The 71,725-nt window shown below is 42.2% G+C and overlaps 4 protein-coding genes, 1 long non-coding RNA gene and 1 pseudogene across 5 annotated transcripts; 2 read left to right on the top strand and 4 right to left on the bottom strand.

Annotated features, from left to right (window-relative positions):
- The first annotated feature begins 15,258 nt into the window (after positions 1-15,258).
- On the top strand, positions 15,259-16,904 carry LOC129856678 (cornifelin homolog A-like). Its single transcript, XM_055924415.1, has 4 exons — positions 15,259-15,274; positions 16,110-16,217; positions 16,297-16,433; positions 16,636-16,904. Exons 1-4 carry the CDS (start codon positions 15,259-15,261, stop codon positions 16,732-16,734), a joined length of 360 nt encoding a protein of 119 aa, XP_055780390.1. The 3' UTR covers positions 16,735-16,904.
- Positions 16,905-17,142: 238 nt separating this feature from the next.
- On the top strand, positions 17,143-23,752 carry LOC129857303 (uncharacterized). Its single transcript, XR_008759895.1, has 3 exons — positions 17,143-17,598; positions 22,665-22,801; positions 23,217-23,752. It is a non-coding gene; the product is annotated as an uncharacterized LOC129857303 (long non-coding RNA).
- Positions 23,753-24,678: 926 nt separating this feature from the next.
- On the bottom strand, positions 24,679-25,718 carry LOC129856826 (sulfotransferase 2B1-like; annotated as a pseudogene).
- A 3,631-nt stretch (positions 25,719-29,349) lies between these two features.
- Positions 29,350-34,662, bottom strand: LOC129857302 (BOS complex subunit TMEM147). Its single transcript, XM_055925411.1, has 7 exons — positions 34,364-34,662; positions 33,970-34,086; positions 33,413-33,482; positions 32,813-33,015; positions 32,537-32,621; positions 32,251-32,372; positions 29,350-29,998 (listed from the first exon to the last, which is right to left on the bottom strand). Exons 2-7 carry the CDS (start codon positions 34,044-34,046, stop codon positions 29,878-29,880), a joined length of 678 nt encoding a protein of 225 aa, XP_055781386.1. The 5' UTR covers positions 34,047-34,086; positions 34,364-34,662; the 3' UTR covers positions 29,350-29,877.
- A 1,453-nt stretch (positions 34,663-36,115) lies between these two features.
- Positions 36,116-53,067, bottom strand: LOC129857301 (glyceraldehyde-3-phosphate dehydrogenase). Its single transcript, XM_055925410.1, has 11 exons — positions 52,964-53,067; positions 40,878-40,937; positions 39,389-39,485; positions 39,070-39,176; positions 38,284-38,374; positions 37,924-38,042; positions 37,702-37,783; positions 37,394-37,545; positions 36,979-37,141; positions 36,685-36,782; positions 36,116-36,540 (listed from the first exon to the last, which is right to left on the bottom strand). The coding sequence occupies exons 2-11, from the start codon at positions 40,904-40,906 to the stop codon at positions 36,471-36,473; spliced, it is 1,008 nt and encodes a 335-aa protein (XP_055781385.1). The 5' UTR covers positions 40,907-40,937; positions 52,964-53,067; the 3' UTR covers positions 36,116-36,470.
- Positions 53,068-54,830: 1,763 nt separating this feature from the next.
- On the bottom strand, positions 54,831-65,325 carry LOC129856825 (potassium-transporting ATPase alpha chain 1-like). The gene is made up of 21 exons (XM_055924528.1): positions 65,194-65,325; positions 65,012-65,071; positions 64,677-64,880; positions 63,679-63,792; positions 62,697-62,831; positions 61,451-61,568; positions 60,654-60,922; positions 60,263-60,571; positions 60,016-60,150; positions 59,649-59,841; positions 59,090-59,265; positions 58,789-58,925; positions 58,409-58,559; positions 58,071-58,239; positions 57,744-57,898; positions 57,531-57,654; positions 57,166-57,311; positions 56,249-56,382; positions 55,954-56,055; positions 55,755-55,846; positions 54,831-55,604 (listed from the first exon to the last, which is right to left on the bottom strand). Exons 1-21 carry the CDS (start codon positions 65,323-65,325, stop codon positions 55,576-55,578), a joined length of 3,084 nt encoding a protein of 1,027 aa, XP_055780503.1. The 3' UTR covers positions 54,831-55,575.
- Between the last annotated feature and the right edge of the window lie 6,400 nt (positions 65,326-71,725).

The raw sequence follows: 71,725 nt of genomic DNA, 5'->3' as shown, positions 1-71,725 counted from the left end.
ACAATCCAGGCTATGTCTAGAGAACACCGTGTCATACTTCTCAATTAAACCGACAAGTTTGTCTTTCCAGAACTGTGAAACTGGACACTCCTCAACAGACAGGCCTTGAAGTCCAAGATTGCTCAGTGTACTGTTGTCATTAACTACACTGCCACCAACTGAACTCTTAGCTGTAAGACTGCCATGTGAGCTGTCACATTGTACTTTTGCCACGTTCTGGTAAGCAGCTTGCTGCTTGACATCATCAAAATCCTCCAATGCAATACAAGGGTACACATCTGCCACTTTAGCATTTCGTCTCAGGGTAACTGGCGAAGTTGTTGGATTCACAATCTTCACAGGGAGCCATCCATCCCCCCACAGAGGCGTAACTACTCTCCCTACTAGTATGTGTCGATTCACACAACGAGACGTGCTGGGCTCGACAACAACAGTACTGCCCACAGAGAGTTTTGTCTTTGGGGGTAAGCGGCCCCACACCAGAAGCTCACTCATGGGTTGGAGCGTTACTGCCCTCTTCAACTTAATGGTGCCCACTTTATCTGGGATGGAGTCTCCTCTCCATCTCTCCAGATTTGATGGGAGACGCAGGAACTGGCTGTCCTCACACTGGCCAGAAGGACCTGGCGTACCCACCACCCGCCAGTAGCTGTCATTTGATTTGAACTGTCTAATCAGAGACTTCAACACGTTAGTGCCAACAATGAGTTCATCAACCTGCCCATCTACAATAAGCACTGGGACTACATAACTGAAGCCATAAAGCTGCAGTTTCAAGTCACACATGCCCACTGGGCTAGTTTGCGTCCCACCACAACCCACCAGTATGATGTCTGAAGGAGCTAGAAAGTTCCCCTCTACCACTCCTGCCTCCCTCAACCGAGGTACAATATCTGCGCGCAAAGTAGTAGCCATGGACCCACTATCTAACATCCCCTTCAGCTCAACTTTATCCTGTACTTGCACGGTGGTGTAAAACAAACTGTCATTCTGAGAAATTCTCATTGTGTTCTGAAAAATTACTGTGTTGTTCTTGGGTACTGACTCACAAAAATAAGAATAAAAAGATTGGATATCATCATCATCATTGGAGGAAAAATTAGCCTGCCCCACATTGCCCTCCTCAAAATGGAGGCTTTCTAGTTTTCCAGACCTGCCAGTCTGTCCACATCCAGGGCTCTTTCGCTTCCCAGTCTCACTACAGTCAAAGCTCATGTGGCCAGGAGAGAAGCACTTGAAACACAGCTGGTGCATCTGACAGTGAGCTTTGGTCCAGTGATTAGTGCTTCCACAGACAGCGCACTCACGCTCACGTTTGGGGAACTGTTTACGGGGCCCTCTGTTCACAGACTGAGTATTGCTGACAAGAGCCTTCTCTAGCATACTCAAAACTTTCTCTAATGTCCCACCCTCAGATACAGATTGGGCCTGTTCTGGTTCACGGCCACATCGAGAAAAAGATGACACATTAGGTCTGCTCTCAGGATCCACTTCCTCCTGGGGGGAGTCGAAGACAGCAGCCACCTGCTGTGAAAGTTGTATTCTACATGCTTTACGCTCCCTTAACAGTTCATCCAAACGATCCTGTACCTCACTGGCTGTCCAGTCACGAAGGGGTTTGCATTTGAACACTTGGACCAACTCTTTATCAGGACAGTTGCGTACAAACATGACTGCCAACTCTGAGCGCTGATTGGGCAAAGTTCTACCCTCACCTACAAGATACTGTTCAGCTGCGTCTGCAGCTTTGTTAAGCCTAATCCAGAAATCTAGTGGACCCTCATTAGCATATGGTTTCATTGAATAGAAATCAGCTAATGGCATACCTGAGTAGACAGTATCCCCAAAGTGTTGCTTGAGAACACTGAACACTGCCTTAACATCTGTGACAACAGGGTTGTTATGCATCCAGACTTTGGTCACATCCCGTGCCCTCCCCATGAGCCTAGACATCACCTCCCCAACATTCTCAGACCCAGTGTAACCCCTCTTCTCTAGGTAGACTCCCATTAGCTCCTCCCACTCCAGGACAGAGTACTCATCTGAGCCATCAGCCCTGAAGAAAGGTGGAGCACTAACCTCTGACTTCACAACCAGACTCAGCTTGGACGCATCAATAAAAGTTGACCCACATTGTTCAGGCAGCGGAAACTGCTGGGATTGGTCAGGGGAATGGGCAGGGGAAAGACTTGAAGCCCCAGGCTGCAGTAAACTCGCTCTGATAGATTCTCCTATCTCTGAACCAATCTGCTTAATAAGGTCACTAAGCTGACTCTGTGTCCCATTATTACTGAGGACTGGGGACGATGGTACATCAAGAGACAGAGGTGGGATACCCTGTTCAGGTGGAGTAAACAGCCTACCCCTCCCAGTGCTAGTAAACTCAGGACTAGCAACCACTCTACTCCCAGGAGCTGACTGTACAAATGGTGTAAATGCATGGACACCCCTCCCTCTACCCACACTAACCACACCAAAATCCCCAGCATAACTCATCTTATGGACTTGAGTCTTCCATGGCTCAATAGAGAACTAAACTACATGTAATTTACTGCATACAAATACAAAAAAAAAAAATGCAATAAACAAATTCCCTCAAAACATGCAAATAAACACCAATACAATTATTTAGTGAATATGCTACATTCACCTTCACTATTTACAGTATACATTCACTTATAGCAAACCATCAACAAGTGCGCATGCGCGGATCGCGCATCTCCTCCACATGCACAGCTCCGGTGGTCAGCTTGAGCTAACCAGTCGGCAGGTCGCGGCACCAGTTTGTAGCGTGGTTCGTTCTGCGTTGTGTAATTCTAATTAGGACGCTGCCACAACTGATGGTCTGCTCGTTGAAATCTTTTTATTTGCCCTGCACACGAAGAGACAACACACACGTTACCCTTGGTGCAGTCACAGCTCTCCGGCACCTTGCTAGCCGAGGGTCAGGCAAAAGAGAACGATAAAATGGTATGGGAATACAGATAACCCCCGATGGGCCAAACCAAAATATACAAAACTTTTACAATCACTTGTATGTACAATATTGGTATGAAAAAGTGTTTGTACACCAAATAAAAACATTAGCTATGCAGCTGTAATTAAATAAAAAAAATACACTGAATTATTATTATTATTATCAGATTATTAACGTCCCCTCTTGACCTGGCCTATTTGAATTGGTCATTGTGTGCAATTTGGTGCGGCATAATCTAGGGAAACAACATCACACTGCTACATGTGCTTGTTTTTTTAAATGGTCGAATTAACAAGCTAAACTAAACTAAATCAAACACATCAAATATATGGAAACCACATGTTTGACTCCATTCCATTGATTCCATTCCAGCCATTACAATGAGCCTGTCTTCCTATAGCACCTCCAACCAGCCTCTTCTGCGACACACCCTCATGTTGCCTTGTAGATGGCTGGACTGGATTGGGGGTTGGAGTCAGGGGTGGAAGATATCTCCCATGTAGAGTCCTAATTATGCTTATGAACAATTCTGTAACTAGAAAGTTAAGTCAGAGTTAAGGAACTTGGGAGAGTCTGGAGAAACATAACAGCTGTTAGTTTTCCTTTTCCCCCTTGTTGCATGCCCTCACTTGTCTGTCAGCCTGTGAATGCACTCTGAAATGATTTCAATGTAAAATAAGTCTTTGAAAGGATCCAAGGAGTTTATGGGGCGTTGGTTTTGCCCCGTTGGATCCCTTTCGCCCAGATAAAATGATAGAAATGTGTAGCATATCATGCCTTGGCTTGAATTCACAGGGGGTGAAAGGGTGAGCTGAGGGTAGGGTGTACGTTACAGTCCTACGTGGGCATGAAATATATGATGAGTAGGGACAGCTCTAATATTGAGGTTAATGAATGAACCTGTATAAAAGGTTTTCCAGCAGAAAATGATTTTATAGCCCAAGCATCATAACACTAAACTGGATTGAAACCTGAGAACGACCACAGGCGTTTGGCAACTCCAACCACATTCCTGTTAACAATAGACAAGGTAAGTAAATCTTGTTCTGTTGAATTCAAGAAAAACATAATTCCTCTTTATTCTTAGATGCTATTTGTGTGGGTGAGTGTGTTTATATTGTTCCATAGACAAATGCATACAATATACAGACACAACATACACTATTTGTTTTAAGACTGTTTACATGCAACAATAACTTTTCTAAATTGTTATGTTCACGTAGTAGCTTGGAGAGAATCCAGGTAGTGGACGGTTGCCAGCACTGCTGCAAAGACCTGTTAACTCATATCTACACATCATCCGACAAACCGCAATAGAGATCCTGGAAGAAGTCCAGGTTTGACCAAAAAAACACCTAATCGGTGTTGGCATTAAGTTCATGACCCCTTGAACTTACATTACATCTATATTATTGATTTGAAGAGATGGACGTTGCAATGAACTAACTAGAGGGATGTGGCCTTAAGACTATTAACAATATCAATAGGAGGAAAGGGGGTCCTGTAATCAGTAGCAAACATGTTTAAATAAAAATTTCAAGGACTTCAAACGGGTAATGGAGGTCGGCAATTAATAGAAGGACAGACAAACAGTGTATGGGGGTGCCACGATATGGGGGTGTCATAATGACTTTATAGAACGACTGTCAAAACAATGGATGCTTTTTCATGTAGGGACACGGCACCCCATACAGAGTCAAAGTATTTAAATGTGGATTGTGAACAGCAGAGAACATGTTTACTCTTTTAATAATGGTATTGCATGTGTCTTACTGAATTGTATATTTAGGTTCTGAACAAACAGTGTAAAAACTCACGGACGACTAGAAAAAGCTCAAACCAAGTTTATTCAACCCAATGGGTCATACAGCTGCAAAGACAACATACAAGTCACACAATCACATCTTTATACCTTCCAACTAGGTGGAGTCACCTACTTGCATGTCTAAGATAACCCATCCTTCTTTGGTGTTAGGCAGAAACACAGTAGGTTCCTCTTACTGGTATTGTCATGGCCCTGTCTAACTTTAGGACCCTCATGATCGTGGAAGTGAGTATGTATGTGGGAGATAGGACTGTAATCGGATGTTCTTCAATGTGGGCCCCTGTGGACCCACTTCCAACAGTATCTTCTCTTGTCTCGAGTTGAGTTCTACATCCCTTATTGTCCTGGTTCCGCAGCAACTGGCCTGCCTTATCAAGAGCTGAAACTCGACTGTTGCCATTCATATTCATATTCAGCAATAATATATTTGAACAGAATGCAAACTTTCTGCACTTCCTCTTTTCTCACTTACTAACTTTCCATATCACTCAGTAACTTTCCACACACCAAGTTCCTCTTGACCTTTCCTTGACCCCTAACTTCCTTATGCATATAAAGTAATCAATAAGTTCTAGTATGGTAACATGAATAAGTGTATTTCAAGCTAGAATCCAATGGTATTGACACAGTGAAGCCAATACTGAGCATCCTAAAGCAAACATTTGGATCACTCTTGGAAAATTGGTAAATAATAATATGATTTTCCATTTAAATCTAGATTAGATGCAGTTAATTTAGTTGGAAAGGCACAAACCTATATATATTCTTTACCTACCACCCTAGAGCTGTCACCCTATTACCTGTCACCCTAGACCCACTTCAATTTGCTTACCGCCCCAGTAGGTCCACAGACGTTGCAATCGCCATCACACTGCACAATCCCATTTGGACAAGAGTAATACCTATGTAACAATGCTGTTGTCACGTCCTGACCTTAGAGAGCCGTTTTATTTCTCTATTTGGTTAGGTCAGGGTGTGATGTGGGGTGGGCATTCTATGTTTTGTGTTTCTCTGTTTTTTTGCCGGGTATGGTTCTCAATCAGGGATAGCTGTCGATCGTTGTCTCTGATTGGGAATCATACTTAGGCAGCCTGTTTTGCCACCTTAGTTTTGTGGGATGTTGTTTTTTGTTAGCTCTGTGAAGCCTAAAGACATGACGTTCGTTATTCTTTTGTTGTTTTGATTGGTGTTCTGGTAGATAAAGAATCGTGAACACGTACTACGCTGCACCTTGGTCCGATCATTTCGACGAACGTTACAGCTGTTCATTGACTATAGTTCAGCATTCAACACCATAGTACCTTCCAAGCTCATCATTAAGCTTGAGGCCCTGGGTCTCAACCCTGTTCAATTGGGTCCTGGACTTCCTGACGGGCCGTCCCCAGGTGGTGAAGGTAGAAAAAAACATCTCCACTTCACTGATCCTCAACACTGGGGCCCGACAAGGGTGTGTGCTCAGCCCCCTCCTGTACTCCCTGTTCACCCATGACTGCGTGGCCATGCACGCCTCCAACTCAATCATCAAGTTTGCAGACGACACAACAGTAGTAGGCTTGATTACCAACAACAACGAGACACCCTACAGGGAGGAAGTGAGGGCTCTCAGAGTGTGGTGTCAGGAAAATAACTTCTCTCTCAACGTCAACAAAACAAAGGAGATGATCGTGGACTTCAGGAAACAGCAGAGGGAGCACCCCCCTATCCACATCGACGGGACAGCAGTGGAGAAGGTGGAAAGTTTTAAGTTCCTCGGCGTACACATCACGGACAAACTGAAATGGTCAACCCACACAGACAGTGTGGTGAAGAAGGCGCGACAGCACCTCTTCAACCTCAGGAGGCTGAAGAAATGTGGCTTGACACCTAAAACTCTCACAAACTTTTACGGATGCACAATTGAGCACATCCTGTCGGCTGTATCACCACCTGGTACGGCAACTGCACCGCCCACAACCGCAGGGCTCTCCAGAGGGTGGTGCGGTCTGCACAACGCATCACCGGGGGCAAACTACTTGTCCTCCAGGACACCTACAGCACCCGCTGTCACAGGAAGGCCAAAAAGATCATCAAGGACAATAACCACCCAAGCCACTGCCTGTTCACCCCGCTACCATCCAGAAGGCGAGGTCAGTACAGGTGCATCAAAGCTGGGACCGAGAGACTGAAAAACAGTTTCTATCTCAAGGCCATCAGACTGTTAAACAGCCATCACTAGCACAGAGAGTCTGCTGCCTACATACAGACTTGAAATCACTAGTTACTTGAAATCACTAGTTAATGCCACTTTAATAATGTTTTCATATCTTGCATCACTCATCTCATATGTATATATTGTATTCTATACTATATATTGCATTTTGCCTATGCTGCTCTGTCATTGCTCACTCATATATTTATATTTATTTATTATTATTCCATTCCTTTACTTAGATTTGTGTGTATTAAGTATTTTTGGTGGAATTGTTAGATATTACTTGTTAGAAATTGCTGCACTGTCGGAACTAGAAGCACAAGCATTTCGCTACACTTGCAATAACATCTGATAACCATGTGTATGTGACCAATAAAATGTTATTTGATTTGATTTAAAAGCCCATTAAGGGCTGAAATACAGCAGTCTTCTGTGCTGCGCCTGTGCTGTGCACGGGTTACTGTACCTGGGTTACTCCTGTGGCTGTAAACCTTTACAGAGCTATCTCAGAATAGCCTAAATAAATCAACAGACCAGGCCAGGGACCGGAAGCAGCAGCGTTACACCACATCCCAACACAAATAACTGGACAGAAAAGACCACCCCCACCTGTGTTTCACTATTTATTTATCTAATTTCTTACTCTGGCTCGAGACGTCTAGGCACTTTCTCTGACCTCCAACAGGCAACAGTTTAAGCTGAAGGACAGGAGAACAACAATACATGGATGTTTAAAGAGGAGGCATATCCTGGAGATAGTGGTATAATTAGATTTGAAAATGGTTTTCACTTTCCACTGACCTTTGTAAATACGTGCATTTACACGATGATGTTTTATGCAGACTGGTTTGATGATCAAATACGCCTGAAAGAGCTTCATCCAATTAATTATGGAAAGATGCACTGCCATGCGCCCTTTGCTGCTTTTGCGAATTACTGATATCATTTTTTTTATGAAAAATGTCTTTCTTCCTGGTAAAATGAGTATGGATTTACAACGTTAAACAGCGGTTTACGCAAAACCTGTTGCTATAAATATGTTTTCTTAACTTTGCCATCTGAATTACACAGAATTCATGTCTGCCTCTCAGTCCATGGGGTTAAAGATTGAAGGGGCTGGATGTGTGTGTGTTTGTGTGTGCATGTTGCGCATGTGTACAGCATGTGTGTGTTACTGTATTAGCCCTCCCTCTCTATCTCCCAAGAGCAGAGACACTGATTCAATTAAACATTGACCCCTTGTACCCTCTGGGACCTGTACCCACCCTAGGACACCCACCTCGCCATGACTACAGGATGGCTGATGGCTCTTCACAGGGCATTACACAGGATACAAGTCTAACTTAGATTTTTCTCTCACTCATCTCATCCCTCTCCCATTGAACAGCTATGTTTCATCTGGGAGCATTCGGTCACACGCACATAGATAGCAGTGATCTAAAAGGCAGGATGTCTCATCACTCATCCCTCTTCCTTCTGGCTAAACCATTGAACAGCTAAGTTTCATCAGGATGTCTCATCACTCATCTCATCCCTCTCCCTTCTGGCCCAACCACCGAACAGCTAAGTTTCATCAGGATGTCTCATCACTCATCTCATCCCTCTCCCTTCTGGCCCAACCATTGAACAGCTAAGTTTTATCTGGTAGCATCCAGTCACACGCATGTAGATAGCAGTGGTCTAAAAGGCAGGATGTCTCATCCCTTTTACAGTTAACTGAGGTTAATACAAACTTGCGTTCACTGGCAGTGTCATTTGAGTTTCTGTCAAGACTTTGGAGACAGTACATGTGGACAGTACATGTGGAGAACACTTCATAGATGTTTTGCAACTCTCAGGAAGAGGCTTTTCGACGTAACCCATGAACCTTCACTGCCCTCAAGATATGATGGATGGATGTATACAATCTACTCTCTCTCTCTCATTCACACACCCATACACACACCCAACCTGGGTGTCTCAGTCCTGGCGGTCGGCAATTAGAGGAAATTACAGGAAGTTAATTAGTGTTATCAGTGGACGGCGAGGCTACAGCTGGCAGAGCTGGACCCTGCTCAAGTCACATACGGCCGAGAACCTTGGGTGATATGCCCAAGGAGGAGAGCGCACACACACACACACACACACACACACACACACACACACACACACACACACACACACACACACACACACACACACACACACACACACACACACACACACACACACACACACACACACACACAGGGACATACCCATACCGAGAGAGGAACGTTTCAAACAATAATTTGCTATACGATTTATCTTCCCAGAAATACTGTCACAGTGTACAGGTAACTGCCAAAATAAAGGAAACAGTTGAGTAAATTAGGGATACAAAGTATATTGAAAGAAGGTGCTTCCTCATAGATGTGGAATGAACATCCCATCAGCTTAGGGTCATGTATAAAAATGCTCGGCAGGCCCAGTTGCCCATTATTTTGGCTCTCATGTCTAGAAGAAGAGGTCTCAGTGACTATGAAAGAGTGGTGATAGTTGGGGTACATTTGGCAGGACCTTCAGCGACAAAGACTGCTCAATTAGCTGATGTTTCACGATATTCACCATGGTCACCAGATCTCAACCCAATTGAACACTTATGGGAGATTCTGCAGCGGCGCCTGAGACAGTGTTGTCAACACCAAATGATGGAATTTATTGTAAAAGAATGGTGTCGCATCCCTCCAACAGAGTTCCAGACACTTGTCAAATCTATGGCTCATGGTGGCCTAACACACTATTACACTTTTTTACAATCACTTTGGCATTTCAGAACCGTGTGGTTATTTTTCAAAACTCTAGACACAAAACTCCAAACGGTCATCACTTGTAATACAGGCTGTCCAATGGTCAAAACATTGCATTGTGCATTCATATCTTTAAAGAAACCTTGCACTTGCAGAATCATTGGTTCAAATAACTAATTTATCATGAAATACCATAGGAACATTAATTTAGATCACCCACACACAAGATACCGATAGTTTCACTGTGTAGTTGTTCGTTCAATCATTAAATATTGTAGTACAAAATGTGTGATACATGTTTCATTATGGTACTACATGTAAATACATCACTGTAAAAGGACTAGTAAAGAGAATACTACAGACACAGTGGAATCATTGAACAAAATATGAAGTTTATTGATAAAATACAATAAAATCACTCATAGGTTTCTTTGAATCAAAGCAAAAATATTTAGCGACAACAAAAGAAAAAAACTACAGTAAAACATCAACTGCAGTGTTCCTCACCTGGCTTACTGTAAAAAGCAAAACAAAGGATTGATTACTGTACTTCTATATTTCCCTAAACCCTGTCTTGTGGAATTGGCCATAGGTTCTCATCCACATCACAATGGATGTTTTCATTAGCCAATCATCTTGGGAAGAATCTTCAGGCATGGCGAATCCAGGCCTGACACAGGTCTGCCGTGATGTCATTGCATGCGTCATCCATGGCCTGGATGGGTGGCTTGTTCGTGAGAGCGCCTATCATATACCTTCCACCTCCATGTGGAGAAAAATTCCTCAATCGAGTTTTAGGAAAGAAGACTATGGGGGTAAGTACAGGGTGGTAAATTGTGGATGGGCCTGAAACCATGCTTGCACCATTTGAGCATGATGGAACCTGACATTATCCCACACAATGACATAGGTCATGCCATCCGCTCTACAGACCTGATTTAGCCCACCAAGGAGGGTTGCATTCGAACAGCGAATCGTGTGGCTGCCTGCAACTCAATATATAGAGTATATAGAGTAGAGAGCTTTAGTTGTTGTTCGACCTAACATTAGAACAGGCAAGATGCATAATCTAAGCAATTTGACAGTGGAATGATTGTTGATGTGGTGATTCCAGCATCTCAGAAACAGCTGCCTTCCTGGGATTTTTATGCACTACAGTCTCTAGAGTTTACAGAGAATGGTGCGATAAACAAAACACATTCAGTGAGCGGCAGTTCTGTGGGCAAAAACACCTTGTTAATGAGAGAGGTCAGAGGAGAATTTCCAGACTCATTCAAGCTAACAGAAAGGCCACAAATGCTCAAATAACATCTGTTTAAAACAGTGCTGTGCAGAAGGGCATCTCTTAACGTACAACATCGTGAATAATTCAGGCTGTTGTGGAGGCAAAAGGGGGTCCTACCTAGTACTAGATAAGTGTACCTAATAAAGTGGCCGGTGAGTGTACAGTAATGTCAAATCTGAAAACATGGTCTGAAAAAGTGATACATGGGACCATAGAAACAGTGTCTGATAAAGAATGATGATGAAATATTACATCCATAGATAATGTAGTTCAATTGGTTCATGTTCCACGATAATTGGTGTCAACGGATCTCATTATCCTGAAACGTTCATGATCTAAACATGGAATATTGTTTGTCAGTTTCCATAAAACTATGCATTAAGAGTAATGCAACAGTTACTTATCATTTCGAGCAGTTAGATTATTGTAATGAAATGAATAGACAGTAATCTCAGATGTAATGTGTGAATTGCATTTTGAAATGGTAATGCTTTGATGTTAAGTTGTGTCATTTTGAACAGGTGATTTTAGTTCAATGAACAAATGATCTTAGCTTTATGTGTATTGCGTCCAAGCAATTAGATTAAGTGTTAGAATTTTGAAAAATTTGCATTTTGATTATTGGTTGTGAGTTTTGTGTGTAGAGTTTTGAAAAATGACATCAAGGTTCCGAAATTAGTGCCAAAGTGATTGTAAAAAACTGTAAGACACTTTATGTTGGTGTTTAATTTATTTGAACAGTTACCTATACCTTTGTCATGATATTAATAACATTATATTATCACATCCATAGTCTCACAGTGCAGATGGCATATTCATTTGTAGGCTATTTCTCATGCATTATAAGGCCAAGCTTACAATGCTTTTTAAAATTGGTATCCTCATCGCTTATTAATTAATAAAAACATGTGAACTCTCAACATTACGCAAACACTGCAATGTGGTAGTTATGACACATGCTCCATATAGGAGGGGGGAGAAGCACGTAGGCCTATGACCAGGGCACACAAATGCGCTCATCCATTACGTAAGGGATACACACTTCCTATAGGCACTAACTTGATAGATCTAGCATATAAACTCAGCAAAAAAGAAACATCCCCTTTTCAGGACCTTGTCTTTCAAAGATAATTAGTAAAAAATCCAAATAACTTCACAGATCTTCATTGTAAAGGGTTTAAACACTGTTTCCCATGCTTGTTCAATGAACCATAAACAATTAATGAACATGCACCTGTGGAAGACAGTAAGACAGTAACAGATTACAGACGGTAGGCAATTAAGGTCACAGTTATGAAAATTAGGACACTAAAGAGGCCTTTCTACTGACTTTGAAAAACACCAAAAGAAAGATGCCCAGGGTCCTTGCTCATCTGCATGAACGTGCCTTAGGCATGCTGCAAGGAGGCATGAGGACTGCAGACGTGACCAGGGCAATAAATTGCAATGTCCAGACTGTGAGACGCCTAAGAGAGCACTACAGGGAGACAGGACGGGCAGCTGATCATCCTCGTAGTGGCAGACCACGTGTAACAACACCTGCACAGGATCGGTACATCCGAACATCACACCTGCGGGACAGGTACAGGATGGCAACAACAACGGCCTGAGTTACACCAGGAACGCACAATCCCTCAATCAGTGCTCAGACTGTCCTCAATAGGCAGAGAGAGGCTGGACTGAGGGCTTGTAGGCCTGTTGTAAGGCAGGTCCTCACCAGACATCACCGGCAACAACGTCGCCTATGGGCACAAACACACCGTCGCTGGACCAGACAGGACTGGCAAAAAGTGCTCTTCACTGACGAGTCACGGTTTTGTCTCACCAGGGGTGATGGTTGGATTCGCGTTTATCATCGAAGGAATGAGCGTTACACTGAGGCCTGTGCACTGGAGCAAGATCGATTTGGAGGTGGAGGGTCCGTCATGGTCTGGGGCGGTGTGTCACATTATCATCGGACTGAGCTTGTTGTCATTGCAGGCAATCTCAATGCTGTGCGTTACAGGGAAGACATCCTCCTCCCTCACGTGGTACCCTTCCTGCAGGCACATCCTGACATGACCCTCCAGCATGACAATGCCACCAGCCATACTGCACGTTCTGTGTGTGATTTCCTGCAAGACAGGAATGTCAGTGTTCTGCCGTGGCCAGCGAATAGCCCGGATCTCAATCCCATTGAGCACGACTAGGACCTGTTGGATCAGAGGGTGAGGACTAGGGCCATTCCCCCCAGAAATGTCCGGGAACTTGCAGGTGCCTTGGTGGAAGAGTGGGGTAACATCTCACAGCAAGAATAGGCAAATCTGGTGCAGTCCATGAGGAGGAGGTGCACTGCAGTACTTAATGCAGCTGGTGGCCACACCAGATACTGACTGTTACTTTTGATTTTGACCCCCCCCCCCCCCCCCCCCCCCTTTGTTCAGGGATACATTATTCAATTTATGTTAGTCACATGTCTGTGGAACTTGTTCAGTTTATATCTCAGTTGTTGAATCTTGTTATGTTCATACAAATATTTACACATGTTAAGTTTGCTGAAAATAAATGCAGTTGACAGTGAGAGGACGTGTCTTTTTTTGTTTAGATTAAATGGGAAAAAGGAAATGCATGACGTCTGTATGTGGCCCATTTAAACCTAAAATCCACACCACAGAGACAGTATTTTAGCATAAAGCATAATCTCACAATAATTCAAGCAGAATTCCTAGCTTCATTCCATCATAGAAACACAGAAACAAAGTGACACAGAAACAATTGGCCATGGAAACCCACCTAAAACCAATCAAGGCTCTGTGTATGGCATCAAGTAGGAACAAAAGAAAAACAAAATAAACACAAGAAATCCCATAACTAACTAAAGCATGTTGAGGTTACCACAAAATAGAAGTCACATATGTATTATCCAGAGAGGCAAGAGTGCAGTAGAGCATGTACTTAACCAAATGTCATACAAATAAATACAAAACAGTATGGCCATCTATCATACATTTTATTTATGCAATTAGGAGAAAAGATTTCATCCCCGGTTGATAATAAATGGTAGCGATGATGGCCTATGTAAGTTGTTGCTGAGACTCAAGGTAAAGTACAAAAAGTATTGTTCAAAAGCAATGGGTCTTTGACACAACCAAATAAATAGGTAAGTTAACTGATAAACATATAATAAGGCCTATTACTTCTTCACCTTTGCCAATTCTGTAATCTGTTCAGAAAAGTGAAGTAGTGTATCCCACTGGGTACACACTGGTTTAATCAATGTTGTTTCAATGAAATAACGTTGAACCAACGCGGAATAGATGTTGAATTGACGTCTGTGCCCAGTGGGTACTTGATATAAGAAATGGGAAAAGTATATTTGATAGAAACCTTGCAGAGGTAGCCTACTTAATTATCACTAAAAGTACATAGGATTAACACTGGGCATTACACAATATGTTTCTAAAACGGACAAATGTTTTCATTCATAAAACAGTGTTTTTGTTCCCTATTTCCCCACATAATCTCAGATATTTCATTGAAAATTAAAACTATCACAGACAGGCACCCAGATTAATGATGTGTATAAAATGAGGGAAGTGTTTTGCAGAAACATCCAAATGGAAAACCAAGAAAATCCAAGGCAGCAACTGGCAGACCACTGCTGGCCGTCTGCAGTGTTTGTGCACCCAGTCATTGAATGAGATTGTGGCATTCTAAATACAATAAAACATTTGAAAACAGTAAAATTGTCTATTCAACTAATTACGGGGAGTGCATTTTCAAAATGTGAAAAAAATATAATTCAACTTTAGACAGCCTCCATACTAAAGTAAATATATTTTTATTTAATGTATTATTTAATTGTCTTTCATTTCATTTATATAGACCCATCTTGATTATTTATACAATACAGTACTATATTGCAAATATTCTTATCTTTTTTTGGCAAATTATTCTGTACTGTGCATGTGACATTAAAACTTGAATATTTGCCTTTGACTATCAAAACAGTTTAATTGATTGGAATTAATCATTTATGTATAAATAAATAGCCATGTCATGTGCTAAAATCTATCAGAGAATACTTTTCAAGCTCCCACCCAGTCCCCCGCCAATCAATCAATAACGTTAGTGTTTAGATTTAATTTTGGCAACCGTTCTAATAACAATTCACTGACACTGGCGTTGCCTATCAACTTCGCTGGATGAGGTTGTCATATGGAGTGATTTCAAATGGAGAAAAAAGAAGGTAAAACGAAAACGCATTGTTGAGTCCAAGCATGTTGAGTGCTTACGGTAATTGTTTGTCAAGTTTTGTGGTTGTTGAAATGAAGGTCCCTTAGGAACAAATGCTGTAGTTGTACTAAGCTAACGTTAGAGCTCAGCTTGTGATGATGCAGTGGTTAGACACTGGAATTGAGTTTGTAACTAGCTAGCTAACAATTCTTTTAAAAAATTCGCCAATTATCAATCAAACAAACCTTTCCTCGGGAAGGAAGTACATATCAGACCTCTGCACAAGTTTGGTCTAACGCAGTTAGCTAGATTCCCTGTAGATGGCGGTAGAGGAGAACATAGCCAGGCCTAATAATAATAAAATAAGAGAGCTCCACACTTACAACCCCCTTTCTAATTGGTATGATAGGTAAAGTTACTATTAAGCGCAGCTATAGGATAATCATGCCCTGTATTTCAGATTACAGTATCACTTCAGTAACCTACCCTACCCTAACCTGTTCAAAATGACCCCAAACAGACAATATTTGTCAAATAAAAAGAATATTTAAACATGGCTACGATTATCTTTTTTTATTATTTTATTTTTAAAACAAATATTGAAAATATGTTGGAGCACCTAAAGAAATTTAGGAGCAAAATAAAACATATTTGAGGTAATAAAACTGGAATCCTTGATTTGTCTAGGCGCATTGGTGCTCCTAAATTTCAATTCAAGGTTGCACAGCAAAATATTTAGGCATATATGTGAGTAAAATGGTCACACTGTAGAGCCCTGTTAAATGTTCTAATGATTACTGCAGGTCCCAATTGTCTTCAACATACCTATACATTTCTTATTATTTCAGCCTGCAAATCTGGATATGGAGTGTGTGATAGAGCGGTAATGAGTCAACCCAATACTCCGGCAAAGTGGAACTCAAGGATTCTGGACTGTTGCATTGACAGGAGGGTCTGTAAGTGTAGGCTGTAATAGCAAACATTAACCTTTTTAAAAGCTATGTCTACAATTTCATAATAATTTGTATCTTCCAGGTTTGTGTGGTACCTTCTGTTCAATGTGCCTAGCCTGTCAGATGGCTGAGAGGTATGGTGAATGCTTCTGTCTCCCCCTACTGCCAACAACTATGATGATGATGCGCACATCAATGAGAGAGAGATACAACATCCCGGTGAGAAAGCTGTCTAGTACAGTGCAACAAACCTGCAAAACATCTGTGTATTAATGAAAAACTACTTTAACTATATTGCTGAACAACATCATTGTAAATTTTGATAGCTTGGTTTGACTGTATGATGTATGTGTACTTATACAGTACAGTAGTCACCAATAAGCAAAACAAATATATTTTTTAATCCTCCCTCTATTTCTAGGGCAGCATAATTGATGACTGGGCAGTGCACATGTTCTGTGGACCCTGTGCTCTATGTCAGATGGCAAGAGAGATGAAACACCAACTGGGTCGAGATTGAAAGGCAATCAATCCATTTGAGTTTTGGGGGTCTGTGCATACCTAATAAAAGAAGAAGAAAAACACTGATGGCTTTATATTACATACAGTATCTGATGAATTCCAATTGAATAAGTCATGCATGGAATTTACAAAAAGGCCTAATAAACCTGCATGTACGATTATACAACTTTTGTATATTGTGCACAACCATAATAAATGTTTTTGTTTATTTTCTTGCACATGCAGCTGTCAATTTGACTATTGATTATTGTTTGTTACTAAAACAATGACAAAGTAAAGTACAATTAATATATAAGAGGAAATAGTCTCACAGAATTTTCAACACATTTTCATAGTAATGGCAATGGATGGAGGGATGATCGTGGTTTGTGGAATGCAATTTATGAATTACCGTTGCCTAGTAACATCCTAAACACCAAAGCGTGACATAAACTAATTTTCTAGCTAGATTAGGCTTGTTTGTTAACCTTTAGGTACGTTTTTGAAACACAAAAGAAACGTTTACTAAAGAGTAAACATTAAGAATGCAAATGCATTACTTTGCAGATAATTTTATTTTATAATATTTACATTTGCTCAAGTAACTGGCTACTGTTGCTAGGTAGCTAGCTAGCTAGCTAGCCACAGTAGCTAGCTAGCTATTCGTATGATGAGCTAGCTAGCTAGAAGTAAAATCTAGGTCTATATAAATTCTGTATTAATTTATATTCATTGAGCAGGGTAGTTGCAGGAAATATGTGCAACGTATTTCAAGACGCCACTACAAGACAACCAAGGACTTTAGCTGGGGGCCAGTTTGCCGGGATCCAGAAAAAGACATGGAGCTCTGGAGTGATGGATTGCTGTGTTGACAGAGATGTCTGTAAGTAATGGCTAGAATGGTACCTACACATTTTGATTGTTTACATACTATTTGATTAATACAAGCCAAGATGTACACTACATATTTATTTTGACAGTAAAACTAAAACTTTTAATTTGGCTTTATATTACAGCATTTTGGATTTGAGATCAAACATGTTAACTTATATGAGGCAACAGTACGCAATGTCACCTTTTTGAGTGTATTTTCATACATATCTGTTTTACCATTTAGAAATGAAATCACTTTATGTACCCTATCTAGACCCCCATTTGAAGCTGTCATAGGTATTTGGACAAATTCACTTATAGTGTATTACATTTAGTGAAACGTTTCTTATTTGATCCCATATACCTAGCACACAATGACTACATCATGCTTGTGACTCTACAAACTTGGTGGATGCATTTGCAGTTTGTTTTAGTTGCCCAATAGAAATGAATGGTAAATAATTTATTGTGTCATTTTTTAGTCTCTTTTATTGTAAATAAGAATATAATATGTCTTTGAACACTTCTACATTCATGTGGATGTTACCATGATTAGGGATAATCATGAATGAATTGTGAATAATGACGAGTAAGAAAGTTACAGATGCATAACTATCATACCCCCGACTTCCCCTGTTTTTGGTAATGGTGAGATGTTAGCATGTTTTGCGGGCATCTGTAACTTTCTCACTCATCCTTATTTGCTATTCATTCATGATTAAGCCTATCCGTAATCATGGTAGCATCCACATTAATGTAGAAATGTTCAGAAACATTATATATTCTTATTTACAATTAAAGTGATTTGAAATGTACTCAATACATTATTCACCATTCTTTTCTATTGGGCACAATATACAGTGCATTCGGAAAGTATTCAGACCCCTTGGCTTTTTCCACATTTTCTTTTTTTCTCCACAAGTTACAACCTTATTCTAAAATGGATTAAATTGTTTCCCCCCCTCATCAATCTACACACAATACCCCACAATGGCAAAGTTTTTGCAAATGTATATATAGTACCAGTCAAAAGTTTGGACATACCTACTGATTCAAGTTTTATTTTATTTTAATTTTTACAATTATCTACATTGTAGAATAATAGTGAAGACATCAAAACTATGAAATAATACATATGGAATGATGTAGTGACCCAAAAAGTGTTAAACAAATCCAAATATATTTTATATTTGAGATTCTTCAAAGTAGCGACCCTATGCCTTGATGACAGCTTTGCACACTCTTGGCATTCTCTCAATCAGCTTCACCTGGAATGCTTTCCCAACAGTCTTGAAGGAATTCCCGCATATACTGAGCACTTGTTGGCTGCTTTTCCTTCACTCTGCGGTCCAACTCATCCCAAACCATCTCAATTGGGTTGGGGTTGGGTGATTGTGGAGGCCAGGCCATCTGATGCAGCACTCCATCAAGGCAAAGGGTGGCTACTTTGAAGAATCTTAAAATATATTTGGATTTGTTTAACACTTGTTTGGTTACTACATGATTCCATATGTGTTATTTCATAGTTTTGATGTCTTCACTATTATTCTACAATCTAGAAAATAGTAAAAGTAGGTGTGTCCCTACTCATTACTCAGTACTTTGTTGAAGCACCTTTGGCAGCGATAACAACCTTGAGTCGTCTTGGGTATGACGCTACAAGCTTGGCACACCTGTATTTGGAAGTATCTCCCATTCTTCTCTGCAGATCCTCTCAAGCTCTGTCAGGTTGGATGGGGAGCGTCGCTGCACAGCTATTTTCAAGTCTCTCCAGAGATGTTCGATCGGTTTGAAATCCGGGCTCTGGCTGGGCCACTCAAGGACATTCAGAGACTTGTCCCGAAGCCACTCCTTCATTATCTCGGCTGTGTGCTTAGGGTTGTTGTCCTGTGGAAGATTAACCTTTGCCCCAGTCAGAGGTCTTTAGCGCTCTGGAGCAGGTTTTCACCAAGGATCTCTTAGTACTTCTGCCACCACCATGTTTCATCGTAGAGGTGGTGCCAGGTTTCCTCCAGACGTGACGCTTGGCATTCAGGCCAAAGAGTTCAATCTTGGTTTCATCATACCAGAGAATTTTGTTTCTCATGGTCTGAGAGTCCTTTAGGTGCTTTTTGGCAAACTCCAAGCGGGCTGTCATGTCTGGCCACTCTACCATAAAGGCCTGATTGGTGGATTGCTGCAGAGATTGTTGTCCTTCTGGAAGGTTCTCGCATCTCCACAGAGGAACTCTGGAGCTCTGTCAGAGTGACCATCAGGTTCTTGGTCACCTTCCTGAGCAAGGCCCTTCTCCCCCCATTGCTCAGTTTGGCCGGGCGGCCATCTCTAGCAAGATTCTTGGTGGTTCCAAACTTCTTCCATTTAAGAATGATGGAGGCCACTGTGTTCTTTGGACCTTCAATGCTGCAGAAATATTTTGGTACCCTTCCCCAGATCTGTGCCTCGACACAATCCTGTCTCGGAGCTCTACGGACAATTCCTTCGATCTCATGGCTTGGTTTTTGCTGTGACATGCACTGTCAAGTGAGGGGCCTTATTTACATTGCTTTCAGAAAGTATTCAGACCCCTTGACTTTTTCCACATTTTGTGACGTTACAGCCCTAAAATTGATTAAATCTTTTTTTTTCTCAACAATCTACAGTCGTGGCCAAAAGTTTTGAGAATGACACAAATATTAATTTCCACAAAGTTTGCTGCTTCAGTGTCTAGATATTTTTGTCAGATGTTACTATGGAATACTGAAGTATAATTTCAAGCATTTCATAAATGTCAAAGGCTTTTATTGACAATTACACGAAGTTGATGCAAATAGTCAATATTTGCAGTGTTGACCCTTTTTTTTCAAGACCTCTGCAAGTCCGACCTGGCATGCTGTCAATTAATTTCTGTGCCACATCCTGACTGATGGCAGCCCATTCTTGCATAATCAATGCTTGGAGTTTGTCAGAATTTGTGGGTTTTTGTTTGTCCACCCGCCTCTTGAGGATTGACCACAAGTGGGATTAAGGTCTGGGGAGTTTCCTGGCCATGGACTCAAAATATCGATGTTTTGTTCACCGAGCCACTTAGTTATCACTTTTGCCTTATGGCAAGGTTCTTCATCATGCTGGAAAAGGCATTGTTCGTCACCAAACTGTTCCTGGATGGTTGGGAGAAGTTGCTCTCGGAGGATGTGTTGGTACCATTCTTTATTCATGGCTGTGTTCTTAGGCAAAATTGTGAGTGAGCCAACTTCCTTGGCTGAGAAGCAACCCCACACATGAATGGTCTCAGGATGCTTTACTGTTGGCATGACACAGGACTGATGGTAGCGCTCACCTTGTCTTCTCCGGACAAGCTTTTTTCCGGATGCCCCAAACAATTGGAAAGGAGATTCATCAGAGAAAATGACTTTACCCCAGTCCTCAGCAGTCCATTCCCTGTACCTTTTACAGAATATCCGTCTGTCCCTGATGTGTTTCCTGGAGAGAAGTGGCTTCTTTGCTGCCCTTCTTGACACCAGGCCATCCTCCAAAAGTCTTTGCCTCACTGTCCGTGCAGATGCACTCACACCTGCCTGCTGCCATTCCTGAGCAAGCTCTGTACTGGTGGTGCCCCGATCCCGCAGCTGAATCAACTTTAGAAGACGGTCCTGGCGCTTGCTGGACTTTATTGGGCACCCTGAAGCCTTCTTCACAACAATTGAACCGCTCTCCTTGAAGTTCTTGATGATGCGATAAATGGTTGATTTAGGTGCAATCTTACTGGCAGCATTATCCTTGCCTGTGAAGCCCTTTTTGTGCAAAGCAATGATGACGGCACGTGTTTCCTTGCAGGTAACCATGGTTGACAGTGGAAGAACAATGATTCCAAGCACCAACCTCCTTTTGAAGCTTCCAGTCTGTTAGCATGACAGAGTGATCTCCAGCCTTGTTCTCGTCAACACTCACACCTGTGTTAACGAGAGAATCACTGACATGATGTCAGCCGGTCCTTTTGTGGCAGAGCTGATATGCATTGGAAGTGTTTTTGGGGGATTCAGTTCATTTGCATGGCAAAGAGGGACTTTGCAATTAATTGTAATTCATCTGATCACCCTTCATAACATTTTGGAGTATATGCAAATTGACATCATACAAACTGAGGCCACAGACTTTGTGAAAATTAATATTTGTGTCATTCTCAAAACTTTTGGCCATGACTGTACACACAATACTCCATAATGACAAAGCGAAAACATGTTTTTAGAAATGTTTGCAAATGTATTAAAAATGAAAATACACTATTTACATAAGCATTCTGTCCCTTTGCTATGAGACTCGAAATTGAGCTCAGGTGCATCCTGTTTCCATTGATCATCCTTGAGATGTTTCTACAACTTCATTGGAGTTCACCTGGGGTAAATTCAATTGATTGGACATGATTTGGAAAGGCACACACCTGTCTGTATAAGGTCCCACAGTTGACAGTGCATGTCAGAGCAAAACCCAAGCCATGAGATCTAAGGAATTGTCCGTAGACCTCAGACATGGAACAGGTAAGTTCGCTAGACCTTATTCATGGTTCCTTCGCACGTAAAGGTGGTGGAATTATTAGAGAATTAAGTCAAGGTCAGAATACGGCGTATCTGTAGACACACCTCTGTCACACCTTCATATATTCCAGCTCCACCTCAAATGAATCGTGGGTGAATAGCATTTTATTCTCATACTTAAATTCAAGGTCTGAATATGCAGAGAAAAGTGCATAAATATAAAAGTGCATAAAAAGAGAATGACATTCCATTTATGCTTTCTTATCTTTGGTCAGAATCTGGGCCTGAGTGAATATGCTAAAATACTTGACACTGTCAAATGGGGGGACTAGATACATAAAGTGCATTCATTTCCAAACGGATATGTATGGAAACACCTTAAAATAAAATGGGACATTATGTACTGTTGTCTCATATGAAACATTTGTTGTCTAAGCCAAAATGCTGGAGTATAGAACCAAGTTATACGTTTTAGCTTCACTGTCCAAATACGGTACATTTACAGAGGAGTGTAATTGGGTCAGTTTCAGTCATCATTTACTTGCCTGTTCATTCATACCAACAGGTCTCTGTGGATTTTTCTGTCCCTGCATTCAGGCCGTTAAGATGGCAGAGAAATACGGAGAGTGTTTCTTACTCTCTCATGTTCCATGGACACATTTTATGTTGCGAACCAGCATTCGGGAGCGGTATAACATAGAGGTATGCATATGGCATGTTGCTGATTGTACAGCTGTATAGATATGCATCTTCATGTATTGTTAAACATGTCCATTACCTCTTTCTCCATGCACACTATTCAGCATTATCTTTGTGCAGCATCAACTCAGTTATATCACAAAGTACTTTGGGACGGTGTCCTGGACTAACGTTAAGCTAAATCCTGGACAAAAAAATGCTATTTCAATGGGAATTCTCCATTGGCCATGCTTTTTAGTCCAGGACTATGTGTAATCTGTGTCCAGTAAATCAGCCCTTTGTGTTACCTGTCTCATCCTCACCCTGTCAGGGCCAGCGCTAGTCAGGGCTTAGGGACTGATCATTATAGGCCTACGACATAGGAATGTGAGAAGTTGATATCACCTTAGCCACCCTAATAATATGTTGATTTCTACAGGGAACCATTTGCGATGACTGGTGTATGACTGCTTTCTGCGGACCATGTGTTCAATGCCAAATGGTTCGTGAAATCAATAAGGAGATTCCTAACTGACACAGCCGGAAAGGGAATGCTGACCCCCAAAGTGTTGTCTCCCGCACCTTGTTATGAAAATGTTAATTAAATTGTTGCAGTGAGAACCCTCAAGTTTTTGTACAACAAACTTCTTATGGTTACATTAGGACTGCTGTCATCTGAAGACTATGCCTGCAAGTCAACAAACGCTTTATGTCCCTCTGACTATACAGCACTATGTGAGCACAACCCTTTATCCAAATCCTCAGCAGTAAGAAAAAACAAGACACAGTACCATGTGACTGTCAGATGTATACAATGTGCAATATAATTTACAGTATTTTACTATTCATGATAAGTCTGTTATTACCAGATTATGGCTCATTTAAATGTATTCAACTACCAGTTGTTTATATGAAAAGAAATTTGAAATAAGTACTACACAAGAATAGTTCAGAAATTAAATGATTGTTTTTTTACTTTTTGGATTATGTGTGTCTTGTTATTGTATTGCTAGATATTACTGCACTGTTGGAGCTAGAAACATAAGCATTCCGCTGCACCTGCGATAACATCTGCAGATATGTTTACGCGACCAATAAACTTTGATTTGAAAGCCGGTCTTTGACCTAACCAACAAGCACCGAGTTCAATCAAAATAGTAACAAAGTTACAAAATATCCAGTTAACCACAAGTCATTCCTGTGGCAGTAGGACTTCAGGACCATTTCAAATCAAATTTTATTCGTCATGCTTCATAAACAACAGGTGTAGACTAACACTGAAATGCTTACTTATAGTCCCTTCCCAACAATGCAGAAATTAAAAAATGTATACAAATAATTGAAAAATAATAACGAGGACTAAATACACAATGAGTTTTTTTTTCTCACCTTTATTTAACCACGTAGGCCAGTTGAGAACAAGTTCTCATTTATAACTGCTACCTGACCAAGATAAAGCAAAGCAGTAAGACAAAAGCAACAGTTACATATGGGATAAACAAACGTAGTCAAAAACACAATAGAAAAATCTATAGTGTGTGCAAATGTAGTAAGATTAGAGAGTAACGAAGACTTGGCTATATACACAGTGTACCAGTACCCGAGACAATGTACTTGTATTTGGTGGTGACTTTTTAGATCAGCTTGACCTGGGCTGGGTTTTCGGGAATTTAGTTCCAATGGAATTAAGATGATTTTAGTGCTACGATGCTATTGGGAAATCCAGCTTAAGTGCTTTTTATTGTATTGTCAGTGTACTGCTGAGGTTTCAGGGCACGGCCAGTGACATTCAAACTTATGCTGTGGATGCACAGATGGGTTTAGAGTCCATTTGTTTTCAATTTTTCACTGTCTAACTGCCTGCAATGTCAAGAAAACGTTGTCGGTACATTTTCACCTGTTCACTCCTCATCCCAAGGGAATTTAATGTTTGTTCCATTCATTTCTTCTTTTAGGACCGCTGTGAATTTGGAATCCTGCTCAGGACTGAAATTATTTTTTCAGTATCAAGCAACCCCTGAAAGAACAAGGAGAATGTGCTTTAATTGTGCAGTGAAATACATGGAAGAAAAGAGCGGTTGCAGTAGCGTATCACTGCATGATGAGGAAAATGTGCTTTAATTGTGCAGTGAAATACATTGAAGAAAAGAGCGGTTGCAGTAGCGTATCACTGCATGATGAGGAGAATGTGCTTTAATTGTGCAGTGAAATACAGTACATGGAAGCAAAGAATGGTTGCAGTAGTGTATCACTGCATGATGAAAGAACATTAAACTACTAGCAGCATTTTGGCTTCCTATGCCGCTGTAGGGAGAGATTAACCACTATCTTGCCAGTTTCCACTACCTTTTCTAAGGAAGGTGGACTTGCTGCTATCCATGATCTCCTGTGGCACCAGGGAGTAGTTTGACATCGCGTTTAACTTCATGTTGCTGAAACAGCAATGGTTGGCTACATGGTCCAGAGTTTCTTCACTTAGGTCCCGACCAAGGAACCATGAGAGGTGTTCCAGCCCTCCCCTCAGGTCCTTCAGGAGAGAAACAGACATGTTAGCAGTTTGGCCTGGGGTTAGCCTAGTTCACTATCCGTTAGTCTGGTCACGCAGCACTGGGCTGAGGCGGTTTGCATTGATTGGTGTTTTACCATGACCATTTCTTCATAGGTAATGTATAGGATTCTATCTCCCAGATCTGAATTTCGCCAGCTTTTCACATGGTCTGTCCACTTCCCAAACAACACTGTGTAGATAAACAAATGTTAATTGCAATCAAACCCAGTTACCCTCTTCTTTTAGTAGGGACTTATGGCATCAAAAGGTCCCTCACGTTTATTTATATATCCTATATCCATTTCACTTGTGGAAGTGAAATGATGACACCATAACATCTTTTGGGTTCTGGGTAACATAGATGACCTAAATGAAAGCCTTAGTCTTAAACATGAGTTCAATAGACAAACTTACATAAGCTCAGTGTGATAGCTAAATTATAAGATAATTACATTGCATGTAGGCACATTTTTCCAATTGTTTCATTAATTTGCAATGCTGAAGTCAGTCCATTAACTTCTTACGGCTGAGATCGGCTGAGATCCCGTTAACGGGATCGACTTGACAACAGCCAGTGAAAGTGCAGGGCGGCAAATTCAAACAACAGAAATCTCATAATTAAAATTCCTCAAACATACAAGTATTTTACACCATTTTAAAGATAGACTTGTTGTTAATCCCACCACAGTGTCCGATTTCAAAAAGGCTTTAAGACGAAAGCACACCATCTGATTATGTTAGGTCAGTACCTAGTCACAGAAAAACACAGCCATTTTTCCAGCCAAAGAGAGGAGTCACAAAAAGCAGAAATAGAGATAAAATTAATCACTAACCTTTGATGATCTTCATCAGATGACACTCATAGAACTTCATGTTACACAATACATGTATGTTTTGTTCGATAAAGTTCATATTTATATACAAAAATCTTAGTTTACATTGGCGCGTTATGTTCAGTAATGTTTTGCCTCCAAAACATCCGGTGATTTTGCAGAGAGCCACATCAATTTACAGAAATATTCATAATAAACATTGATAAAAGATACAAGTGTTTTACATGGAACTTTTTAGATAAACTTGCAACCGCTGTGTCAGATTTTTAAAAAACTTTACGGAAAAAGCACACCATGCAATAATCTGAGTACGGCACTCAGACACAAAAACAAGCCATACAGGTACCCGCCATGTTGTGGAGTCAACAGAAGTCAGAAATAGCATTATAAATATTGACTTACCTTTGATGATCTTCATCAGAATGCACTCCCAGGAATCCCAGTTCCACAATAAATGTTTGGTTTGTTTGATAAAATCCATCATTTATGTCCAAATACCTCCTTTTTGTTTGCGCGTTTAGTTCAAAATTCCAAATTCATGATGCTCAGGCCAGACGAAAAGTCAAAAAATTCCATTACAGTTCGTAGAAACATGTCAAACGATGTATAGAATCAATCTTGAAGATGTTTTTAACATAAATCTTCAATAATGTTTCAACCGGAGAATTCCTTTGTCTTTAGAAACGAAAAGGAACACAGCTACCTCTCACCCGGGCGCGCCTGAGTGAGCTCATGGCACTCTGCCAGACACCTGGTTGAAACAGCTCTCATTCCCTCATCCTTCACAGTAGAAGCCTGAAACAAGGTTCTAAAGAATGTTGATATCTAGTGGAAGCCGTAGGAAGTGTAATATGACCCCATAGACACTGTATATTGGATAGGCAAACCTACAAACCTCAGATTTCCCAATTCATGGTTGGATTTTTTCTCTGGTTTTTGCCTGCCATATGAGTTCTGTTATACTCACAGACATCATTCAAACAGTTTTAGAAACTTCCGAGTGTTTTCTATACAAATATATTAATAATATGCATATATTAGTAAAATGGGAGGGAAGCAGATGCAAAAAAAATATAACAGTTCACTCAGCAGATAGCAGCATAATCCAATTACAATGATACACGAATAATAATAATTCATACTAATACTACTACTAATAATACATTTTGAATAGATGGATTTGGACCCATCCAAAGATGCAGTTACAACACCAAAATTGGCTAAGTTATGTCATGTTTGAAAATCATGTCAAGCTGTTGATCCCTGAATTTGAAAAAGGTGCCTAAAGGCTTGCAGATCACACTGAGATATGGAATCTGTTGCATCAGTTACCTGATTTGGGGTAAGTTATAGCAAACACATCCCTGTCCTGAACTTTGAAACCATTGGCATATTTCAGACTCCCCTTACTGTGAGCCACAGCTGGTAACATTTACATTTAAGTCATTTAGCAGACGCTCTTATCCAGTAACAAAAGTCCATGGTGAAGAAAGTACCTGTCTGATGCCATGGTACAACTGGAACACACTCAGGTATAGCCTGCAGTAAGGTTCTGCCAGTTCAGCCCTGACCTAGAGGCATATGTTTAATGCATCAATGCAAATGTCAGAGAGGAAAGTATCCCTCCCTCTCTTGTAGCCCTTTATTGCAATGGGGCCTTTGTCAAGGGCATAATCAAATGAAATCAAATCAAATTTTATTGGTCACATGCACATGGTTAGCAGATGTTATTGCAAGTGTAGCGAAATGCTTGTGCTTCTAGTTCCGACAGTGCAGCAATATCTAACAAGTAATCTAACAATTCCACAACAACTACCCAATACACACAAACTAAGTAAAGGGATGGAATATGAATATGTACATATAAATATATGGATGAGCAATGACCAAGCGGCATAGGCAAGATGCAATAGATGGTATAAAATACAGTATATATATATATATATTGGATGAGTAATGCCAGATATGTAAACATTATTATTAAAGTGGCATTAATAAAGTGACAAGTGGTCCATTTCTTAGTGGCCAATGATTTCAAGTCTGTATGTAGGCAGCAGCCTCTCTGTGTTATTGATGGCTGTTTAACAGTCTGATGGCCTTGAAATATAAGCTATTTTTCAGTCTCTCGGTCCCAGGTATGATGCACCTGTACGGACCTCGCCTTCTGGATGGTAGTGGGGTGAACAGGCAGTGGCTCGGGTGGTTGTTGTCTTTGATGATCTTTTTGGACTTCTTGTGATATCGGGTGCTGTAGGTGTCCTGGAGGGCAGGTAGTTTGCCCCCGGTGATGCGTTGTGCAGACCACACCACCCTCTGGAGAGCCCTGCGGTTGTGGGTGGTGCAGTTGCCGTACCAGGCGGTGATACAGCCCAACAGGATGCTCTCAATTGTGCATCTATAAATGTTTGTGAGAGTTTTAGGTGACAAGCCAAATAGCCTCCTGAGGTCCCCCAGAGGGCTTGAGATGTGATGGATGGCCCCCACAGAAGCAGTAAACCCAATTCAAGAAAGGAGGGAGCATTTGTAAACCTTTTTACTGTCTATCTGTTCCCCACAGCTATAGGGTATGCAACAATGAGACGTCCCACCTAATGTTGCAACCATTACAAATAGGTGTACCTTGCCATTGACAACAGGTTTCTATACAGATTGGTCAATAGGTTTTTACACAGACTAGACTGGTCAACAGGGTTCTACACAGACTAGACTGGTCAAAAGGTTTCTACACAGACTAGACTGGTCATTGTAAGGCTAACTACAAGGGGAACAATCTATTATCTCCGGAGTGAATTAGAAGTGGCATTCCGGTGGTAGATGTGGAGCACCAATTCTTCAGATTGGAAAGGCAATATGTGTGGGAATCTGGACACAACAAGAGTATTCATCATTCAAGGACAAGTCCACTACTATACAGACACCAAGTCACCATGGAAACCAGCAGAATTGGGCCCCACAGTACATAATGGGGTTTGTAGTACCAGTATGCGTGCAAGTCAGGTGTGAAAATGTGATTTTCTTCTCCTTACAACACCACACCATACATAAAGCTCTCATATGAGGAGTCTGAACTACACCTCAAAATTGAGTACAAATTTGACCTCCATCTCCTCCCTTTTGTAGATAGACAATGTTTTAAATAGATTTTGCATAGTATATCTTGTGTAATAAGCACACTGTGCACAAATCAAAAGTAGCATATGAAGTCATTTATTGGCCATTCACGCACACCTCATTAATTTTCCATAGAGTAGCATAACCCACTGCTACCATGTCATGTAATCTTACAACATAAATAAGCCATTATGCTGCTTAAGTCATGTGACAAGAAGGGTGCCAACATTTGTATTTCATCATGTCGAATGAGATTAAGTTAATCTCTTTCATACCTACAGCAATGCAGCTGAACACACACAGAGTAACACCAGTATTGTACCATCTGCTTACATGTCAAAGTAGTTTAGTAACTGTACTACAACGCTTAAGAGGCATCCACTTTCATCCACTTGTTATAAATACTCAATCTATCGTACTAATTCCAGCACAATAATAAATCATACACTTAAAAAAAATAAGTATCATAACAAAAAAGTCTGAAATCACAAATGCTCATATTCCTGCCATCTTTCTGAGCAATACAAAATTTATCTGTACAGACGCAGTCTGGTTGAAAGGCCCTGTGTGTGTGTTAAAGACCCTCTTTGTCGGGCTCCCAGCCAGTCTCAGTTGCTGTGCACCAGCGTGACGAAGAGGAAGAGAGAACAGAGGGAGATGGATCCAGTGAGCACCGCCTTCACCAGGAGGGCTGTCCAGCTCCCCAGCAGGAACACGTGGACAAACAACCTGAGAGAAGTTAGAGGACAGAGGAGAAAATGAGTAGATGTCTATGAACAATTATTATGATGGATGTGTAGCTATGTTTTATACCAATATGTCAGTTGTTGGCTACCATGAAACTGATTGTTGCTAACATCATAATTATGATGGATAATGACATGAACTTGGAGGCGTCATTGTTTTCAGTACCATTTCAATAATGTATTGTTACTTTTGAAAAATAGGGGTTGGTCATCCAGACTAGAGGTCGACCGATTAATCGGAATGGCTGATTAATTGGGGCCGATTTCAAGTTTTCATAACAATCGGAAATCGGTATTTTTGGGCGCCGACTTGCCTTTTTTTTTTTTTTACAACTTTATTTAACTTGGCAAGTCAGTTAAGAACACATTCTTATTTTCAATGACGGCCTAGGAACGTTCTGCTTCAGGGGCAGAACGACAGATTTTTAACCTTGTCAGCTCGCGGGATCCAATCTTGCAACCTTACAGTTAACTAGTCCAATGCTCCAACACCTGATTACATTGCACTCCACGAGGAGCCTGCCTGTTACGCAAATGCAGTAAGCTAAGGGAAATTGCTAGCTAGCATTAAACTTATCTTATAAAAAACAATCAATCAATGACTGTCATTGCGCCAATGTGTAGTTAAACATAAACATCAATGCCTTTCTTAAAATCAATACACAAGTATATATTTTTAAACCTGCACATTTAGCGAAAAGAAATCCAGGTTAGCAGGCAATATTAACCAGGTGAAATTGTGTCATTTCTCTTGCGTTCATTGCACGCAGAGTCAGGGTATATGCAACAGTTTGGGCCGCCTGGCTCTTTGCGAAGTAATTTGCCAGAATTTTACGTAGTTATGACATAACATTGAAGGTTGTGCAAGTGTAACGGATGTGAAATGGCTAGCTAGTTAGTGGTGGTGCGCGCTAATAGCCTTTCAATCGGTGACGTCAGTTGCTCTGAGACCTTGAAGTAGTGGTTCCCCTTGCTCTGCAAAAGCCGCAGCTTTTGTGGAGCGATGGGTAACGATGCTTCGTGGGTGACTGTTGTCTGTGTGCAGAGGGTCCCTGGTTCGTGCCCGGGGCGAGGGGGCGGACTAAAGTTAAACTGTTACACAATGTAACAGGAATATTTAGACTCATGGATGCCACCCGCTAGATAAAATACGGAACGGAATAAACGTTTTGTTTTCGAGGTGATAGTTTACGGATTAGTCAAAGGTATATGGTTTAGAGAGAAATAGTCGACGCGTTATAATTCCTGTAATAACTTGCGGCTGAACTTGAAAGGGGTTCCTTCGTTATTTTACCGTTCATGTCTTCCATAGAGAATGTCTTGATCTACTTCAAATAAGTTCTGTGTTTCGTGCAGGCTTAAGCCGCCTCGACATTTTGATACCCGTGTAAATCTCACTAGGATAAGGTAACGTTTGTCAACATATTTTCATAAATCCACTCTACAAAAAAAACGATCTTCGCTTATATTTAGCCAATATTGATCAGAGTTATCTTGTCCTATGATATCTACACAGTTATAAAATTGGCAAGGTGGTGTAAGCCTACATGAAACACAGACCTTATTTTAAATGAATCTAAAAATATCCTATGGAATAAATGAAGGAACCGCTTTTCAGATTTTGCTAGGTGTCATGGGAATTATGACTCGCACTTTGGTCGTCAATTCTTACCATGCCCATTATTAAAATAGGATTTCCTGCATATAGAAATGACAGTTTTTGTTTTCAACATTCATCACAGGTAACTTACTCTATTTTTATTCAAACAGTTGAGAGTATTTGTCTCCTAAGCAGACTCTTCAGTATCATTGTCACTTCAGAGCTGTGTGTGTGTGTGTGTATTTATGTATTATATTAAATTAAAATAAAAGTGTTCATTCAGTATTGTTGCAATTGTCATTATTACAAAAATGTGTGTGTGTATGACATATATATATTTAAATAAAAAAAAACAAAAAAAAACGCCCGATTAATCGGTATGGGCTTTTTTGTCCTCCAATAATCGGTATCGGCGTTGAAAAATCATTATCGGTCGACCTCTAATCCGGACCATTACACAACTGTAGCTATCAGTGTTATTAATGACCTGTAGTGGTGTAGAGAAAAGCTTCAGTTCCCCCCCCAGAACAGAATAGCACTATGAGCTGAAAACCAGCTCTGTAAGGGTGACCATTTCTACAGTATGGAGTTCCACAGTTCCCTTCCCTGGGTACGTTGAAGTATGTGATACTCACTCCATGAGGAAGGCCTTGTATACACACAGCCCTAACAGTACAGTCACAGGAAGACGGAAGCTCTTCGGGAGGTCGTACCGCGTGAACATCCACACTACTGCTGCCATGGCGATATAGTGCACCTGAAATAGAACACGACATCAAATTTCCTTCGAAACTATACTTCTTCTAAGCCCACCACAGGAAATGTAATGTTGATGAGTATTCATTATCTAAGTATTTATTGGAAGTCAAAATAAATGTCTATTTGATTCAGCAGTATAAGTGTCAGTGCAAGGGGATTTACCAGGCTGATGTTGGAGTCGAAGCTCATCTGTATGTATTTCCAGTCAAACTCAATGCCTCTGGCACCCACCCATAGAGGTATACACCTGGATGACAGGGCAAGAGGATTAAATACAAGAGACAGCATTGCAATTAAACTTACTGACAACTACACTAGTGAGCTTGGGTAGTGAATGACTATAATCTACGCTGAAATTAATGTGAATCTGGAGTGCACCCAAAAAGATTTAAAGAGAAACCGTAGGGGGACAGAGAAAGATCGAGAAAGAGAATGTACCTTGACATAACGAGCTCTGCTGTGGCCCATCCCATCGCTGCCACCATGATCTTGTACTCTCCCTTTCCTGCGTTCCTGGACATGACCAGATGCAGGCCCAGAAGGTCAGCCAGGTCCACCGTAGCCTTCATAAACTCACCAACAAAGTCATACACGCCAGCTCCTCCCTCCCATGTAGGGAAAAATGTGGCCAGAAATAGCATCTGGAACAGAGACATTGTTAATGCAATAACACACATTTTTTTATTGTCACATATACCAGATAGGTGCAGTGAAACATGTTGTTTCACATGGTCAGCCATAGTTGTACCGCACCCTTGTAGCAAATTAGGGTTAATTGCCTTACTCAAGAGCACATTGACAGATTTTTCACCTTGTTGGCTCGAGTATTCAAACCAGTGACCTTTCGGTTACTAACCAATGGCTACCTGCTGCCCTAGTAGGATACATTTAACTAGTACTAACTAATAACTAGCAGGCTACATTAGTAATCAAGCAGTTTTTAGTCTGCATCCCAATGTGATCATCAGTTCCTTTGACAGAATGATGGTACTTTTATTGCTTTTCAGAAAACAGACAGTTTGGGCAGTCAATGTTCACCTTGCATAGCTGCACAAATAGGTAGGTAGCTCCTGCTTGAACACATCTCCAGAATGCATTGTATTCTGATCTACAATAGGGATCAAGAGAGAGACATTGTTCAAAACATTCTAGTATACAGACACATGGTTGCCTAGAGTGGCAGGAGGATTGGCTGACCTCCTCTCAATCTACTGACATTTCCATGTAGATTACATTCCACCCTCTACAATATTTTTAAATTTAATTAGGCAAGTCAGTTAAGATGAAATTCTTATTTACAATGACAACCTACACCGGGCCAAACCCGGACGAAGCTGGGCCAATTGTGCACCGCCCTATGGGACTCCCAATCACGGACGGATGTGATACAGCCTGGATTCGAACCAGGGACTGTAGTGATGCCTCTTGCACTGAGATGCAGTGCCTTAGACCGCTGTGCAATTCAGGAGCCCAGTAAGGGTGACTAGTTAGTGAACAGATCATTCAAAAAGACATGTTCAGTCGCTAAATGTATGGGGTCAACTAACAAATTAATCTAATGCTGTTTATATAGTATGAGAGGTGCTGATACTTACAATCCACTGCATTTGTAGGTTATAAAGTAGGGAAAATAAGCCAAGGCAAAGCAATTCCCGAAATGAAATAGCGTCATATTGCCAGGGAGTCCAACACTGGCGAATCCTCCAATGAGTCTGTGAATGAATGAAGACATGATGGCTATTAGCTAGCAACAATTATCGACACAATATTAGCAAGCTAACGTTAGTTATTCAAGAAGCATTGGAGCAGAATAATCTAACAGTAACGTTACTTGCTAGCATCCTCTCTTCCTGCACGCTCAAAATGTTGATTCTGTGCAAGGTCTAACATATTTATTCCACCATTATAAACTTAAATCTGTTAGATAGGTTAAATGCGTATAAATAACACACGTCTAAATGAAGATCGGCACGAATCATTCAGAAATACCTGTATTTACTCAGGTTGACCGAGAGATTATTGAGATGCTAATGCTAGTTTGCTAACTCGTTGGATGAATGACGGAAACTAGTTTTCCAGTAGTTACCACAGCCACAAAGTCAAAATTGGCTATATCGTAGAAAATTAATAAAAACTAAAATTTGCCTTTCGGTCTTAATTTAAGGTTAGGGTTATGCATGAGGTTAAAAGTGTGGATTTGCTAAGGTTACAAATCAGATTTTAAGAAGATACATTTAGAAATAGGCGGGGGTTATAACTGTGGCTGGGGTAACTAGTAACGACCCGGAAACAACCAAAATCCTACCTTTAAATGATTCCGCTATCCCTTGATTTCCCCCACCTATCGTTCCCCTCGTTTGCTTGTGCATTAGAACAGGAACTCAAATAGGGTCTTCTTGTAAAGCAAATGGACGGAACGGAGTCATGGTTAACCGTAACAATTTCAAGGCAGGACTTCGGCAGTTTCTGCAAAGATTGTTTAGTATGAAAAGGTTTACAAACTCGGTGGTTTCTGCTGTTCATGCAACGAGTAAATAGTTCCTGCATTGTCGTTGACCTGAAAAATACAACTAATGACAATTTATAGGTTTAAGGATATTTGCAACACTATAGCTAGCCTGGACAGCCGCTAGTAGGCGCTATTATCCACTGACCAACGACGTTAGGAATAATAGCGCCATCTTGTGGCGGCAGGGCTACACTATATGTAGTCAAACGTCGAGTTAAAGGCCCAGTGCAGTAAAAAACGTGGTGTTTTAAAACTATTTCCAAACTATGAGCTCGGAATAGTACTCTGAAAACTTTAAAATGCCATTTTAGTGTATGAGCTGTTTGAAAAGACAGCCTGACATTTTTACCTCTTGACGGGATTGAGTTGGTCTGCGCTTGCTAAGAAACTTTGTTTTCAATTAAAATGGTCAAAAAGAAACACAGTAAGGTACTTAATTGTTACCCAGAAATTATTTGATATAAATGGCTACATTGGACCTTTAAAGCGCATTATGGTCATTCAGGCATCTACAATGTGCAGTAGTCTAGGCTACAGTCTAATTAATATAGAAATGTCAACCGCCATGCTATAATGACATTCCAAAATAATGCATGTTGTGGTTTTTCATGTGAACAGTTTTGAATGCAGAAACTATACCACCTGTCATTTGGTTTACTTTATTGTGCTACAATATTTCCCACTAGATGTCTCCTGCGATTCCGTTAGGGCAGGATTAAATCACTTGCAATAGTGGACTTCCAGAATGCATTTGCATGTTCTTGGAGAGTTGATACTTGATTGAGAAACTCAGTCCCATGGCCTTACACCTGTTCAATTCTGTCAGAAAACCTGGCTGAGAAGTCATCCAGTGCAACATGCACAACCAGATGGCAAATTCAATATCAATCATGTTTGACTCCTGGTCCTAGGTACCAACATGGGTATGCAGACTTTTGTTCCAGCATAATATTAAAACTGGCCTGGCTGAAGCAGCAGCTATTAAAACTGTAGTTCAGGGAATAACATTTGTTTCAATATAGTGTTCACCAAACTGATCAAATAATGCAAATGTGCATACAAAAGTCTAATCCTGTCATTAATGTAACAAACGCATCATACAATTGTCTCTTTATAATGCATCCTGTTGATTATCCTGAATGCAGATGACTTATTTGTCATTGTGTGAAGACATGTTCTTATAACACTGGGCAAACAGGAAACATGAACAACAACAAGGCAAGACAGAGACATTTGTAAAGATTTTCCAGATTTATTACTTTTTTTAGTTACAGTAGCTTGTCTTTCTCACTTGACTCTTAAACTAGAATTATTTTAACACCAATATTACATGGTAACAGCCAGTATGGAAACATCTACAGGAATGTTCTGGGAAGACACAGAAACACATACTGTCAAGTCAAAACCGTCTCAGTGGGACTTTTCCATAAAGGAAAAAACAAATACTCGTACACACAGCCTACTACAGAGACTAACTTGTCTTGTAGAGAGTGGTGGAGGGCTGGGGGTGCTAGGGTGTGACACTGGAGGGTGTGAGTGCATGTAAAAGGGGGGTGGGTCCCATTCCAGCTTTCTGGAGCCGGAAAGTTACTCCTTAGAATGCATGTACAGCAACAGGTCAGCGACGCGGTGGCTGTAGCCAAACTCGTTGTCATACCTGGGGAAACAGACAGATGGTGTCATAGTTTAGTTGAGGGCTGAGAATAACCAAAAAGGGGTCCAGCGTTAGCAGGGGAGGAACTATAAGAATTAGAACTAAGAATGATTGAATATTATCTCTAATTCTAAGGGAGTTATTTACCAGGAAATGAGTTTGACGAAGTTGTCGTTGAGGGAGATGCCGGCGCCAGCATCAAAGATGGAGGAGTGGGTGTCTCCAATGAAGTCAGAAGACACAACCTGGTGGGACAGGAAATATAAGCAGTGAGAAACCCACCAATAGAACTGCAGTATACAGAGATCTATGTAATCTAGGAGCCCTGCTTTTAAACTACAACTTGCTAATAACACATCATATAATTGCCAGTTAAACTGAGCTCTATTTACACCTCTGCTCATCTTTCATGCTGACATACATATTTTGTAATTAACTTACAGAGTCCTCAGTGTATCCCAGGTATCCCTTCATGGGTCCTTCGGCGGCCTTCTTGACAGCCGCCTTGATCTCAGCGTAGCTGCCGGGCCGGGACAGGCGGCAGGTTAGGTCCACCACTGACACATCAGCCACGGGCACACGGAAGGCCATGCCAGTCAGCTTGCTGACAGAGAGAGAAGACTCACATCAGCACTTAAATAAGCAGTCTTTTTCCATCAAGCAAACATCTGCATTCAGCATCGTTGATAAGTAGTAGGCACAATCACATAAATGTATGCAAACACACCCACAACAGGAGGCTGCTGAGGGGAGGACAGCTCATAATAATGGCTGGAATGGAGTCAATGGAATCAACCACATGTTTGATGTCATTCCAACCAGCCTCCTGTGACACATACACCCTCCATCTACTGACCCATTGAGCTCAGGGATGACCTTGCCCACAGCCTTGGCAGCTCCGGTGGAGGCAGGGATGATGTTCTGGTGGGCACCACGGCCATCGCGCCATGCCTTGGCAGAGGGGCCGTCCACCGTCTTTTGGGTGGCGGTGTAGGCGTGGACTGTGGTCTGAGAGGACAGGAGATAGAGAAAGATGAGCATGGGTTCCATAGCGTCAGCGGATGTGTCAATATGGAGCATAGGACCAAAAGACATTCCGATGCTCCCTGCATGCTGGTCATGAAGATGCATGGACAGACAGTCTAATGGAAGAAAAACACTGACCATGAGGGCCTCCTCGATGCCGAAGTTGTCGTGGATGACCTTAGCCAGGGGGGCCAGGCAGTTAGTGGTGCAAGATGCATTGCTGTGGATGACCAGAGAGAATTACAATAGGTCACCAATTCAGATGAATCAATTATGCTAGCGTTATTAAAGGTTGACTATTCTTGTGAAGAGTTCGCCCTTTGATCATGCATGTATTGGTCAGGAATAAAAGGTACTCACCTGACGATGGTCATGCTGGAGGGGTCGTACTTGTCCTCGTTGACTCCCATGACGAACATGGGGGCGTCGGGGGAGGGGGCAGACACAACCACCCGCTTGGCACCACCCTGGATGTGGGACTGTGGAAACAGAAAAGCACATCTAATGCATCATATTGAATGTTTGTGTCTGGATCTGACTGGTCCTAATACACTTGAGAATTGTTGATAAAGTCTTTAGAGTTTCATAGGTTTATTTTGGCAAAGTACATTAGGGTTACTTATATGGCTGACGCAAGGCCTTGGTGAGCGCTATAGTTATCAGTGCTTGACGGGGACACACGAGTGTCAGTGTCTTCTGTGTCTGGGTACTGCTACTTACAGAGGCCTTGTCAATGCTGAGGAAGACTCCAGTGGACTCAACGACGTAGTCGGCACCGGCGTTACCCCATGGGATCTCATGGGGCTTCATACTAATGGGGAGAGAGATTAGGCAGACCTGGATCTCAAGAGAAGACAGACAAAGTGCACACTGCCCACAAAATAATGAGGTGGAAACTGAGCTGCACTTCCTAACCTCCTACAAAATGTATGACCATAGAGACACATATTTCCCTCAGATTGTTTTCGAATTCTATGGGTGTCTGTGCAAAGCTAATTTTGATAAACTCCCATATCTATTGGATGATATACCACAGTACGCTATCCCAGCATTAAGATTTGTGACCTGTTGCCGCAAGAAAAGGGCAACCAGTGAAGAACAAACACCATTGTAAATACAACCCATAATTATTTTCCCTTTTCTACTTTAACCATTTACACATCATTACAACACTGTACATAGACATAATATGACATTTTAAATGTCTATTCCTTTGGAACTTTTGGGATTAACATTCAAAATGGGTGAATATTTCCTTTAAGCCTCAGTGTTATCGCTGTGAGCTGGGCCTTGCAGACAGGTGGCGCCAGCTCTCAAAGGCCGATAGCAACACTGAGGAGATAATGGCCAGAGAAATTACAGAACACTGAGGTAATACTCTGAGCCAGGGAGAAAGGGGCACACACACGCTCAATCCCAAATCAACCTAGCCCCATAGAATGGAACTTTACTCAGACGTACAGGAACGCCGCACGCCCGAGCACACGTGATGATGTCGTCACTCACCACTGGAATACGGAGATGGAGTGGTCGTCCACAATCAGCTTCCCGTCCTCCATGCTCACCTCACCCTTGTAACGGCCGTGGGTGGAGTCATACTTGAACATGTAAACCTGTGGAGAAAGAGAATGTTGGAGAACACAAAACTGACACTGTCAGAGAACATCAAGTTTATCAGTTCATTACACATGGGGTAATTGGTGTGTCATTACAATAAATACTACCACAAGCACACAGGTAGCTTGATCTGGCCTCTGATTAATATGGCAGGGTGCCATGTTATATGAAGGCTGTTGGTTGAGGGACTGAAAGGGACTCAGCTCACCATGTACTGCAGGTCGATGAAGGGATCGTTGATGGCAACGACTTTGATTCCCTTCTGCAGGCAGGCCCTGAGGACCAGGCGGCCAATGCGGCCAAATCTGGACAGCGAGGGAAAGGGTGGATTCAGTACACACAGGGTGACATTGGTTTTTAGGGTAGAAATCCCAAAAACCAGTCTAAAATTCACTCGTCCGGCCTCTATTGGGACTGCTGTGAAATTCCAGATGCTAAATGAACATGTTTAAGTTAGGATTTCCACATCATGTGGAAGGGCGAGTGAAGAAATGTGTGTACTTAACCGTGTGACTGTGTTGTATGTGCTGGTTTACATTGTAATCCTTATTATCTGTTAACAGTGCTGTCCCCTTCCCATCTAACACTACTGACTCCCCTCAACACCACACCTTCTGGGACCGGTTGCACCAGTTAGTCGTAACTCTATGTACAACGTAAAATGTGCTCTCGCCGGACCTAAAAATGATACCTGTTACACCACACGGCTATTACTTTAAGGTCAGGGCGTGACACTAGTTGAGACGTTTTATTTCTCTATTTAGTTAGGTCAAGGTGTGATTTGGGGTGGGCATTCTATGTTGTCTATTTCTTTGTTTTTTGACCAAGTGTGGTTCCCAATCAGAGGCAGCTTTCGATCGTTGTCTGATTGGGAATCATACTTAGGCAGCCCTTTTCCCCCCTTTCTGTTGTGGGATTTTGTGTTGCACTCCTAGCTTTACGTTTGTTTATTTTTTATTTTTTTTGGTGGAACATTTATTTAATAAAGAAAATGTACACCTACCGCACTGCACCGTGGTTCATTTATGACATGGAGTTTGAGGACAGCGAGCATAACAATGAGCCTACTTTATGCTAATATATTCATAATATTCATTCCCACAGTAATTATTGATTGACCTATCCAGATGTGGTTTAGAAAACATGCAGTGGTGGGCTTTGCAAAGTGATGAGATGTGCCTTGCAAAGTTCAGAATGGTCACGAGGATGGTAAAAGCCTTGTAATGGGCGCTGCCTAGCAACCATCACTATAAAAGCATCAAATCTCATGAACGCCCATTGCTTACGCTGGACTTAGCTATAACTAAATTCTTATCCCAAAGTTGGACGTAGCCACGCCCAAACTAAAATTTAAGAACAACTTTCACTCAACTGGTGCAACTGGCCCATGATGACAACCACAGGCTCTGTGGGGGCTGACAGATACCCATAGGAAGACGACCAATGTCTGTTCAGTGTTCACTGTTTGCTGCTCCCAAATGCGATTTACACCATAGATCCTTCAGTTATCAGTGTGTTCTGCAATTGCATTGCACATTTATATTGCTTCATAGCCTGTTATTACATAACTCTTAACTGGGGCTGGATGTCTGTTGGTACACATGGGCCATTTCCCTTTTTTTTTTAATGGCAGTGTTTAACACTGTTTTTGATAAATATGCAACAATTTGTGTATTAGAGGTGAATGTAATGCTTACCCGTTGATTCCAACACAGAGGTCTGACATAGTTGCTGTTGATTGGGTTGTAGTGGTGAACCTGAAACAAGACATTAGAAAATGTATAGCAACAAAAGTATCTCCCTGTAGAAACAGCAAAGTCTTGCAAATGTACAGCTTTCACAAAGAGGGTAGGCTTAACACTGAAGTTTCCCAGGCCGTCTATTCTCAGAGCCTAGAATCTACAATCAATCTTTTTTTCTATAACAGCAGAGAAATTAGTACCAGTTTAATTTGTCCAGTTACGTAGCAGCAGTTAGCTAAGTCAAACACTTGTTCTGCAGGACTAGGTGGCCTAGTGATGGGAGGTGGAGGTTCGATTTGTGTCCCTAACTTGGCTACGTGAAGCTCCATTGTCTCCAGGCCTGTTTAATATGCCAGACAGAAGCAACAGGGCCAGACTTCCCATGCAGAGGAATTCCTTTCTGTATACACCAGGGGAAACTAGCCCAGTACAGAACAAACACTGGGTTCTGGGCTCCTCCCTTCTAGCCACTCTGAATCCACAAGGGATATCAATCAGTAGCTCTCCTCTGCAATGTTAGCTCTCACTGTATTACCAGCCTGTAGGTCTGGTGCCAGGCCAGTCTCATTACTTTCCAGAGGCTGCGGTGTGTAAGGAACGATAAAACACAGCCTTCCACTTTAACCTTCTGGTTTAATAGGAGACTAGGCCATTTGTCTACTATGACTTCCCCAATGGTTCCATAATCAGAGGATTGGACGCGCATGCTTTTCTGTTCTCAGCTCAACTTGCATGGAAACGTATAAATGAGCCTTGGGATAGGCACATTACTTTATGGGCAAGCTGCTGCATGTGTGGTATTTCTGACAGAGTGGCTGGCTGTTCTGTAAATTTCAAGCTCCAGACTAGTACTTTTAATTCCCCACTGATGCAGTGAATGGAGTTGAGGCACAGATGGCATTTGTTTTGTAGTCGGTGTGACTGCGGTAGGTGAGGAGGATTCACTGTGAGCTTGGCCCAGTCGGCTCATTATAGGCCAGTCAATCCAGGCAGCATACGCAGTGCATTCTATGGCTCTTTAAAAAGCCCACGGGCTGGAGGAACATGAAGATTAGGATAAGCCAGCTGGGTTAGTTGCTGACACTTCCTGTAACTAGAAAGCAAGTTACAACTGAGACTAAAAATAAGGCTTTATAGTTCAACTCTGTCTTTACATAATGTTTGAGCAAGTCAAAGAAATGTTCAACCAAATTATATAGCCTAGCAAGAAAAAAAAAGTATTGGTTAGCAATGCTGAAGGTAATTTGAGGTCTCGAGAGGTTTGAACACATTTGAGGCAATACTTGCAAAATACAGTTGACCAATAACAATGTCAGGTACTTGTTGGAGGATGGACCGCATAACTGAGTTACTACCGTTGGCTAACAAAGTGATGCAACAATCAGAAAATTCCTGCTTCTTCATTTTGCGTCGATGGAAACATTTGTTGGAAATTGACGTGGGCAAACTCTTATATCAATGTTGAAACTTTGCTGTTATAAACAAGTCCTAGTGCTGGGCTATCGATCTATCAATGCATCATTTAGCATAATCTGTATTGCTCTATACAGAGGCAAGAAAGAGTATGTGAACCCTTTGGAATTACCTGTATAAATTGGTTGGATTTATCTAAGTCACAACAATAGACAAACTAATAACAAATTCTTGTATTTGTCTATATTGAATACATAATTTAAACATTCAGTGTAGGTTGGGAAAAGTATGTGAACTCCTAGGCTAATGACTTCTCCAAAAGCTAAGTGGAGTCAGCTAACCTGGAGTCCAATCAATGAGATGAGATTGAAGATGTTGGTTAGCGCTGCCCTGTAAAAAAAAAATTGAGTTTGCTATTCACAAGAAGCATTGCCTGATGTGAACCATGCCTCGAACAAAAGAGATCTCAGAAGACCTAAGAATTGTAGACGTGTATAAAGCTGGAAAGGGTTACTAAGGTATCTCTAAAAGCCTTGATGTTCACAGTAAGACAAATTGTCTATATGGAGAAAGTTCAGCACTGTTGCTACTCTCCCTAGGAGTGGGCGTCCTGAAAAGATGACTGCCAAAGCACAGTGCAGAAGGCTCAATGAGCTTAAGTAGAATCCTGGAGTGTCAGCTAACGACTTACAGAAATCTCTGGAACATGCTAACATCTCTGTTGAGTCTATGATACGTAAAACAAGGATGGTGTTCATGGGAGGACACCACGGAAGAAGCCACTGGTGTCCAAAAAAAAGACTGAAGTTCACAAAAGAGCACCCGGATGTTCCACAGTGCTACTGGTAAAATATTCTGTGGACAGATGAAATTAAAGTGGAGTTGTTCAGAATGAACACTATGTGAGAAAAAAAAAAAGGCACTGCACACCAACATCAAAACCCCATCAACTGTAAAGTATGATGTAGGAAGCGTCGGGTCTGCTTTGCTGCCTCAGGGCCTGGACAGCTTAGTATCAGCAACAGAAAAATGCATTCCGAAAGTTCCTCAAGACATTTTGCAGGAGAATGTCTGCCAATTGAAGTGCGACAGAAGTTGGGTGATGCAACAGGACAACAACCCTAAACAGAAGTAAATCACCAGAATGGCTTCAGAAGTAAATACTCCTTCTGGAGTGGCCCAGTCAGAGTCCTGACATCAACCCAATTGAGATGCTGTGGCACGACCACAAGAGAGCAGTTCACACCAGACATCCCAAAAATATTGCTGAACTAAAACAGTTTTGTAAAGAGGATTGGTCCAAAATTCTTCCTGACCGTTGAGGTTATTGCTGCCAACGGAGGGTCAACCAGTTATTAAATCCAAGGGTTCACATACTTTTCCCAACCTGCACTGTGAATGTTTACACGTGTTCAATAAAGACATGAAAATGTATAATTGTTTGCGTTTTATTAGTTTAAGCACATTGTCTATTGTAGTGATTTAGATGAAGATCAGATATGACAAAGTCATGTAGAAATCCAGGTAATTCCAAAGGGTTCATACTTCCTTGCCACTAAGTGACATTTAAACCAATAAAGCAAATGACAGACCCAGATCCTTTTCAACAAAGGAGACTATTGATTTGTCCTAGTCTGCCATGATGACAGATAGTGACTTTGGCTGCACATGGAGGTCCAAGCTAACAGAACTAAAATAACATTTAGGTCTATAAAAAAAAAGAAATCCATGACAAGTTGAAAGAAAAGGTAAATGTGTTTTGTTTCTTCTCTCAAGTTAGGATAAATCATTAGGCCATAACCTAGCCTTGCTGTAACCTTACCTAATTAAAACGCAGAAATTCTAAGGTTATTAACACATCAGCAACTGACTGTACGAGCGGCTGTTACGTCTAAAATGAGACCTTGGAAAAAGCCTGAGTGCCTCTTTGTAAACTTAACAAGTGAAGGGGTCACCATAACCTCAAAACCAGACACTGATATAGAAACCCTGGACAGATAGGCTATATTCGAGTCATGGCTAGAAGGTATCCAGCTTTTATCAAATTAACATCAAAAGAAGATTTTTTTTTTTTACATTTTAGCCAACCCTAATCATTTTCCTAACCTTAACTTGGGCAGCAGGTTAGGGTAATTAGGTTATCCTAATCAGCTACGAAATGTCAAATCTGATGTTCATTTGACAAAAGCTGGATCCCTATATGAAGGGAGTCCCAGTTATCCTCCATTAGCTTTTCCCCTCTGAGCGGAGGGTCACTGAAATGGGTGCACAGAAACAATCCATACACGGAACAGAACAGAACTAGTAGAGCTCTGGGCATTAGGCTAGACTAGTGGGAACAAAGCCCTTGGGGCTAAAACACCTCAGACCAATCGAAGCAACACTTTGGTCAATCAACTCAAAATAGGCCTAGGTTCTTCCAACAGGTTGTCTGGTTTTCTAATGTCTAGCACCCGGTTCAAACTGTCTGGGTGTAGGCTATAACGTTAGGGCTATGCAAAACTACATATTTAATTGGACTAGTATCACAAGGGCGAGTCAAGTACCTTACTGAATGTGCTTAGGATCTGTAGTATCCGCCAATGAGCAATAAATCATAGATGTCCTCACAACTCCCCTCTCCACAGCTTGCAGGCGTCTATGGAAAACTGCTGTGCTGCAGCAAGGTAGGACTTAGCGCCGTCTTTGAAAGGACACAGGATTGCCCTTGCGGCTGGTTGGTGTAACGTTAGACAACTTGATAATCTGTGCCTGTATTCCTGTGTGTGGCTCCCACCGCAACTAACCCAGCTGGCTTATCCTAATCTGCTTGTTCTTCCTGCCAGTGGTCCTTTTAAAGAGCCCCAGAATGCACTGCGTATGCTGCCTGGATTGACTGGTCTATAATGAACCGACTGGGCCAAGCTCACAGTGAATCCTCCTCACCTACCGCAGTCACACCGACTATAAAACAAATGCCATCTGTACCTCAACGCCATTCACTGCACCAGTGGGGAATTAAAAGTACTAGTCTGGAGCTTGAAATGTTGATATATTCAGTAACATTGAACGTTTGGATAAGGGCATTAAAAAGATGTCATCATGTTAGACTGTCTGGCCATCTTCAATTCTCCTTGCCACACAGGCATCACAAGGTGACCCAGCCATTAGTGATACAGGCAAGCAGGCTGGGAGGCAGTCAGAAGGCTCCATGTTAGTTATGTTCACATTTCTCCCTCCTTTATATTCTGTACACACCTTCCCTTTCTCCCATTCAGCTGCTGTCTGGTTCAATCCACATATCAACTCCACTGCACTAGTTCTATCACCTTCATGTTATTTCTTGAGAAAAACAGTAGACAAGCCTCACGTCCATCTCTTCAAAAGAAAATGTCAGTGTGTTCTGTTATTGTGTCTGTGTGTGTATTATTGTCTGAAGTACTACCACCCCTCTTTTGGTCTCAAGAGTACGCAAGTGGGCTGACAAATAGAACCCTTTGTCGAGGGGACCAATCAATACTGGACTTGTGTTCTGGATGCCTCAAGATGTCAAATGGCTCTCAAGAGCTGAAGTGGAGGAATTCAACAGGCGCAGGCTGCTGACAACACGGTGGTGACTCTTATTAAAAACCCAGCACAGAAAAACAGCCACTGTTTGTACAGGCCTATAGGATCCACCTCTGCTTCTGACTCCACCGCAATCATTTATCTGCCTGTTCTACTGAAAACTGACACATCAGGTTTAAATGGACCACATATCTGCATACCAACACCCCATGATCAGGTTCCAAACACTGAAAAGAGTAGTTTTTGTGATTGTGTCATTCAAGCAAAAGCCTGAGCCATGGTATATTTAGGGCACAATTACTGTATAACATTGTAACAGATGGTTATGGATGAAGACGGTCATGAAAATAAAATAACCTTCTTAACACACATATACAGTACCAGTCAAAAGTCTGGACACACCTACTCATACACGGGTTTCTTTATTTACTATTTTCTAGTGTGCAAAGCTGTCAAGGCAACAGGTGGCTACTTTGAAGAATCTAAAATATATATTTTGATTTGTTTAACACTTTTGGTTACTACATGAAGTCCATATGCTTTACTGCATAGTTGGCGTCTTCACTATTATTCTACAATGTAGAAAATAGTAAAAATAAATACCGTTGAATGAGTAGGTGTCCAAACTTTTGACTGGTACTTAGGGTTGAAAACTTTCCGGTAAATTTTCGGAATTCTGGAAACTTCATGGGAAGTTATTCCTAGGAATTTTGCTTAAATTCATTTAAAAAGTTAGCTTATAACAGTGAACCTTTGTGGGATACACAAGGCAATTCTAGATCTTGTGGCATATTTGGGTCAAACTATTCCCAATTCAATGGAATTGCAACCCTCTGCATGCACAGTGCATTCTTCCATCACATGTACAGCTGATTCTCAAGATCTTGCACACTAATGAGACGCTATTGAGCCCACACTGTCTGAGCCAAGGACTACATGCTTTCTGGTAAGTTTTGATTACAATACTGGGTGGGGTGAATATATTTTATATGACATACATGATTTTTTGTTAACTAGTAAATAGTAGCCTACAGCAGTGTGTTTAAATCATTTCTGCTAGTTAGCTTTTGCTACCATGTGGGTTTTAGCTTGCTTGAGCCTGCTAACTGAGGAGTGTTAATTCACCTGTTTCCATACATGTTTCATTTTAAAACACTTCTTACAAAGTAGTTGTTAAGTTTAACTATTTATCTGTACATGGAATTATATGTTTTACTATTGTTTTCCCTAATCTTTACAGGAAAATGCCACAGGCACTATAAGACATTTCACTGCAACTAATGTTGAAGGAAAATCTGTGTACATTTGAAAATACTGTGCCAAATCATATGTGAAGAATACAACAAAGATGCAGAATCTGGCCATGTGCATAAAGTTCCCTCAGCGCTCACAACAAGCAACCTCTGACAAAAGTCCCTCTCATAATTTTCACCTCAAATAGAAGTAATCAGACACCTTATCGATAGCAACAGCTTATGGTCCTCCTGGAATCAGAAGTTTGACTCAATGGAGGAACGTTGTCAGAGAAATGCTGTTGAAGGTCTTGCTTGAGCTATGTATGCAACTGGTTCACTTCTGATGCTCACAGGCCATGTGTATTGGAAGAGAATTCTGAAATGGTTAGGCATGTGAAGGGTCATCAAGTTATAGCAGCAATCTACCTCACCAAGCAGAGTGAGAAGAATAAGAGCACCACATTGAAGCTGCTCAGCAACACCCATTGGGATGGTGTTGTAATCATGTTTGACAGTCTCCTGGAGGGGAAGGAGTCTCCAAGAAATAGCCATATCACAGTCTGATGATATGGACAGCCCCATCAAGAGGATCCTCCTGGATTATGTATTTTTGGGGAGAGTGGTAAGCAGCCTGAATCCTATAGCAGCAGCCATTGCACCGATTGAGGGAGAAAATGCCATCCTGTCTGATGTTCAGACTCTGCTTGTATATGTAAGAGAAGAAATCCGTACTGCCCTGCCCACGACACGGTTGCACCAAGCAGCAGAAACTGCAGTTTTGAAATACATCAAAAAGCGTGAAGCCCATACACGCCGCAGCGTACATGTTGGACCCCAAGGATGCAGTCTGGTGCAAAGATCAACAAGGCCTATGGTGTCATCACTACCGTGTCTCGCCACCCTGGCCTGGAAGAGGGCAAGGTTCTTGGCAGTCTGGTGAAGTACACTTCCAAGCAAGGGCTTTGGGATGGAGATGCAGTATGGCAGTCGTGCCAACATCTCATCAGCCACCTGGTGGAAGGGGCTTTGTGGATCTGAGGCTCTTTCCCCTGTTACCAATCATCCTCCAAATCCCACCAACAGCAGCCTCAGAGCACAACTGGTCCTTGTTTGGGAATGCAGGCATCAAAGCACGCAACAGGCTGACCAATACAAGGGTTGACAAATTGGTGGCCATCCAGGCAGATTTTAGAGCCTGACGAGCCATCCTCAACAAGGTTGGAAAGTGACCGAAGATGATGTCTCAGAGTCTGATGTTCAAGAGGTGGACATTGAGGAGGTCCAGGTAGAAGACATAGAAGCCTGAGAGGAAGACAACCAAAGCGTTAAGTTTAGACTGTCATTTTACAGATGTTGAAAACATTTTTGGGAGATGCGATGGATCATTCGGTATTCTGTTGTACAATGAAATCATCCCACGTGAAGAGTCAACTCATTTAAAGTTAAATTCATAACATTTTTATTTCTATTGGGAGGATTTAATCATTTGCAATTATGTCTATTTATGATAAGGTAAAAGGTTTGTCTCCATATGATAAATATATCCAATGCAAAAAAGAAAAAAATACATTTAAAATGGTATTAATATGCATATATTTCCATTCATTCCCATATAGTCCCACCTCTGAATATTTCCCAAATTGTGCAACCCTACTGGTACTGTATATTTACAATTGGTGTGTGGAAAGAACAGCTGACTGAAAACAGGAGAGCCGGGCACTCATGCGGTTGACGCCGTTTCTGCTGTAAGACTCTACAACTTGATTAACTTAGTTGCTCCTTTCTGAAACAAGCAAGATGCTGTAGCAAACTAATATTTGGTTGTCTAGGTGATTCCCCCCTCCCATCAGCAGAACATACCAATCAGGAGTGGAGGAGAAAATGTGTCTTACATCCATTCCGGTGACAGTGGTCATTTGGCTGACCAATAACCTCCATCCAAAATTCCATGACCTGACCGTCACATCCCTAGGTATATTGACCATCATACCAATAATATTTCATAGCAAGGTATTAAATGCCTGGGGCAAGAAAGCTCAATAATGAGTACTTTGTTTTAAACATCCACCATGGTAGTTGTCTGGCTAGACAGACTTGTAACAATCAAGTGCTATGGGGCTACTCCTCTGTTGGGGTGCAGCCGTCCAACCCTCCACTCACCCAGACACTGGTCCACAGCACCAACCCATTACTGGGGAGAAACAGGGTGCCTGCAATAAGTGGGTCATTCACCCCAGGGGCATACAGATACCCACTCAGGCAGAAAATGTCCCAGACAACGGCACAAAAATAAAGTGGGTGAGTCTCAATATGGAAGCGTTTATGAATGAGTTGGCCTTTTACTACGATATTCATTAAAATTCTGACAATCAAGAAACAAAGCAAAAACCAGCGTGTGGCTGTTGAGGTATGAGGCAGATGGAACCCATTCCTGTTAGCAGAGGTGAGCCTGGGAGCCATTTTGAGGAAGTGCGGTGTCATACCACCACGTCCATTTACTGTGCTGCACACAGGAAGAATGACACACAACCAGGCAAATATGATGCAAGAGGTTGGCTAATTGTAGGTAATAGATATTTACAATGTAATAACAATAAATATACTATAATTTCCATGACCAGCGGTGTCATTTGCATAGAGAGCACACACATTAACCTCTCCAATCTGTCTTAACCTCAGCAGAGAGAGAATGAAAATGTGCTGCCTCACACCCACCCTCACTGGCATTTTCTACATTCCCAGGCATGTCTTGTATTGATTTTAGCTCAGTAGTTTTCCCACTGTTGAGACCTGAGCCATGAGGGGCAGGCCCTGATACTGGAGACTCAAGACACAGTGAGCAGGTTGAATGGTGAGTGCTGAGCTGACTGCCACGCCCCTTTGGAAAATAAACTGCATTAAACTCACGCAGCCCTACATCTAGAATATTATTTTCAGTAAATCAATATATCAATCATATTCTGTATTTATGAAACAAACATGATTACATAATAAATATTTTAAAAAACACTTGTTCAAAAGCATGTTTTCAAGATAATTCTGATTCAATAGCCTGCATCTAAACTATTGCATGTGGGCTAATCTCATATACATCAAATGAACCTCTGTATAGCCTACTGGTTCTCAGTCTGAGAATGTTATCAGTCTAATATGGTTGGGCAGCTGTCAGAGAGCGGCATGCTGTCCAGTCCTCCTCTACAAGCCTCAGGACCAGCCAGCCTCAGCACCTTGCCTATTTACTGTCACATGACTACGCTCACTGCAGACAGCCAGTCATGCAACTAAATATCACACCATCAAGGCCTAGTAATAGACTAATGTAGTCAGCTTTGTCTGGACAAAACCAGACACTGGCTAAATGCATAATAAGCCAGTCCCCTGTCCTGTGGTGATAAAAGAACAACAAGTTGTAACCCTGTTGTGCCATGTCAGACTAAATCTTCAAGGTGGCAATATGTTGAAGTCCATTTGTTTTCTGTTAGAGCTGTGAAACCTAATAGGTCAGCAGGAGATTCCGACCAACCAGAACACAACAGGAAGGCACACAGCGTTGGGAAAGGCATGACGGTGGCCGCTGCAGAACAGAACAGCCATGAATAAATGAACTGTTGTGGCAAACTGCAGTGGATCGATTAAGGATGGGTTACCTCCTGCCAGCATGTGACCTCCCTGACTGCCTGAAGTGTGCAGCTGAGTCAGGGGGGGATTGGGAGACGATATCCATGTGATAATTTACTAATGTCATCTTTGGGGAAGTGATAGCTATCTCTAACCCCAGCATCAAGAGAGGACTCAGTCAGCACGAATCAAATTCATAAGTCAAGCCAGGAGGTGTGGTTAACCATCAACTCAGGCAGTTATACAGCTAGTGATGGGCTGCATGTTGCATCAGCAGTGCTTATCAAGTTCTCACCACTATACAAGCCGGAACTGCACAAAAATAGGCCTACATAAGGCAGGTAAAGAACAATGTGTTCCCTTTCACAGAAAACTGATTCAACAGACATACACTAACAATACAGGTATAAAGAACACACGGATAGGATTCTTCACACACATGTACTGTAAATAATGGTGGGAGAAATATCTCCTTGGTAACCTCAAGGTGATTTTAAGTGCATACCAACAAAAGGAAAGTGCATTGAGCAGGTCAGAGAGAGGGAGTAGAGGGAACCACCTCTTTTACACAGGAAGACACTGGTCGCGTTCGACATTGCAGACGACTTCAAAAGAAAGTCGAGACTGGCTGATTAACTTGCACCATAAATAACTATTCCATTTTATTTGTAGATCAGTCAGTCTCAATTTTCCCAGGATACATCACGGTTTCGATGATCTTGAACACGGCCTTTGAGTCAGAGAGTCTCAGCTGCAGGCATGTTCAGGCCTAAAACAGGAAAATAGGACTAGGCCCCATCTATAATCACACGACCAAAACAGTACATCTTGTTTACATTAGGCCTTTGCATGTGCAATCAATGCCCTTAGCAGTCTTCCAGAAGGATACTTGACACAGTGCACATGCATATAAGCAGACCAAACTAGATAAATTGAGCAGTTTTCTAATGAGGATGATGATATACATTACATATTGGTCATTGAATACATTTTGAAATATATAATCATTTCAACTATTCTAACAAGACATTTTCTGTTCTTTTGACTGAGGAATCATTTTATATCCAGAATATAATAAGTGGTTTATGAAGGACGCAATTAATTCAGCAGGGAATCAGTCACTTTATTCTTTATGGCATCGCTTGGAAAATAGGCCGGGTCTGTAAAATGACCTTACAGTATGATACGACCTTCACCATCGCAGTGATGAAAAAGGCCCATCGTCTGGAGATGGCTGCCTCTCCATCCTCCATAGTGACCCGAGTCGAAAGTTGTTGTTCCTGTCTTTGCAAACGGTTGACATCTTGATTAAAGTTTAAAAACATGTATTTTTTAGCAACGAATACAATTTGCTACATTTCCGACAAAGTAAACTAATCGGTAGGCACATTGATGCGACACCGCACATCATGGCTTCCCCCTTCAGAGAGCATCATTGGAATCATGCAATTCATCTTCAATCATTATTAATCTCATACCCAAAATTAAAACCGTCAACATGAATGTATCAATTACAATTCAACATCCACTTCTTAAAAAAAAAGTGGGCTCGGCTTAATTTGGCTAGATTTTTTAGTTTGGATTTTTCATCATTGCGACCGTAACATTCTATAATGCTATGACGCAATCAAAAGAAATCATGAGTTTGTGGTGAGGCACGTAGCCAGTTAGCCAGAGTAACATTTCTGGGATTTCCTGTACAGTCATCTACACCGACCATTTGATACAACTATTTAGATTCAGATGTGGGGAAACAGATTAACTGGTTATTTATTGAAGACAATCTAAATGTTGTATGAATCCACAATATTCGTTCTCAACAGTCTTCCGAAAAACGCAACATCGTTCGAGCTACAGTGTCACGTAACCTCTGCACATTTTGCCTTCTAATGAATGAATAATGCATTATCTTGTTGGTCTCAATAAACGCTCAACTGGTGTCTCAATAAATAAGATTAGTATGTGCTTTGTATTAATTAGCAAACTACACGTAATATTTTCAGAAATTAAAGTTGTACAGAAACGTGAATTATTACACAAGGCCATGGGCGCATCCTTTCCCCGCCTCCATCATTTCCTGGCTTTGTAATGTTAAAGTGAAAGGAGAGGCTCAGAAGTAGCTACTGCTACACTATTACAACCGTATTCAAAATACTAAAAAGCCACATATTAAGCAATAAGTTTCACAATGATTGTTGTATAATAAATCCTTTCGTCGATCATACATACCTTGCGAGGAGATGCTGCAGTGACTGTGCAGGCAAAGAGAACAGCCTTCCAAATTTATAGCAGACACGTGACACGCGTATTGGTCTAATTGCCCTAGAAACATGACGTCACCTGATCTTCTGCTGGGTCACGGCTGCTATGGAAACCACAGAGAACTGGGGGAGGTTGCCAAATTATGGGCGGTACCGGAGGATGGTGCAAACGGATTTTTTAAATTCATATTTAATTTAACTAGGCAAGTCAGTTAAGAACAAAGTCTTATTAACAATGACGGCCTACACCGGACAAACGCGGACGACGTTGGGCCAACTGTGGGCCAACTGCCCTATGGGACTCCCAATCACGGCCGGTTGTGATACAGCCTGGAATCGAAATGAGTCGAAATGAGTATTTTATATTATTTTCACACACTGAACCATAACCATACTAACGGATCATTAATGACAAAGTCGTTAATTTGCATAATTTGATGGAAAAATCTGAGAGTACCGCTCTAAAATTCCACATTCTGCAGCACGTGACTATCTGTTCAAGTGTTCTGCAGAGCATCCGGCTGCTGGGCTACGTGAGATATGGTGCGTGCTTTGTGGAATGGATGAAAACCGTGTGAGACCACATTGTGGTGAATCATCATCCATCGATTGTAGTTACACACGATCGCAATGTAATAACGTATTTCACTAATCTAATTTCTGAGTGTAAAATAATATCTCTGGGGAAAAACATTTAAAAGATACAATTATTTTATGGAAAGGGGATACCTAGTCAGTTAACTGAATCCATTCAACTGAAATGTATCTTCCGCATTAAACCCAACCCCTCTGAATCAGAGAGGCGTGAGTTCTGCCTTAATCGTCATTCACGTCATCGGCGCTCGGGGAACAGATATTGTTAGGTGTTAACTGCCTTGCTCAAGAGCAGAACGGCAGATTTGCCCACCTTGCCGGCTTGGGGATTCGAACCTTTGACGTTTTGGTTACTGGCCCAAAGCTCTTAACCGCTATGGTGGTATGCTACCTAAACGTTGAGTTTTGAAGTCGACTACAACAGGGTGTATACTAAATGTTACATCGCATATGGTGAGTTGCGTAAAAATATCTAAATGTATAGGAATAATAATATGTGAAGCCAATTAGCTGTCAAACCATACAGTCATGGGCGGCAGCGTATCCTAGTGGTTAGAGCGTTGGACTAGTAACCGGAAGGTTGCAAGTTCAAATCCCCGAGCTGACAAGGTACAAATCTGTCGTTCTGCCCCTGAACAGGCAGTTAACCCACTGTTCCTAGGCCGTCATTGAAAATAAGAATTTGTTCTTAACTGACTTGCCTAGTTAAAAAAAAAAAAAAAAAAAAGTCAAACCATGAACACATTGTAGCCCACTTTTCTCAATGGCGTCATCGTGTGGTAGTGCGTTGAAATGATCCAAAAGAAAAGGAAGTACGTCAATGATTTCATATCCCTCAGATCCTCCTTTTCTTTCAGCAATATCTTTCCCCTAAGGAGAGCAGCACCATCAAGAGAGTCAAGAAGTGAATTCTGTAAAGTCATCCAGGTGAGTAGCCTACCCACAACCCAGCTCAGCCAATGGCAGTCCAGCTCAGCTACCCACAGCCAAGCAGACTGTCTGGTGCTATGTGGACAGATGTAGGACAGGATAAGATTGGATCAACCAGAGGTAGACTGAGCTACACGATGTACAAACCCCTAAGTGTCTCTGGCTTTTAATAAAAGGGATTCATTAATTTGAATTTAAGTTATAATGGTGGTGAAACATTTCAGGTATCTCTAGAATATGAAGACATACAATACCTTATATTTGACACACTTTATTCATACAAATACATAAATATAATGCATATAGGCTACTGTACCTCCAACATTATCACCAAGAAAGAACCCTTGATGGCAAATATGTGTGATGTTATACATAAAAAGGCAATGGAATTCAGAAACAAAAGGCAATCACCCACAGACATCCACATACTACATTTACAAAAGGAAATGATTCCAAATGATAATTGATATGACAAACTCACATCAAGCATTCTATTTTTTTGTATTAGAACATGGAGGTGTGTCTTTACAAACATATCACAAAATAATTAATGGTTATTGTTTCAATGTATAAGATTTGGTTCCGTATCAGAAATGGTTTAGGATATTCAGAGCTATACTTGTACAGAGTTTGGCAAACCTTGTTTGATATTTAAATTGTATTGTATTGTATTGGAATGTTTAGGACCAAGATGGACGACAGTTTGCTAGCCAGACTTCTCTGTATAGCAGGTTGACGTTTATTGGCATGAGTCTTGTCCTAGAGGCAGAACTGAGAAATGTCCTCTTAGGCCAGCTGCAAAGTCAAATTGGGTATATTGTGAAAATTCATGAAAACAAACATTTGTTTTTCGGTCTTAATTTAAGTTTAGGGTTAGCCATTTGCTAGTGTGGTTAAGGTTAGGGTTAGAATTAAAATCAGATTTTATGATTTTGTGGCTGTGCCAGCTTGTGACCACTGCAGAGCAGAGCTACCCCCAGAACAAGATTCATGACGGAAAATGCTAACCTGCATCTTTATACCTATGTCTCTGGTCTAGATATATGCCCTCTTCTCTCAATAATACAGCTCCTGGTCCCACCAACCTGTGATAGTGGATAGGAAATAATCTGAATTAGGGCTGACTACTGCAAGGAATGGATGGATGATAAATAGATGGATGGATGGGTGAATGGATGGATAGATGCATGGAGGATGAATGGATGGACAAGACAGAGGCAAGAAAGGCTACTTACTTCCTGGATGTCTTCTGACCCCCAGCTTCCTGATCTCGTCATAGACAAAGATTAGAATTCCGTACGGGATTGGAACAAACCACCATTGGCCCCTGTAAGGGGGAGTTACACGCATGAACAAACCAACATGAAATCCATCAAAACAATGACAGAGAAGATGAATCGACAACCATTCAAGTCAAGCAGAGTGTAACAGTACCTAATGGGCATGAAGTTGAAAATGTTGGGCATCCCTGGGCAGTAGCACAGCAGGTTACCCAGCAACAGCTGGAAGACGATGGCACTCACCAACACCTTGTTCCTGCACACAAAGGGAAAACATGGAGGATGGTCAAACAATGTTTTATTAGTCCCATCAAGATTGATACTTCCCAAGTTATTTTGTTGGAAGCCTTCTCTGCCACCATCCTTTCATAAACAATACATTTCATAGAGTATATGATTGTATGTAGGGAGTAAGAGACATTTGTTCAATGCAGTTAACATCCACTGACCTAAAGAAGCCCTGCTGGAAGATGGACAGACGGCGGGTTTTCCTGATCAACACATCAGCGATCTGGCAGATCTCGATACTGATGAAGAAGACAGTGTAGCAGGTGTACTGCTGATACAGACGCTGGGCGTATGTCTGCAGAACAGAGAAGACAGGAGATTTTCAACAGGCATTTCCAGGAGTTACAGGTAAGTGAGGGCACTGTAAAGCCACATGCACTTGTCCATTCCTGGCCACAAGACAGACACACACACACACACACACACACACACACACACACACACACACACACACACACACACACACACACACACACACACACACACACACACACACACACACACACACACACACACACACACACACACACACACACACACACACACACACACGCTTATCCTACAGTAAGCCACACACACTCACCTACTCCTGGCCATGTCTGTCATACAGTAAGCCACACACACTCAGCCATTCCTGGCCATATCTATCCTACAGTAAGCAACACACACTCTCCCACTCCTGGCCATATCTATCCTACAGTAATCCACACACACTCACCCACTCCTGGCCATATCTATCCTACAGTAAGCCACACACACTCACCCACTCCTGGCCATATCTATCCTACAGTAAGCCACACACACTCACCCACTCCTGGCCATATCTATCCTACAGTAAGCAACACACACTCTCCCACTCCTGGCCATATCTATCCTACAGTAAGCCACACACACTCACCCACTCCTGGCCATATCTATCCTACAGTAAGCAACACACACTCTCCCACTCCTGGCCATATCTATCCTACAGTAATCCACACACACTCACCCACTCCTGGCCATATCTATCCTACAGTAAGCCACACACACTCTCCCACTCCTGGCCATATCTATCCTACAGTAAGCCACACACACTCACCCACTCCTGGCCATAGCTGTCCTGCAGGTCCTGCAGATGGACGTCCTCCCAGTGGGACCTGAGCCCCACACACAGCAGGGGATACCAGCCCTCCTGGGCCATCGCTGTAAAGTAGTCTGTGAAGCCAGCGAAAGACTGGATCGCTCCTGGAGAAGGGGATACGGGGAGAGTTAAACCAAAAGAGAGGGAGGAAGGAGAAAATTGAACATGAAATATGTACTAATAGACTATTTGTAGGTTATCACCTTGAATATTGGTCAATAAATCATTCAGCTTCAAGGATCAATCGGTCTCAAAGGACCCAGTGAAAAAACAAGGCCTTTTTCATACATTTACATACTACAGGAACAGACATGAACCCTCACCAATCTGGAAGTAGGAGTAGGCAGCCAGAGATTCGTTCACCAACCTATCCTTACGCGGGTTCCTGGGTTTCAGATGCATAATATCACTCTCTGCCTTCTCATAGGCCAGAGACACAGAGGGAAACTGTAGGATAGAAGAAGGATAATCGGCATCATTCTAGAATGGTCTTATAGTGCAGGGAGATGAGAGGTGAGGAAGAGGAGAAGACTCACAATGTCAGTGGCCAGCTCGATCATGAGGATGGTGATGCAGCCCAATGGCAGAGGAACACTGACAGTGATGTAGATGAGGTAGGGTGTGAGCTCCGGAATGTTCTTGGTCAGTGTGTACGCAATGGACTTCTTCAGGTTGTCAAAGATCAGACGGCCTGGGTGTCAGATATGGTCGAAATCAATCCCTCAATATCAGTATTACTTAGTATCATGAAGGCTTAACTTTGTGAAACCAAATATTGGTTCACAGGATACATTTCAAATGTAATCAGCCTGTAAAAATGGCTGTTGTTGTGTTTTGTGATTTGCTAAGACACTCTCACTCACCCTGCTCCACCCCTGTGACGATGGAGGCAAAGTTGTCATCCAGCAGAATCATGTCAGCTGCATTCTTAGCTGCATCGGAGCCAGCTATGCCCATGGCAATACCGATGTCTGCCTTTTTCAATGCAGGGGAGTCGTTCACCCCATCGCCTGTCACAGCCACAATGGAGCCCTTAGTGAGAGAGAAAGTGAGAGAATGAGACAGAAAGAGAGGGGAGGAGAGGGTTTGAGAGAGATAACATGACAAAAAAGAAGGGTAAGCCAAACCAAAAATCTCTCTGGAATGCAGTGTGACTAACGACTTGGTATGTGTGTGTGTGGTGGTGGTGGGGGGGGCTCACCAGGCGCTGACAGCTCTCCACGATGATGAGTTTCTGTTGGGGGGAGGTGCGGGCGAACACCATTTCAGGGTGACTCCTCAACGCTTCGTCCAGCTCTTCACTGCTCATGTCCTTCAGCTGACCACCACTTATCACACAGGCACGGGCATCCCTGAAGACCACATAGAATAGATTAGAATATGATAGAATAGAGTAGACTGGTCAAATCCACTGACAGGGCGTTATCATCTCCAGGAAGTATTAGGAGTTCTCACTCCTTCTTACTTGATATACACACTCTGTATAAATAGTCAAATCTGTCACAGGAGATTGATCAACCACAGTGAGAGTCAGAGTCCTAACCCTGCCAGACCGTGTTGGTGTTGGGGAACAAGACCCACCTCCTGTTGACCTGCTCCACTGGGATGCGTTTCCTGGTAGCGATGTCCTCTACTGTCTCACTGCCCTCTGTGATGATGCCAACGTTGGCAGCGATGGCTCTGGCCGTGATCGGGTGGTCGCCTGTCACCATGACTACCTGAGGGAGGTCACAGTGGAAGGAGTTGATGTTGATTGACGTGACACAATGAGGGAGACTGTGATGGCCTGTTACATTGTATGTTACATCTATGTTCTAACTCTCCTTTTTTCTCTTTCTGTCGTTCTCCTTTGCCCCATCTCTCCCCCATTTTACCCTCGTACCCTTATTCCAGCCGTGCGGCACTTCATGACAGCGTCAGGCACAGTGGCGCGTGGCGGGTCGATCATGGAGATGAGTCCAGCGAAACACAAACCAGACGTGGTAAAGTTCATCTCATCAGAGTCAAACTTGTAACCACGAGGAAACTCATTCTCATTCAGATAGATGTAACAAAAACCTGGAGACAAATGTTTGGACAGATTGGAGGGGTTAGTGGGTATTTATGGGCCTAAAGAAGAGATACCATTAAGTGTTGGGGAAGCTACTCTGAAAATATTGGTTACCAAGCTACAAATTAATTCACACTGGAAGAATTTAAGCTACACAAAAGCCACCATTAAGAAAAACTTAGTTTACTTAACTAAAGTTACTTAGAAAAGTAATTCACATCGTGATAAACTACTTTGTGATAAATTATCATATCTAAATCTGAAATGTCATAGACTACAAATTGCAAGAACAGATCACTCTGCAGTCAGATGTTAACAGAATGTGTCATTTAACCTATTAAACACAAAATATTTGGCAGGTCTGATGCCGAAAAAGAACACTGTCCCTTACCCAGCACTCTCTCCCCCAGGCTCCCCAAATCCATGTATGCGGTCTGGAAGGCCTCTCTCCACTGTTCATCCAGGGGCATCTCCTGGCCCTTGATCAGGATGGTGGAGCAGCGCTCCAAGATCCTCTCTGGTGCCCCCTTCATCACCAGCAGGTAGCGCAGGTCCATGGGGTCTTCCAACTCATGCACTGACAGCTACTCGCCACCGGGGGGAGACAGAGTACGATTCAAACACAAATAGCTCATTCTGGTAATGCCATTAAAGTATGTCTAATATTCACATGATACACCTATACAACATACTGTAGATTATATAACACACTTTCAACAGACTGACTTGAAATCAGATCAGAAAATCAGGCCTCTTACCTGGAACTTGTTGGTGGAGTTGAATGGTACTTCAACAACCTTTTTGAAGCGTTCCCTGTATTCCATCATGTTCCCTATGGCCAGCTCAGTGAACTTCAGCAGAGCCGTCTCTGAGGCGTCGCCCACCACTATTCTCTGTTGCACATAGGTACATTGGAAAAAAAGGTAACTCATAAATCATATAGTTTTCATTGATGCTGTGTCTGTGAATTAATGTGTCTGTTGAGGCTAGTGTCTATCAGCTCACCCTAGGAATAGGCAGAGACTCCTGGTTGGGTTTGAAGATGGCCCGGTTACAGAGTCCTGCCACTCTTGCCAACGATCGCCATGTCTCGGATGATTGGTCAAAGCTCTGACCTGATTGGTCCTCTGTGGTGTCTGCGGCATGGATCACATTGTCGAACCACAGGTGGGCCACGGTCATCCTGTTCTGGGTCAGAGTGCCCGTCTTGTCAGAGCAGATGACCGAGGTGGAGCCCAGGGTCTCCACAGCCTCCAGGTTCTTCACCACACAGTTCTTCCTGGCCAAACGCTTGGCCGTCAGCGACAGACACACCTGGAGGGAGATGGTTGATGAAAACTGTTAATAACCAACTTGATATAGGCCGAGACAGACCAGAGCCTCAGTGTTGACTCACAGTGACAGTAGCCAGCAGCCCCTCAGGTACATAGGCCACCACGATGGCCATGAAGAAGATCATAGCCTCCAGGAAGGCATAGCCGATAAACATGGCCACCACGAAGAAGGTGAAGCCAAAGAAGATGGCCAGCCCAGCAATGATGTCAACAAAGTGCTCAATCTCTATGGCAATTGGCGTCTTCTCATTGCCTACGCCTGACGCCAAGCTGGCAATGCGGCCAATGATGGTGCGGTCACCCGTGTTGATGACCGTTCCTGTGGCCACTCCTGGTAGGGGCCAAGCAGAGGAAAGGGGATTTTAGATTACATTATGAGTGTAATGTTGATGTTTTTGCAAATTTTTACTGTTATGAGTGTAAGTGTTTCTGTGTGAATCTTTTCTGTGTGTGAATTAATAAGGGTTGTGTGTCTGTCAAAGGAGGCTGGTGGTGGAATCAATGGAATGGTACCAATACTACCAAACACATCAAACTCTTGGGAGCAACATGCTTGACTCCGTTCCATTTTTTCCATTTCAGCCATTAAAATGAGCCCATCTTCCTATAGCTCCTCCCACCAACCTCCTCTGGTGTCTCTGTAGTACCGTTCAGGCAGTGGTGGCAGTGTGTGTGTGTGTGTGTGTAGCATAGATTGGTGGCACCTTAATTGGGGAGGACGGGCTCATCGTCCGGAATAAATGGAATGGTGTCTAACTCAAACACATTGTTTCCATGTGTTTGATGCCATTCCATTTACTCTACTCCAGACATTATTATGAGCCGTCCTCCCCTCAGCAGCCTCCTGTGATGTGTCTACCTTCCAGGCAGGTGGTGGAGAAGAAGGCGATGTTCTTGGTCTCTAGGGGGTTCTCGTGGGTACACTCCGGGGTTTTGCTCTGGGGCTCTGACTCTCCTGTCAGGGATGAGTTATCCACCTGGAGAGGATGATGAGATCAAGGAACTGACAGGGTTATAACATATGAAACCAACCAGGGTTCAAACCCGGGTCTTCTGCATAACCTAACCCTAACCCTGGCTTCATGTCCACACCCCGGGTCAACCTTAAACATAGCCCTAACCCTGGCTTCATGTCCACACCCCGGGTCAACCTTAAACCTAGCCCTAACCCTAGCTTCATGCCAACACCCCGGGTCAACCTTAAACCTAGCCCTAACCCTAGCTTCATGCCAACACCCCGGGTCAACCTTAAACCTAACCCTAACCCTAGCTTCATGCCAACACCCCGGGTCAACCTTAAACCTAGCCCTAACCCTAGCTTCATGCCAACACTCTGGGTCAACCTTAAACCTAGCCCTAACCCTAGCTTCATGCCAACACCCCGGGTCAACCTTAAACCTAACCCTAACCCTAGCTTCATGCCAACACCCCGGGTCAACCTTAAACCTAGCCCTAACCCTAGCTTCATGCCAACACTCCGGGTCAACCTTAAACCTAGCCCTAACCCTAGCTTCATGCCAACACCCCGGGTCAACCTTAAACCTAACCCTAACCCTAGCTTCATGCCAACACCCCGGGTCAACCTTAAACCTAACCCTAGCTTTATGCCAACACCCCGGGTCAACCTTAAACCTAACCCTAGCTTCATGCCAACACCCCGGGTCAACCTTAAACCTAACCCTAGCTTTATGCCAACACCCCAGGTCAACCTTAAACCTAGCCCTAACCCTAGCTTCATGCCAACACCCCGGGTCAACCTTAAACCTAGCCCTAACCCTAGCTTCATGCCAACACCCCGGGTCAACCTTAAACCTAACCCTAGCTTCATGCCAACACCCCGGGTCAACCTTAAACCTAACCCTAACCCTAGCTTCATGTCCACACCCCGAGTCAACCCTAACCCTAACCCTGGCTTCATGTCCACATCCCGGATCAACCATAATCCTAACTTCAAACCTAACTCTAACCCTAACACTAATCCTAACCTGAATCCTAGCTCTATGTTCACATTCCTGCTCAACCTGCATCAACACCCTTAGCCATTACTTCTGGGTTGAAATTGTGTTAGTGGTCTATAATGGGAACTGGTGGCCTAGTGTACCTACCTTACAGCCCTGGGCAAAGATGATGCGGATGTCAGCAGGCACGCGGTCACCACCCTTAATCTCCACCAGGTCTCCCACCACCAGGTCCATGGCATTGATCTGGTTCTTCTGCCCGTCACGGATCACCAGGGCTTGCTAGAAAGGGATAGATGGTTATACCAAATCCCTGTATTTCAATGATTGATTGATGGACTGACTGCCTTGGATCAGTGCTGTAGTGAGTGGATTATGATCTGTGTTGATGAAAGGAATAGTTTTGTCATGAAAGTAAACCGTTTCTTAAAATAACAAAGTAACTGTTGTATGGGTATTTAGGGCCAGGAGTGTTTCCTGGTCTGGTAACATCTTCAGGAAACACTCATGGCTCTAGTTATAATGTATTTCCTTAGTAATAATGTATTTCCTTAGTTGTAATGTATTTCCTTAGTTGTAATGTATTTCCTTAGTTGTAATGTATTTCCTTAGTTATATTGTATTTCTCTAGTTATAATGTATTTCTCTAGTTATAATGTATTTCTCTAGTTATAATGTATTTCTTCAGTTATAATGTATTTCTCTAGTTATAATGTATTTCTCTAGTTATAATGTATTTCTTCAGTTATAATGTATTTCCTGAGTTATAATGTATTTCTCTAGTTATAATGTATTTCCTTAGTTATAATGTATTCGCTAGTTATAATGTATTTCTCTAGTTATAATGTATTTCTCTAGTTATAATGTATTTCTCTAGTTATAATGTATTTCTCTAGTTATAATGTATTTCTTCAGTTATAATGTATTTCCTGAGTTATAATGTATTTCTCTAGTTATAATGTATTTCCTTAGTTATAATGTATTCGCTAGTTATAATGTATTTCCTTAGTTATAATGTATTTCCTTAGTTATAATGTATTTCCTTAGTTATAATGTATTTCCTTAGTTATAATGTATTTCCTTAGTTATAATGTATTTCTTTAGTTATAATGTATTTCCATATCTTTACCTGTGGAACTAGATTTTTGAAGCTGGCGATGATGTTGGTGCTCTTAAACTCTTGGTAGTAACCGAAGCAGCCAGTCACCACAACAACAGTAATCAGAGTGATGGCGAGGTACAGCTGTAGACATGTGTGGTAACAGAGAAATAGTGATGAAACAAACACAATATGTTGATGCTGTAATACATGTTATTATCGTATGTATTCCCCTTTCTTCACATACAGTATTTTCTCCTTCAGCCTCCTAGTGCAACTTTATCCTTTCCTTCACCCTCCTAGTGCAACTTTAGCCTTTCCTTCACCCTCCCAGTGCAACTTTAGCCTTTCCTTCACCCTCCCAGTGCAACTTTAGCCTCTCCTTCACCCTCCCAGTGTATCTTTAGCCTTTCCTTCACCCTCCTAGTGCAACTTTAGCCTTTCCTTCACCCTCCCAGTGCAACTTTAGCCTTTCCTTCACCCTCCCAGTGTATCTTTAGCCTCTCCTTCTCCCTCCCAGTGTATCTTTAGCCTCTCCTTCACCCTCCCAGTGCAACTTTAGCCTTTCCTTCACCCTCCCAGTGCAACTTTAGCCTTTCCTTCACCCTCCCAGTGCAACTTTAGCCTTTCCTTCACCCTCCCAGTGCAACTTTAGCCTTTCCTTCACCCTCCCAGTGCAACTTTAGCCTCTCCTTCACCCTCCCAGTGCAACTTTAGCCTCTCCTTCACCCTCCCAGTGTAACTTTAGCCTCTCCTTCACCCTCCCAGTGTAACTTTAGCCTCTCTTTCACCCTCCCAGTGTATCTTTAGCCTTTCCTTCACCCTCCCAGTGTATCTTTAGCCTCCCAGTGTAACTTTTGCAAACGCTTCAACTCTCTCCTTATCCATCTGTCAACAATCCCTTCCTCACTATTCTAATATTGTTCAACATTCCTGCACTACAGTCTCGTACTCCACCTCTTCCTCCACCTCCTCCTACCCTTCCTCTCTCCTCCCCTTTTTTTCTCTCCCCGCCCCATCCTCCTCACATCGTCAAAGCAGCCGAGGGTTCCCCTGGAGAACTCGATGCCGAAAGCAATGAAGCAGATGACGGCTGCCACCCACATCAGACACTGCAGCCCTCCGGCCAGCTGACGGGCAAACTTGACGTACTCTGGGGTCCCTTTGGGGGGCAGCAGTTCGTTGGGGCCGTCCCGCTCCAGAACCTCCGCTGCTTTGCTGGACGTCAGGCCCTGAGGGGATTTAAGGGGGAGGAGGGGGGAGAGAGTTAGAGAGAGGGAAAGAGAGAGATTTACTCTATATTAGCAGCAGTCTGTTTCATCACACAGACAGACGGACAGAAACCCCATGGTAGCATGGTTACCTTGGTAACACTGGTGGTATACCTCATCTCCAGCTCTTCTATTGTGATCTCGTGGTCGTCCTGTAAAGATTGACAGACTGTTAAAGCTACAATGTATTTATGATGCAATTCTGTCCCATTTAATTTAATTTGTCATATTCTCTCCAGCTCTCTCTCCTTCTGGTCTTGTGAATCACACTCACAATATCCATCTCCTTCTTCATGCCCTCTAGCCTATCCTTTTTCTTTATCTTCTTCTTTTTCTTCATCTTGACATCCACTTCTCCATTCATCTCAAACATGTCGTAAGAGTCCTGGAGACAAAGAGGTGACATCCTGTATCATCTTGCTAGGGGTGAATATACAATATTCTTGATCATTGAATGAAAATCAAATTTAATTCATGACAATTTGATTAGAGCTTTGATGAATCACATAAATGGGTCACCTACCCCTTTACTCATGGTGGAGGGCCTGCCCAAATCAATTGAAGTCCAACGCTCAGTCCTCTTTCCCCCCGAAATCTTAGAAGCGTCTTTATATCCTCACTAGGGATGTTCCTCAGAGTAAAATCACCAACCTCCAGAGCAGGACCAGACTGTTGGCTCAGCTTTATATACTACCGCACCACCTTCACCTTCTCTACCCGCCCCAAAATGGCAGTGCCATTTTAAGTGTAGCCAATGTCACCCCTATTAAGGTGAATGGCAAAGCGTCCCCTACCCACATTGGTGGCTCTTTCATATCAGTGCCATTGGCCTTGTGTGTAGGGCTTGTACCTGTCTTATCAGAATACACAAGTTTTTACATTCCCTGATTAACTGTAAAGCTATCAAGAAGGTCAATGCCGTTCCAAAGTCACAACTACTTCTTTAACTTGTGATAGGACAAATCTGTATTACATCAAGAGTGATTTTCTTCTCTACTCAGATACACATTAATTGACTGATACTATGACTGGTTCATCCCATTCAATGACTGGTACAGATATAGAAGACATGAATTGGATGAAACACATCTAGTGAGAAGTAGATTCAAATGCCTTGTATATATTATAGTTCATTATCTGCCCTCAGGAGGGCCTAACTTACAGTGTATATCAGTGTAAAAAAACTGTAGTGGTCAATTCAAATAAAATACAGCGATATGGTCATGCCAGGCCAGTAAGCGTTTAGAAATTGAGACTTTATTTCTACATTTCCTGTTTAGGGGCCAATGTGAGAACACCTTATCAGTGGGAGAGTGTGTAAATACTTACAGTATTTGTGCCTCAGACCGCTAAAAGGTGTGACGGTGACACACTCCACATTGGCATCACTGCTGTGTCATCTGCCCTTATAAGGAAAGGACAATTGAACATTAAAAACAAATTGACACTCACAACCTCTTATGTACTGCTCCGTGTTCCCATCACAAAGACACCAGTGGGCAGGAGATGAACTGGCGTAATACTTTTATTACTGTTATTGAACTACCACAATGCCTATTATAACTCTTATTGAATTAAGTGAAAAAATGTTTCTTCACCGGGCAACATCCATCCAACAGTGAATTCTATCATCTGCCAATTTATCAATCATTTTCCATCATATTTGTAAGGCATGTATTGTAAGCACCCTGAACAGGTGATTTTTATAACTAACCCAAGTTTAACCCATGACTTACCTAGTTAAATAAAGGTTACATTTAAAATATATATATTTTAAAAGCGATAGACCAGATAAGAAAAAAATGTGCCAACCAGCATTGAGCTAAACTGAGCGAGCTCAACTGTGAATGGAAGCCAGTTTGGATTTTGGCGTCACTCCTATCAAATCCCATTGAGAGCATACGTCATTGACAGAAAAACTTGAATTGTTGCATCTGGTTGTGTTGTTGTCCTCCGGAGGCTAGCTAGCTAGCTAAAACGGGCCCTTTCCTAAATTAGCCATTGATGGAGATAGGGATGTGGACTTGTGGTTTAACTTAATTCTCCATGCTGGCCAATGATTATAACAGCAACTCTGATCCAACCATTAGTTCATACAGTGTTGTGCCCCTGGCCTGAGAGGATGGAAGTTCAATATGTAGCTAGTTGTAGAAGGCTAATGTTAACTAGCTAGCGTTGCCCATGAATGGAAATTAGGCCAGCAAGCAAGCATTTTAGCCAGGTAGCCTAGGACAACAAAAAATGAAAGCGTGTACTGTACGACAGAGTGATAGATCGTTTTGTCAACATGAGAGGAGGATGGCATTGGCGTTTTTCTACAAGTAGGGTGAGTCAACATGCTTGCACAAACGCGCATGCACACAGAAATCAGAACCATAGACAGCCACATCATATTTAGCTTCCTTTGATTGATCTAAATTGTTTTTGGTATCTTTTAGTTGTCACTGTATTAGACTAAGCAGAGGTGATTTGATGATGTTGAAATGTTGAAGTTGAAATGGTGGTGCTGGAATAGTGGAGGCAGCTCCTGTTTTCTTTACGACTTATGGTAACTCTGTGGTTCTAAATCAATAGTTGTTTAATGGTTCGAAAATGTCAGACACATTAACTTGCTTGACCATGCTCTAGGTCATGTAACTGTCTGTCACATGCAATATTCTTTGTGGACTTCACTGGACAGAGGGTGCTATGATAAAACAAAGGTGTGGTTGAATATATTCTGCCACTGTGCTTCTTATTGTCTCGCCCTTTAGGCCTTTATATCACAGTCGCACAGCATATGAATTAACAGGTTATAGAGCAAACAATGCAATTATCACAACACAGGTTGTAATATGGCTTTTTATTCTGGGGGGGGGGGGGGCTTCCCCAGTGATGTAATCCACACGCCGCTGCTGTTCATCGACGAGATTATGTGCAAAATGTAAGCAAAAATCCGTCTCACTCCATCTGATCCCACTGCTGGCCACTGGGCTTCCTCTCTGTTATGGTAATTTTATGAATAATGACTAAATAATGTATACATTTAATGTAGAATTGTTACATTTAATGCAGAATTGTAACTAACAGAATTCTACCCTGTCTGATAAATGCATGTTTCTACATTGGCAAAGAGAAAGTGTTAAAAGACACATTGTGACAAAGAAGTTGTGGCCACTGTGAAACTAATAACAGGAAGTAAGTCTCCCCACCCAGGGAGGGGAGAAACCGTAGGCTTGCAGCAGAGTGTGCAACATGTGGTAGCTGATCCACCCCCCCCCCCCAAAAAATAAAGAAAACATGTGGTAGCATACAACAAGCCATATGTATGTGTTGGAATGGAATTTTACAGCAGCTTTGTCTTTGTCAGAGGGAAGGAGGAACATTTAGGACGCTATGACGCTGTGTTATTTGATATATAAACCAATGTATGTTGTATTGGGGGAGAGCTCTCAGAATAAACGTCACTGACTATTTTTAAACTGGTCTCCGTCTGTTTCACTTCCCCAGAACCGTACACATTCTGGGTGCAGACTGAATGTTTTAATTGAATAGGTTAATGAATACATAGGAATTAAAATTCCTCTAACACTCTCGTTATCATATTTGGTAGTGTGTGGAAACGCCAAGCAGATGCTTCACATTTATACATCCGGTTACATTTCTTGCTCATTGTTCTAATTGTGGTGGAACGATTAGAACAACATGGAGATGCCTTTCAAACAGGACACTAGTGTCCTAATCTCAGTAGGGTAGAGTGGGCTGGAGCTGGAATGTGTTCCACTTTATAAATCAGAGAGGTAGTGGAGTGCCCACCGCTTGGAAAACACTTACACCAATCACTTAACAGCTGCATGGCTTGGATAAAAACTACAATGGTCCTGTGACAATACAGAATTGATGGTCGAGTTTAATATGTCGAAATACCATGCAAACACATAAAAAAAACAAGTTCTGTGAAATGTAGGCTTTTCACTAATGGGTGAGCAGTTGTCCAAACCCAAAGTGAAGTGGTCAGAATATCCTGGCTAAGGTGGTGGTGATACCTCCCATGCAGGCCTACAGGGGTTCCTTTAGCCTACTGTGGGTAAACAGACTTACAGTAGGACCTGGGCCTGAGTTCGTTAGTCCAACAGGCACTTTGTAATGCTATCTGATCACAGAGGTTGTGTTATCACTAACAGAGAGAGAGAGAGACTATATGCACATTGTTACAACACTGGACATAAAACATTTGAAATTTCTCTATTATTTTTAAGCTTTTGTAAGTGTAATGTTAACTGGTCATTTCTGATTGTTTATTTCACTTTTGTTTATCCATTCCACTTGCTTTGACATTGTAAAGATGTTTTCCATGCCAATAAAGCCCTTTGAATTGAGAGAGACAGAGCGAGACAGAGATGGAAAGAGGGAGAGAGAGAGAAAGAGAGAGAAAAAGAGTGGACACGCACAGTACACAGTAGCCTCAGTTAACCTCTACAAGCTGTTTTAACCTCATGTCTGTCATGTCCCACTTCTCAAGTTGCACTTCCTGTCTCCTACAGAACAATAAGGTTAGGGAGAGCATATTTGTAGGGAGGGGGGGGGGGGGATCTTTGTTACTCCCAAATACAATTTTCCTCCCTGTTACTGTAGTTAGTATTGTTGTAGTGAGTATTGTTTCTAGCCATATGTCTTCTACATGAGCCTGGCAAGCTATTCTATACAGTTGTCCACACAAACCAAAAGATGGCAGCAAGGCAACACTGAGAAACCAGGTCACACCCCCATCCAAAGCAAGCCAATGGACTCTCATGTGGGAGAGCACCCCCTGAGCAAGACTTACTGGCAATTGACACTGTGTGGCTTTGTGTGTAAATAGACTACATGTGGGTGAGCAGACTTACTGGCGTTGACGCTGTGTGGCTTTGTGTGTAAATAGACTACATGTGGGTGAGCAGACTTACTGGCGTTGACACTGTGTGGCTTTGTGTGTAAATAGACTACATGTGGGTGAGCAGACTTACTGGTGTTGACACTGTGTGGCTTTGTGTGTAAATAGACTACATGTGGGTGAGCAGACTTACTGGCGTTAACACTGTGTGGCTCGGTGTGTAAATGGACTACATGTGGGTGAGCAGACTTACTGGCATTGACACTGTGTGGCTCGGTGTGTAAATAGACTACATGTGGGTGAGCAGACTTACTGGCGTTGACGCTGTGTGGCTTTGTGTGTAAATAGACTACATGTGGGTGAGCAGACTTACTGGCGTTGACACTGTGTGGCTCGGTGTGTAAATAGACTACATGTGGGTGAGCAGACTTACTGGCGTTGACGCTGTGTGGCTCGGTGTGTAAATAGACTACATGTGGGTGAGCAGACTTACTGGCGTTGACACTGTGTGGCTCGGTGTGTAAATAGTCTACATGTGGGTGAGCAGACTTACTGGCGTTGACACTGTGTGGCTGTGTGTGTAAATAGACTACATGTGGGTGAGCAGACTTACTGGTGTTGACACTGTGGCTTTGTGTGTAAATAGACTACATGTGGGTGAGCAGACTTACTGGCGTTGACGCTGTGTGGCTTTGTGTGTAGAGAGACTACATGTGGGTGAGCAGACTTACTGGCGTTGACGCTGTGTGGCTTTGTGTGTAAATAGACTACATTTGGGTGAGCAGACTTACTGGTGTTGACACTGTGGCTTTGTGTGTAAATAGACTACATGTGGGTGAGCACACTTACTGGCGTTGACACTGTGGCTTTGTGTGTAAATAGACTACATGTGGGTGAGCACACTTACTGGCGTTGACACTGTGTGGCTTTGTGTGTAAATAGACTACATGTGGGTGAGCAGACTTACTGGCATTGACACTGTGTGGCTCGGTGTGTAAATAGACTACATGTGGGTGAGCAGACTTACTGGTGTTGACACTGTGTGGCTCGGTGTGTAAATAGACTACATGTGGGTGAGCAGACTTACTGGTGTTGACACTGTGTGGCTCGGTGTGTAAATAGACTACATGTGGGTGAGCAGACTTACTGGCGTTGACACTGTGTGGCTTTGTGTGTAAATAGACTACATGTGGGTGAGCAGACTTACTGGTGTTGACACTGTGTGGCTCGGTGTGTAAATAGACTACATGTGGGTGAGCAGACTTACTGGTGTTGACGCTGTGTGGCTCGGTGTGTAAATAGACTACATGTGGGTGAGCAGACTTACTGGCGTTGACACTGTGGCTTTGTGTAAATAGACTACATGTGGGTGAGCAGACTTACTGGCGTTGACACTGTGGCTTTGTGTAAATAGACTACATGTGGGTGAGCAGACTTACTGGTGTTGACACTGTGGCTTTGTGTAAATAGACAATATGTGGGTGAGCAGACTTACTGGTGTTGACACCGTGGCTTTGTGCGCAAATAGACTACATGTGGGTGAACAGACTTACTGGTGTTGACACTGTGTGGCTTTGTGTGTAAATAGACTACATTTGGGTGAGCAGACTTACTGGTGTTGACACTGTGTGGCTTTGTGTGTAAATAGACAACATGTGGGTGAGCAGACTTACTGGTGTTGACACCGTGGCTTTGTGCGCAAATAGACTACATGTGGGTGAACAGACTTACTGGTGTTGAGACTGTGTGGCTTTGTGTGTAAATAGACTACATTTGGCTGAGCAGACTTACTGGTGTTGACACTGTGGCTTTGTGTGTAAATAGACTACATGTGGGTGAGCAGACTTACTGGTGTTGACACTGTGTGGCTCTGTGTGTAAATAGACTACATTTGGGTGAGCAGACTTACTGGTGTTGACACTGTGTGGCTTTGTGTATAAATAGACTACATGTG

This window comes from Salvelinus fontinalis, chromosome 6, assembly GCF_029448725.1.
Source record: "Salvelinus fontinalis isolate EN_2023a chromosome 6, ASM2944872v1, whole genome shotgun sequence".
Classification (NCBI taxonomy): Eukaryota; Metazoa; Chordata; class Actinopteri; order Salmoniformes; family Salmonidae; genus Salvelinus; species Salvelinus fontinalis.
Note: the sequence above shows the minus strand (reverse complement) of the source record. Positions and strands in the feature narration are given on the sequence as shown.

What these genes read in the sequence shown, in the direction of transcription:
- LOC129856678 (XM_055924415.1), top strand. An exon ending in TTGCATTGACAGGAGGGTCT is followed by an intron (nt 16,218 to 16,296) that starts GTAAGTGTAGGC and finishes TGTATCTTCCAG; the next exon opens with GTTTGTGTGGTACCTTCTGT. An exon ending in GAGAGAGATACAACATCCCG is followed by an intron (nt 16,434 to 16,635) that starts GTGAGAAAGCTG and finishes CTCTATTTCTAG; the next exon opens with GGCAGCATAATTGATGACTG.
- LOC129857302 (XM_055925411.1), bottom strand. Translation starts at nt 34,046, where the DNA reads ATGACGCTATTTCATTTCGGGAATTGCTTTGCCTTGGCTTATTTTCCC. An exon ending in GCAGAGCTCGTTATGTCAAG is followed by an intron (nt 32,622 to 32,812) that starts GTACATTCTCTT and finishes CCTGTCATCCAG; the next exon opens with GTGTATACCTCTATGGGTGG. An exon ending in TACAAGGCCTTCCTCATGGA is followed by an intron (nt 29,999 to 32,250) that starts GTGAGTATCACA and finishes AACTTCTCTCAG; the next exon opens with GTTGTTTGTCCACGTGTTCC.
- LOC129857301 (XM_055925410.1), bottom strand. Translation starts at nt 40,906, where the DNA reads ATGTCAGACCTCTGTGTTGGAATCAACGG. An exon ending in TCAGCATTGACAAGGCCTCT is followed by an intron (nt 38,043 to 38,283) that starts GTAAGTAGCAGT and finishes CTGTTTCCACAG; the next exon opens with TCCCACATCCAGGGTGGTGC. An exon ending in TTCGTCAAACTCATTTCCTG is followed by an intron (nt 36,541 to 36,684) that starts GTAAATAACTCC and finishes CTGTTTCCCCAG; the next exon opens with GTATGACAACGAGTTTGGCT.
- LOC129856825 (XM_055924528.1), bottom strand. Translation starts at nt 65,325, where the DNA reads ATGTCACCTCTTTGTCTCCAGGACTCTTACGACATGTTTGAGATGAAT. An exon ending in TGAAGAAGGAGATGGATATT is followed by an intron (nt 65,072 to 65,193) that starts GTGAGTGTGATT and finishes CAATCTTTACAG; the next exon opens with GACGACCACGAGATCACAAT. An exon ending in CTCCACCACCTGCCTGGAAG is followed by an intron (nt 60,923 to 61,450) that starts GTAGACACATCA and finishes GGCCCCTACCAG; the next exon opens with GAGTGGCCACAGGAACGGTC.